This window comes from Ambystoma mexicanum, chromosome 3p (assembly GCF_040938575.1).
Source record: "Ambystoma mexicanum isolate Mex_15411 chromosome 3p, UKY_AmexF1_1, whole genome shotgun sequence".
NCBI classification, from domain to species: domain Eukaryota; kingdom Metazoa; phylum Chordata; class Amphibia; order Caudata; family Ambystomatidae; genus Ambystoma; species Ambystoma mexicanum.
The window spans coordinates 36,026,596-36,098,684 of record NC_090925.1 but is presented as its reverse complement, the minus strand read 5'-3'; positions in this window follow the sequence as shown (position 1 = coordinate 36,098,684).

The window sequence follows — 72,089 nt, the reverse complement described above, 5'->3', positions numbered from 1 at the left end:
TTGAGAGGTAGAGGCAAGGAGGGAGGAGGAGAGGTTGGCTCACTCAGAGAGGAAGAAGGAACCCTGACCAGGTGACCTGTAGATGGTGGTCACAGTAAGAGAGAGGCCAGGAGAGATAGGAGGAGTAGGCCTGCATAGGAATGACAGAAGCAAGCATTAACTCTGGGAAGATCAGGGCTACTCCACCTCCTGGACGGTTGATTCTGGGTTTGGGGAGGATCATCAGGGAGGAGCGTGTCAAAACCCGTGACGGAGCTGCCCCTGAACCATGTCTCAGTGAGACCAAGGACATCCTGATCAATTTCTTCAAGTAGTCGGCAGATGTCAGAGGAGTGTTTGACAGATGACCGAGAGTTAAGGGTATCAAATGCCACATTTGAAAGGCTTCCATGGAAGGCTAGATACATGAGGTATTCCTGCAAGGTGTTAGAGAGTGGGGAGAGGAGGAAGAAGGATTGGCAGAGTAGTCAGAGAGGAAGAAGGGGGTGCAAGAGAGGTGGTGGAGGAAGGAGGAGGCAGAGCAGCCAGAGAAGCTGAGGAGGGTTCCAGAGAGGTGGGGTAAGAGGAAAGTGGTGATGGAGCCAGAGAGGTGTAGGTAGGAGTAGCAGGAGAAGGAAAGAAGTTGGTAAGACGCGGGAAGCATCTATCGAAAAGTAGGAGATTGGGCTGAGGGCCCTGGACCAAGATGGTGCAATTCAGATAGACATTAGTGAAGGTCTTGGAGGAGTGGAAGGTGGCCAAGAGGACCACCATTAATGGGAGAGGAGGAAAAGAGAGAGAAAACAGAGACCATGTGTGGGGTTCCTAGGCCTGGAGAGGGAACCACAAAGAGGATGTCCCTGAGGATCTGTCTGGAGGAAGCACTGGTGTAGGTATCAGTGATAGGGAGGCCTGGGTTGAAGACCGGTATGATCCTTTTTATATTCTTCCTACAGAACTTAATGAGAGGGATAGGATAGGAGATAGGATAGCAGTTAGAGAAGATGGGGAGACTGAGAGCACCACCGAGGGGTGCGAGTCAGAGAGCAAAGAGGCAACCCAAGCAGGAGGAGTTGGGGGTCACACGCTAAAGGCACACAAAGGGGAAAGGCACACAAGGAGGACGGGTACAGTGAGCACAGAGAACCGAAACTACAATGATCACAGTTAGGGGGGGGACCTAAAGAGAAGGAGACAGTGCAATAATGTGCGATAATACAATAGAGACAACAGGGGAACAAGAGAGAAAGAGGGGAAATGCAATACAGTACAGAAATACACAGAACACTAGTAACCCTTGGGGACCTAGATGAGTAAGATGAGAAATGCAACAACACTACAAATATACAATACAATACAATAGTCACAAAACAATAGTGAGTGAGAGGGGAATGTATATACAGCACAACATATGCAAGACACTAGTAACCCTGGGGGACCTGGAGGAGAAGAAGAGAAATGCATATAATGCAACAAAAATCCAATGCAATAGTCAAACCTAGGGGGGACCTGAAGGGGGACGGAAGAGAGGGAAGGAAGGACCCAGGAGGCACGGGGAAATCACACAAGGAGATGCGTAGAGAGGGAGAGGATGCGCAAGGCCGGGAAAAGCAAAGCCTGAGTTGCGGGGGAAAGCACACGTGGAGACGAGCAGAGGGGTGAAGGGCGCATAAGGCTGGGAGAAGCAGAGCCTTAGTTGTGGGGGGAAGTGCACGTGGAGATGGGAAGAGAGTGGAAGGACGCGTAACGCCGGGAGAAACGGACCCTGAGTTGTGGGGGGAAAGTGCATGTGGAGGCGGGCAGAGGATGAAGGATGTGCAAGGCCGGGTGAAGCAGGGCCTGAGATGCGGGGGGAAGTGCACATGGAGACGGGAAGAGAGGGGAAGTACACGCAAGGCCGGGAGAAGCAGAGCCTGAGTTGCTGGGGGGAACCACATGGAGATGGGCAGGTGGGGATGGACACGCAAAGGTGGGGGAGTTGCATGGAGTGCAGCAGTGCTACTCTCCCTCCCACAACTTCTTACCTAACAGACACGGATGGATGGAGTGTCGTCCACGTTTGCAATCTCTGCCACCAAACACCTGTGTAACACAACACTGCAGCCTTTCCCTGCGTTATGTGCTACGTGTTGTTGGGCAGCGTCTTTTGCACACCTGCATCGCACAACACTGCGGCCTTGTCCTGCAAGGGCTTTGCTGCAGAGGGTTTGATCTTCGGTTTTTAATGGTTCGCAAGTATTGAAGTTGCATTTTGTATGGTACGTTTTTAACCCGGCAGCGTCTCCTGCATACCTGTGTTGCACAACACCACGACCTTGTCCTGCGAGGGCTTTGCCGCAGAGGGTTCGATCCTCAGTTATTAAAGGCTCGGGAGAGTGGAAGTTGTTTTGCGTGCTATGTGTCATCAGGCAGTATCTCCTGCGTATCTGCATCACACAACACCACGGCCGTGTCTTGCGAGGGCTTTGCCGCAGAGGGTCCGATCTGAGGTTCTTATAGTCTCAGGAGCATGGAAGTTGCATTGCGTGCTCCATGTCGTCGAGCCGCGTCTCCTGCGTACCTGCGTTGCCCAACATTGCAGCCTTGTCCTCTACTATTTAGGGGCAGCATCCTCCACCTCAGCCTTGAACACATATAGCTCTATCATAACCTGCAAGCCATGTGTAAATGTGTTTCCCAAGTATAATACCATGGGTGAAGGAGGTTACTGGAGGAGAATTGTCTTCAGGAATTTATGGAAAGTGAAGATATGATAAATCCTGCGTACCTGTTCCAGAAGAGAGTTCCCAAGTGTCTTCAAAGATGTGGTCAAAAGAAGTTTTCTCTTAAAGCAGTGCAATGATCAATCATTCATTTCAACAGTATAGGTTCTTCTCATGGTCAGGCAGGGTGTAGTTGTATTCTTGAACAATTCATACCATGAGCACATGGTAAGCAGTGTTCACAATTGAAAAGCAACCCTGCCTCACATGCTGGCATGTCAGGCAGGGTTTAATTGTATTTTCGAACATTGCTTACCATGCACGCGTGGTAAGCAGTGTACAAAATTGAAATTAAACCTTGCCCAACATGCAAGCATTTCGGGGACGGTGTAATTGTGAGAGCTGATTGCCACGCGAGTATGGCAATTGATGCTCACTATGAAATGTAAGCGCTGCCTGGCATGACAGCATACCAGGCCCTATTTGCCCACTTTTCGCTGTGGAGTGCAAATGTGAATGGCAAAAGGCGGCATACGCTGCCTTTTGAAATTTACATTTGCACCCTGCAGTGAAAAATGACAAATGTTTTGGTGGTGGGGCCCCACTTCCAAATTATGTTTGAATGGAACACGTGCCCCTCTATGGTTTTATTCGCACCAGTTCAAGATTTCCTGAGCCCGGTGGAACACAGTAATTTTTCTTTTTGGGCATCTTAAGTTGCTTAGCCGGGTGTAAGCTTTGAATAATTCTTATTTCTATATTCTGGGGCGATGCATATGATCTTGAAGGTGGTCCTCTGTTTCACCTGGCACCAGAGTAGGAATTGCGGCATGGTGTATTTTCACATCGTGGCTATGTTTCGCAGCTCAGTTCTGGACACCTTGTGATGTTTCATGAGTTTCTTGGGTTCCAAGCAATTATGCTATTTCACTCATCAAAGTGAAAGAGTACATCAGTCTCACAATGTGAGTTTTCTGTTGAGGTTCCTGAAGGAGGTCATATTGTCCAGCTTATTTTAATTTGGGGTTCAATCGCAGAGTCCCCCTGACATGTAATCTGGCCATCCTCTAATGTACAGTGCTCCAGTGCTAAAATAGGTGGGTGCTCAGTAAATATCCCAAGACAATTAATAAAATAAGTTGAAAATAACCCCTAGATTTGAAGGCTTATCGTTGGGGATAGGTGGTGGCCCAAGAGAAGGTGCAAGGAACAAGGTAGGGGTTGCTTACAGCCCCTGAAACGTTCTGATGCCAGTTTTGTCTCCATTGAGACATAGGCGGTTGCGGTCTTCCATTTGAAATTATTAGGGATGCCCGCTCAGATGGCGTTAAGATGCTGATGTCAGGAGCCAGTAGGATGAGAATGTGTGGACCATCAGCAAAACACTTGAGGAGAGTGGTGAGGGGTGTACGACGGTATTGAGCCAAGGGCAGTTGGCAAAACCAGGTGGACCCACAAGGTAGGGTCTTTCATGAAATTGTGCTCCAATGGAAATGTAACCACTGCTGAACACTCTCTGGTGTATGTGTGAATGTTTAAGAATGTACTGCCCAGGGTCAGTCTTTTCTGAAATTGGGATTTCAAGTATTTTCTCTCTGTTAAAAGAATTGGCACTATCTTGCCAGTGGAAGCCAGCCTTTATTGTAGGACCACAAGATGGAAGAGTGTGATGAAGCCACTTCTTGACCTTCTTAGATTCAGTTTCATAGATTGGCATAGCCCAAACAAGCTCAGCAGACCAGGTGACAGTCTGGAGGTCTGACTTTTAGCTCCACCCCTGGACAAGCATGCACTGGTCAACGTAGCGGAATGTGTTGACTGTGCTGCTGTATGTGTGTCATGTCAGAGGTTAATGGGGACGGCTTTAAACTGTCGGGTCCAGATGCTGTGCAATAATAGGGTGTCCATTTATGCTATTCTTCTCTGTCCCTCAGCCATTCTTCCTGAAAGACTATTTTGGGTTTTCCTGTGTGGAGCTAAGGTGGACAGAACAGATGGAAATAGTGTCAGGGCGCCATCATTATAAAGGGCAAATATTTCCTATTTCAAAGGGAATGTGGATCAAACAGCAAAGCAGTGTTGCTTCTCAATTTTCTTCTTGGTGCATGTAAGAAACACACTAGCAAGATTTCTCAGTGTACCCTCTTTTTCTATCCTGCCCAATAGGTGCTTGGCAAGATGGTGCAGCCATCATTTTGTAGCTGTAAAATGCAGTTTTGGTGCGTGGCAATGGTGCTCCAAAGAGCCAGCGTAGCCATTTTACTGTTAACTGCTGACGTGCAGCTGGATGTTGTGAGGAAGTACTGCTGATTGGGTAAATATATCCCACAAATCCCCCCAACTCTTCTGAGATTCCTTGTCGAGGAAGAGTAGGGCACATGGAATTCGTCGGTAGGGCAAAGTGGGGTTCATCAGCAGGGCAAAGTGGGGTTCATCAGGTGGAGTGCTTCTTCTATCATGGAGCGGTATGTCACAATCCTCCTGTTGTCTCTCGTTGGAGTGGGAAGCGACACCCACAATTTCCCCTTAGTTCTTTCTTTATGGTGTGGAGCCACACCCACTGATTTTTCTTTGATCTTTTCTTTCCAGGTCCCCATGGAGGTCCTCCTCGGTCTATGAAGGGTGCAATCAGTACGAATCTATGGAATAAATGAGAACCGGTTACTACATTTTCCCACTGACTGCCTTCCAAGAAGGTTAACAGCAGTGGGACACACATGCATTGCAATAATGACAGTACTTTGATGATAAAGACAAATGTTCACTCACACGACATAGATAACTACTGCTTTGACTAGAACTTTTGAGACTCCCTTTTGTCCTGACAATGAAGAAAAATACTCCCTGTTAAATAATTATATCTATAAACCTACCTGTTCCCTTCTTGGTCTTATGCTCCAGATGTCTCCTCTATTTGATTTTCTCTTGGCTCCTCAATTTCCTGCAAAGTGTGCCTAGGATGACAACTGTTTAGCTGATTAATATGGACCCATTTCTCTTATGTCAGCCCTCCTTTGGGGATGCAGATTCTGTAGGCTAGGCCTGGGATGGTGACCTCTGTTCCATTTTCGAACTTCAACTGCCTACGGTAGCAATGGGGCTGACCGGAAGGCTTTCTATAGGATGGCCAGGGCCATGGGGGTTACCCTTGAGTTGGGGCCGGGCTTGGTAATTCCTGGGATCCAAATTAATTTTGAGTCGGTTGAGGATGTGACTGCCCATGTAAAAGGAGGAAGGAACACCTCGCACGACCGAACAATTATGCTCTATGCATTTACCAGAGACAGACATTTTTAGCATACAACTGCTAAGCAGAAGATGTTTGGAACAGGGAATTTCCAGGACCAATACCCACTGATAAAATGACTCAGCAGCGGGCAGGGTCTGGTCTTTTGAGAGTTTCCTGAATAATACTTCGCTGATGAAGCTTGCTTTGCTATTCAAGCCAACTTGGGCGACAACAGACTTCCTCCCCTCATTTAACTGAATGGGGAGGAAGATCTGTTCGCCCTTCTTCTGAATTCCAGCTATGCTTTGGGCTGGTTTCTCATTGAATTTTGACTATGGAGTTGGGATTTTCAGATTGTGAATTGGTATAGAATTTCAGAGTATTTCCTTCCAGGGTGGAATGCCACTTAAAACTGGAAGGAAGCTTGATTTTCAGGAATGGAGAAGAGTTTCCATCACCAGCGTGTTCTCCTACAGCAATTACTTTAACATCAGGGGTTTGATTATTTTGAAAATAAAACTCAATTTGATCCGGTTTATGTTCAACCATGTGGCATGTGCCATTTAAACTAACATGGTTGACACTCTGTTTTAATTTTATTGGCCTAAAGTTTGAGTCCAGAAGACCTTGTTCACACAGACTAATGATGGGGACAACCTGCAGAGGATGTAATTCCCTAATAGACAGGGGGATCCCTCTGGAGTCATGACTATGACCGGGTGTTTCATCTTATGTCGCCCAATTTTTATTTCCAAATCCGCAGTTCCCTCGACAGGAATTTAATTTCTGTTGAAGTTCTGGAGTTGTCCAGGCTGAGGGGTGAGAGGGATCTGGTGTCTCTCCCCCCTTCCTGAATTTAGCTGATCAAAGGTTTTTTAGAAAGAAGAGTGGCTTGGGATTCGATGTCCACCAGAGATCTGTGTGATTTTCCTGCGACGGAAATGACCGCATACAAAAGGTACCCAATATCGAAAGGTTTGTATGTTTCGACAAAGATAAAAGAAATGCTTGAAAAAAGGGCACTATGGTTTAGAAAAAGACTTCCTCATACGAAGGAGTAATGTAGCTATATGATGGGGTAGCAAACAACGTGAGAAAATTAAGCCAGGAAGTGAAAATAATCAGGGTGGTTACGACAGTTTACCTGTCACTAGAGATTACTGTGAGAGAAAAGTCAGAGTTACACGAGCATCACGTATTTGACAGACTGAATGTTACATCAAGAAAACGATTTTATTCATGGTAAGTTCCAAATATGAAAGTTTATAAAAGAAAAAAGACACATTCTAAATATATATTACATTATCAAATCGAAAGAAAACAAATAGTGTTTATTTCAATCTCGTAGGATATGTGTGAAATGGAAAAGGCTACCTATTTAATTTCCGATTAAAGGGAATAAACAACTACACAATTCTGGATATTTATATATTGTTGAAAGGAAAAAGGAGAGAAAACATGGTGCAAATGCACAAAATACAAAAATTATAATTGATGGGGACACGCGTGTACAAAAGATGACTTAATAGAGTGTCAGAGAGAACATAACCATGCTCAGAACACAAGCAAAATAGAACTGAAACAAAGACTAATACATTTAGAAAGAAAGGCAAACACTGAAGTAGGAAGCAGTAGGGATATTGTCAGACATGTATTGAGCGAAGTTACACAACATTTGGGCAGTGAGATGCCAAATGCAAAACTATTAAAAAGACAAGTGATATATCAGCGGGCACTGAAGGAAAATAAACATCCACTACCCAAGCATATAAAAGATGTGAAAATACCAGAAAATATGCGCCTAACACATGGAAGGCGTCTAAAATTGAGCAAAACATGGATAATGGACGGCACGTTCAAGTGCTGTCCAAACCCATGTTCACAACTGTACAGCATTCATGGCAAAATATGTGATGATTATTTCCCACTGATATAAATACGTGTGAGTCAGAAAAGCGAGAAAATGTATAGAGAGGTGTTTGATTATATAAGAGAAAAAATGGGCAACACAGAATCATACCCACTGAAATATATTATGGATTTTGAGTTAACAGCAATGAAAGCAATTAAATTAAATTTCAAAAACATTGAAATTCAGGGGTGTTATTTCCAATTCAATCAGGCAATATGGAGGAATTTGCAAAAAACATGGCCTACAAAACAATTATGTTAATGACAGTGAATTTCAGTTTTATATAAAATAATTATGCGCATTGACATTTGTACCGATCAATCATGAAGTCTCAGCACATGAAAAAACAATAAAAGAACAATACTACCAAACTCACGAAGCTGAATTAAAGGAATTTTAAAATTATTTTGAAGAGACATGGGTTGGAGGACAAACAAGGTATGGGAGAAAGCAAATGAAAATAAAAATTGCCTACTGGAACTGCTACAAATCAATACTAAATGGCAGCCCAAAAACAAGTAACAAATTGGAAGGATGGCATCATGCGATGAACATGGCAGTGGGCCACAACAAACCCACAATTTGGAAGTTCATAACCACCTTATGAAATGAGCAAAAAATTCAGCAAACAGCTATAAATCAAACCGTCAGTGGGAAATTGCAACACAAGAAAACATACAAAAGCATGCAAAACACTACAAGGCAGAAAATTGCATTACCTTAACGCTAAAGGACTATCTGAACAGCCTGGCCTTTAACATAAATGTCATTGGCCCTCATTACGACCCTGGCGGATTTTTTCCGCCATCGGCGGACTTTTCCGCCATGGCGCAAAGTCCCTTTACGCCATGGCGGATGGCGGACTTACCGCCCCATTCCGAGGTCGGCGGGGCGGTAAGTCCCCATTGACCCATTTACCCTTCCCCATTCCCATTTCGGCCCCATAGGGCTCAATGGGAGTGGGGAAGGTGTTAATTACGCCACCGTACACTACGGTGGCGTAATTAACACCGAGGTCCCATAGCGCCATGGATTTCTACGCCCGCAAAAAGCGGGCGGAAAAATGACCATGGCGCTATGGGAACTCGTAGTTGGCGGTAAGGGGTCGGCGCAGCTAACGCTGGCGCAGACCCCTTAGCGCCAGGGTCCTAATGAGGGCCATTTGTTTTAAACATTTGCCAAGAAAAAACACAAACTCAAACAAAATACATGAACAAAGAATTCATCGAAAAGCGCACAAAAATCGTACACAAACAAAATGGATATTAGCAGAAGAATATTGTAAAAGTGTTAAAAAATCATTAATTAGTTAATAAAAACTTACTCACGTTTGCGATAGTTGATGTTAAATCCAAAGTTGCCCGAAAACCGAAGTTCCAATCCAAATTAGAAAACCATCCATTACATAAAAAACCACCCGAAAACAAATCCAAATATAAAACCATTAAAAAAAAAGAAAATGAAGCAAAAACAAGAATAAAAAATGAAAAAAAAGCAAAAGAAAAGCCAAATAATCCGAGACCGTGTGAGAGGGAGCTCCGAACAAGAAGAAAACTGACGCAGAAATGTGAAAAAAATGGCTCCCAGAAATGCCAAAAGTGTCAAAACATATATTCGTAATAATAAAAAAGGACAATCAAAAAGGCACGGGTGCCATCTTGAAAGGGGACACTAGGGGCCCCTTGTGATATGGAAAGAAGGCAATAACCATACACAAAAAGATGCGCCAGACACAAGGTTAAAATTCCCAATGCTAGGGTTTATTGCAAGCAAAAATAGTCCAAATTGGCCAATTCTGGTCTCACGCCCCGCAACGTGAGTTTCCTAGACTTCGAGGGACGCAAGAGAGCGAATTACGTACATCAGTTACATATATACAAAATGCATATCATACAATCAGCTATGTCATGTTTAACACCCTCCTTTATTAAGTTTCTTTGAACTCGGGATGACGATGGACATTTCCGACGGGTATGACAATTATGACACTTTTTATGTCTATTCTAGTAACAATGTGCAATTTAGAAAGTGCAGAGGCATCTTTTAGTTGTTGAAGAGAACACGGTGGTTCTGTTCTTGGAAGCAAGCTGCACACGGGGGAAGAGCCAAATTTCATACTTTGCTATCTATGAGGTGCTATTTGTGTCCTGGGAGCCGACACGCTCTACTGGGTTTTGCGAAGGGGGGCCGTAGGAAGAGCATAATTCAAGCCTTTTGCTGTTTTATTCTAACATATTCTACCATCGTACGAGACTGGCTGGCAGCTGTGAAGTGATTAAATGTCCTGCAGCTCTCCCTCAAGGCTACAGAGAGGGAGTGTGGGCATTCCTTTCTGAGCTACTCATGAGGAGTGTTCAATGAACTCCTCAGTCCCGCGACCTTGTTCTTTCATATTCAGACAACAATGTTAACAGTTGAGCAGAGTAAGCAGAAACCGCAAGAATTGCAAGCTGCAAAGCAGTTTTAGACAGAAAGCAATGAGCAATGGTTAACAAGCAAAATGGCGATTCTGCAACGTTTAAAATGGCCGCTTGTTGGTTAAGCATAGCAGTACATATTTCTTAACCCGTGTCACAGCACCAACCCTGATTTAAGGCCTTGTTCAGGAAAGTGAAAGGAGTGCTTCCTTGAAAAAACGAAAATCGTGCTTGTGTTGAAAACTGCATTTAAAGTTTTTTTTTTTTTGTTCTGAATAAAAGGATTTGGTGCATCCTCAAATACGCCTCCCGCCTGCTGATTAACAGTAATATCTCACTCACCGGTTTTGCTGCCCATGCACTTTCCGACGCCATTAACATATCTTGAATTGGTAATATTAGTCCCCTCACATATTTATCAACAAATAGCCTTTTCCCCGATTCTGTGCTCACATCCTGCCCACTGAAGTCTGTGAATACTCCTTCAAATCTATTGAAATAATCCGTTACTGGCTCATCCTTGCCCTGTACACATGTAGTTAATTTGTCCCACTGAATCCTTTTTTCTTGAATTATTTCCCTCAATCTCCACATTATTCGTTCTGGTAGATCTGCCATGCGGGTTCCCGGATTTTCCCCTACTTTTTTATTTTTGTCTTCCAATAGTAACTCCGCCCATGTGGCGCCAAAAGCCCCCACGTCATCTACCGTCCTCATCTGTTTCCATATATCTGCTGGCAAAATGACTGGGAAAATCAAATCTATATCGCTCATAGTAAGAACTGCTGATCTCAGGGTTGACTCTACTTCCTTGTAGAAACCTGCTGGATTCTTTCTTATATCGGGAATCGTCTGTTTTATAGTATTCACCTCTTGCCTGGAAAAGGGGACATGCACATACTGGGCAGTGAAATGGGCTGGTGTTACCTGCGTTCCTACTGTACCCGTCGCAGGGATCTCTACTTTTGGTACAAACGTGGGCAGGACCTCTCTCATTGGAAATGCCCCACTCACGATCCCTCCCCCTTCTCTTAGGTTCAATAGTATTCCTAAATCCAGTGATAAGCCTGTTTCTCCTGTACTTCACTCGAATGCTCTCTTGTATACCACTAGTATCTCAGGTGGGCTGGCCTTATTATTTTTTATATCCTTCTCCATCAAATGTTCAGCCATCGATTGCAGTGCCTTTCTTTTCATCGGCATGGAATATTCGTCAGATATGTCATGTATGACCATTGTTGGGATACTAGGATTCGACATCCACTTTATCGCTTCTCGTATACACACTTTCAGCTTGTCGCCCCTCTGTACAGATGACATTGAATGTCTCCGCTGTATGTATGATTCTACCATCCCTCTCCCCTCTCTTCTGATATCCCAACCCCTGTATCCAGGTGCAGCAAACATTTCGGCATATTAATTATCCAACTCATTTTTAAGATCAAAAAGTCCATTCACATGTTCCTTTACTTCTTCATCTTTTATTCTACAACATGCAAATTGGTTCAAATCTAACAATCGTTGTGGCGGTAATTTGTCAAGTAACTTTTTCCATTCTCCCACCAAAAATTTCCCCATGCATTCCAACACTACCTGTCTCTCGTTGCTTCTTCGGTACCCATATAATGAGGCCAAGGCTGCCGTCCCATCGTTTCTTTTTTTTACATTTCTGCCTCTTGCCGTAATTCAATCTTTCTTTCTTTGATGATCGCGCTTCGAGTTACCCGTCCAAATCCTGTTCCTTCAGCCCCGCCTCTCGCCTCCCCGGTCTCAATTTCGACTTCGGGAGGGGCAGATGGTGCTGAATCTGTCTCTGGAGCGGGATGGGATAAGTGACACAGGTGGCATCTGTGAAAGGCCTTCCTGGGTGCTGGGAAATTGCGTGTCCGCGGTCTGCGCTTGTGGGAGGGCTCGAGATGTGGGTGGGTCTTGGGTTAATGCTTGCATGAGGGGAAGTGCTTGGACTATGGAAGGGGGTATGAAAGCTACTGGTTGGACCTGTGCAGTCACTACTGGCGTGTTTGGTTTCAATTCTGGTTTTGGGCATCGACCCGTGTTAGTTAACAAATGTTCCATTAATTCGTCTGCTATGTGTAGTTCCCGCTGCGGGTATACTCCTTCTATGTTCATTTGGTCACGTCTCCCTTCCCGTCTTAGACTTGCCGTCCACTCCTCCTCCTCCTTTTCTTTTGCTACCTCAAGCTTTGTTTTGTGCCTACGCGCATGCTTCTCTCTACTCATAAGTCGGAGCATTGCTTCCCTCCTCCAATCTTTGACAGTCTCAAAAGCTACGGGTCACGCTTTTTTCTAATCAGCACCCTCTCTAGGTTATCTATCCTCGCAATCTCAAAGCTACCATTAATCGGCCACTGATGGTCGGGTTGCTTTCTAGTTTGCCTATGCCAAATTTCACAAAATATTATCGCACCCACACCATATTTTGCATGCATGTCATAAGCCGGCGTTCCCCCAGGCGGTGCACTTTGGCCACATTCCAAGAACTGTCTACCGCAGCTGAAAAGCCCCGCTAAATTGGACAGAACTCCAGGCATGTTTTTTTAACCTTCCCCTTTGGTTAGCTAACCTTTACCTGAACGTTTGAATTTGCAAAATCAACACCCTACCAAAAATCAGGTTTTTATTTGAATCGGGGAATGACTCACCTGATAAAACGCAACCTCTCCCAACGTTGTGTCTGCGCTTCTTTGGCTTCTGCCTCGTCTCAGGACCCTCGCCTCCTTTGCCCTCTGGCCCGGTACTTCGATCAGGGATCAGATGTGTGCAGATCTGCGGAAGGAATCTCTCCTCACTTCTACAGGGCGCCCCGTACACCTCTTGATCCCGGCTCGATCGTCCCGTCCTCGCCGTTCTTCCGCCTTTACTCCGTTACAACGTATACGATGGGGAAGTGGAGGAGGGTCCCTATTCGGGCGCCATCTTGAAAGGGGCCCCTAGGGGTCCCTCGTGATATGGAAACAAGGCAATAACCATGCACGAAAAGATGCGCCAGACACAAGGTTCAAATTCCCAATGGTAGGGTTTATTGCAAGCAAAAATAATCCCAATTGGCCAATTCTGGTCTCACGCCCCGTGACGTGAGTTTCCTAGACCTCGAGGGACGCAAGAGAGCAAATTACGTACATCAGTTACATATATACAAAATGCATATCATACAATCAGCTATGTCATGTTTAACACCCTCCTTTATTAAGTTTCTTTGAACTCGGGATGACGATGGACATTTCCGACGGGTATGACAATTATGACTCTTTTTATGTCTATTCTAGTAACAATGTGCAATTTAGAAAGTGCAGAGGAATCTTTTAGTTGTTGAACAGAACATGGTGGTTCTGTTCTTGGAAGCAAGCTGCACACGGGGGAAGAGCCACATTCCATACTTGCTATCTATGAGGTGCTATTTGTGTCCTGGGAGCCGACATGCTCTACTGGGTTTTGCGAAGGGGGGCCATAGGAAGAGCATAATTCAAGCCTTTTGCTGTTTTATTCTAACATATTCTATCATCGTACGAGACTGGCTGGCAGCTGTGAAGTGATTAAATGCCCTGCAGCTCTCCCTCAAGGCTACAGAGAGGGAGCGTGGGCATTCCTTTCTGGGTTACTCATGAGGAGTTTTCATTCAACTCCTCAGTCCCGCGACCTTGCTCTTTCATATTCAGACAACAATGTTAACAGTTGAGCAGAGTAAGCAGAAACCGCAAGAACTGCAAGCTGCAAAGCAGTTTTAGACAGAAAGCAATGAGCAATGGTTAACAAGCAAAATGGCGATTCTGCTACGTTTAAAATGACCGCTTGTTGGTCAAGCATAGCAGTCTATATTTCTATAATTTGGTGCATAAGACGGTCTGTCATTCAAATGAAGGGTATTCACTTTTCCAGATTGACAATCTAGTGACCAAAATAGAGATTGCATTACCTGTTTCAAAAAGTTATACAGTTATAAACATTTGTTAAAAAGAATGACTCTGTAGCCATCTAGTGGACAAAACTGCATATTACAATTTAAATTAAAAAAAATGGGAAAGCAATTCAAAGTATTGTAGTATTACTTACTAAATATTACTTATATGTATAATAGATAACACAAATTAAAAAAGAAGATAAAAGGTATGGAAAAAGAAAAGAAATTTAAGAAGCAGAAAGAAAAAGAAAGACAAAAGGTAAGTGAAAAATAAAGAAAGCAGAACACAGGTAGGTCAAACTTTTCGTATTTAGAATTTATGGTACCCATGTTTTTAGGACTTTTTGTGCATTCAAACTTTTAGATACGGTAAAATCATACAATATCATCCACTAGTGCTAAAACTGCACATTGCCCCTGCGCTTGGGCAGAGGTGTAGAATCTACCTGCTTTCTCCTCTCACGGGCAAAGGTAATGGGCATTCTGAGCCACCTGGGTGGTTAACTTCTTTATTTTGGACTCCGACACAGGGTTATTTTAGACATAATTCTATGTTGGATTTTGGGAATCTGAAAGCAAAATTTGGCATTCTGATATTTGGGGCATTTCAGGCTCCCCTTTATCTCTGCGTTCAGTGCAGTCTCCATTTTTCTGAGACAGTCACCAGAATTAATTTGTGATATTTGGGAATCCCCTTTTTCTGATTCTGGGCTGCGCCCCCTTCTGGGGGGCAGTCGCCCAAATTGGTTTGTGATGTTTGAGGATCCCCTTTTTCCTCAGACCCTGGGTTGCCCCCCCCACCCTTCTTGTACCGATCAATCATGTAGTCTAAGCACATGAAAAAACAGTAAAAGAACAATACTACCAAAATCATGAAGGTTAAGTAAAGGACTTTTTAAATTATTTTGAAGAGACATGGGTTGGAGGACAAACAAGGTATGGGAGAAAGCAACCGAAAATAAGAATTGCCTACTGGAATTGCTACGAATCAATACTAAAGGGCAGCCCAAAAACAAGTAACACATTGGAAGGATGGCATCATGCGATGAACGTGGCAGTGGGCCACAACAAACCGACAATTTGGAAGTTCATAACCACTTTACGAAATGAGCAAAAAATTCAGGAAACAGCTATAAATCAAACCGTCAGTGGGAATTTACAACACAAAAAAAAACGTAAAAAAGCATGCAAAAAATTGCAAGGCTAAGGGAAAGAGCAGAAAATTACATTACCTTAAGGCTAAAGGACTATCTGAATAGCCTGGCGTTTAACATAAACGTCATTGTGTTTTAAATATTTGCCAAGAAAAAACACAAAGTCAAACAGACTACATGTACAAACAATTCATCGAAAAGTGCACAAAAATTGTACCCAAACAAAATGGATATTAGCAGAACATTGTTGAAAAAGTGTTAAAAGAACATTAATTAGTTAATAAAAACTTTTAATGACGTTTGCGATAGTTGATGTTAAATCTTTATTTGCCTGAAAACCGAAGTTCCAATCCAAATTAGAAAACCATCCATTCCATAAAAAAACACCCGAAAACAAATCCAAACATAAAACCATTACAAAAAAGAAAACGAAGCAAAAACAAGAATAAAAATGAAAAAAGCAAATAAAAAGCCAAATAATCCGAGACCATGAGAGAGGGAGCTCTGCCCAAGATGAAAACCGATGCAGAAATGTGACAAACATGGCGCCCGGAAATTCCAAATGTGTCACAACATATATTCGTAATAAGAAAAAAGGACAATCAAAAAGGCACAGGTGCCATCTAGTGACCAAAATAGAGATTACATTACTCGTTTCAAAAAGATATACAGTTATAAAAATGTGTTAAAAAGAATGACTCTGTTGCCATCTAGTGGACAAAACTGCATATTACAATTTAAATTAAAAATGGGAAAGCAATTCAAAGTATTGTAGTATTACTTACTAAATATTACTTATATGTATAATAGATTAAAAAATGAAAAAAGAAGAAAAAAGGTATGGAAAAAGAAAAGAAATTTAAGAAGCAGAAAGAAAAAGAAAGACAAAAGGTAAGCAAAAAATAAAGAAAGCAGAACACAGGTAGGTCGAACTTTTAGTAATTAGAACTTATGGTACCCATGTTTTTAGGACTTTTTGTACATTCAAACTTTTAGATACGGTAAAATCATACAATACCATCCACCAGTGCTAAAACTGCACGTTGATCCTGCACTTGGATGGAGGTGTAGAATGTACCTGCTTTCTACTCCAACGGGCACATGTAATGGGCATTCTGAGCCAGCTGGGTGGTTGACTTCTTTATTTTGGAATCCGACACAGGGTTATTTCGGACATAATTCTGTGTTGGATTTTGGGAATCTGAAAGCAAAAGTTGGCATTCTGATATTTGGGGCGTTTCGGCCTCCCCTTTCTCTCTGGGTTTGGTGTGGTCCCCTTTTTCTCTGAGACAGTCACCAGAATTAATTTGTGATATTTGGGAATCCTCTTTTTCTGATTCTGAGCTGCCCCCCTTCTGGGAGGCAGTCGCCCAAATTGGTTTGTGATGTTTGAGGATCCCCTTTTTCCTCGGATCATGTGTTGCGCCCACCCTTCTTGTACCGATCAATCATGTAGTCTCAGCACATGAAAAAATCATAAAAGAACAATACTACCAAAATCATGAAGGTGAAATAAAGGATTTTTTAAATTATTTTGAAGAGACATGGGTTGGAGTACAAACAAGGTATGGGAGAAAGCAACCGAAAATAAGAATTGCTTAATGGAATTGATACGAATCAATACTGAACGGCAGCCCAAAAACAAGTAACAAATTGGAAGGATGGCATCATGCAATGAACGTGGCAGTGGGCCACAACAAACCCACAATTTAGAAGTTCATAACCACCTTACGAAATGAGCAAAACATTCAGGAAACAGATACAAATCAAACCATCAATGGTAAATTACAACACAAAAAAAATGTACAAAACCATGCAAAACATTGCAAGGCTAAGGGAAAGAGCAGAAAATCACATTACCTTAACGCTAAAGTACTATCTGAGCAGCCTGGCATTTAACATAAACATCATTGTGTTTTAAACATTTGCCAAGAAAAAAACACAAAGTCAAACAGAATACATGTATAAACAATTCATCGAAAAGTGCACAAAAATTGTACCCAAACAAAATGGATATTAGCAGAACATTGTAGAAAAAGTGTTAAAAAAACATTAATTAGTTCATAAAAACTGTTACTCACGTTTGCGATAGTTGATGTTAAATAAAAAGTTGCCCGAAAAACTAAGTTCCAATCCAAATTAGAAAACCATCCATTCCAGAAAAAAAACACCCAAAAACAAATCCAAATATAAAACCATTGAAAAATAAGAAAATGAAGCAAAAACAAGAATAAAAAATGAAAAAAAAGAAAAAAAGCCAAATAATCAGAGAAAGCGAGAGAAGGATCTCCACCCAAGATAAAAACCGACGCAGAAATGTGACAAAAATGGCGCCCGGAAATTCCAAAAGTGTCAAAACATATATTCGTAATAATAAAAAAGAACAATCAAAAGGCATGGGTGCCATCTAGGGACCAAAATACAGATTACATTACTTGTTTCAAAAAGATATACAGTTATAAAAATGTGTTAAAAAGAATGACTCTGTTGCATTCTAGTGGCCAAAACTGCATATTACAATTTAAATTAAAAATGGGAAAGCAATTCAAAGTATTGTAGTATTCAAGAAAAAAGGTATGGAAAAAGAAAAGAAATTTAAGAAGCAGAAAGAAAAAGAAAGACAAAAGGTAGTCGAAAAATAAAGAAAGCAGAACACAGGTAGGTTGAACTTTTAGTAATTAGAATTTATGGTACCCATGTTTTCAGGACTTTTTGTACATTCAAACTTTTAGATACGGTAAAATCATACCATACCATCCACCAGTGCAAAAACTGCACGTTGCCCCTGCACTTGGATGGAGGTGTAGAATCTACCTGCTTTCTACTCCAACAGGCACAGGTAATGGGCATTCTGAGCCAGCTGGTTGGTTGACTTCATATTTTGGCCTCTGACACAGGGTTATTTTGGACATAATTCTGTGTTGGATTTTACGAATCTGAAAGCAAAAGTTGGCATACTGATATTTGGGGCGTTTCGGCCTTCCCTTTCTCTCTGGGTTTGGTGTGGTCCGCTTTTTCTCTGAGACAGTCTCCAGAATTAATTTGTGATATTTGGGAATCTTCTTTTTCTGATTCTGAGCTGCCCCCCCTTCTGGGAGGCAGTCGCCCAAATTGGTTTGTGATGTTTGAGGATCCCCTTTTTCCTCGGACCATGGGTTGCCCCCACCCTTCTTGTACCGATCAATCATGTAGTCTCAGCACATGAAAAAACCATAAAAGAACAATACTACCAAAATCATGAAGGTGAATTAAAGGATTTTTTAAATTATTTTGAAGAGACATGGGTTGGAGGACAAACAAGGTATGGGAGAAAGCAACCGAAAATAAGAATTGCTTACTGGAATTGATACGAATCAATACTAAACGGCAGCCCAAAAACAAGTAACAAATTGGAAGGATGGCATCATGCAATGAACGGGGCAGTGGGCCACAACAAACCCACAATTTAGAAGTTCATAACCACCTTACGAAATGAGCAAAAAATTCAGGAAACAGCTACAAATCAAACCGTCAGTGGTAAATTACAACACAAAAAAATGTACAAAAGCATGCAAAACATTGCAAGGCTAAGGGAAAGAGCAGAAAATGACATTACCTTAACGCTAAAGGACTATTTGAACAGCCTAGCAATTAACATAAACATCATTGTGTTTTAAACATTTGCCAAGAAAAAACACTAAATCAAACAGAATACATGTCGAAACAATTCATCGAAAAGTGCACAAAAATCGTACACAAACAAAATGGATATTAGCAGTACATTGTTGTAAAAGTGTTAAACAAACATTAATTAGTTCATAAAAATTGTTACTTACGTTTGCGATAGTTCATGTTAAATCCAAAGTTGCCCGAAAACCTAAGTTCCAATCCAAATTAGAAAACCATCCATTCCAGAAAAAAACTCCCGAAAACAAATCCAAATATAAAACCATTGAAAAAAAAGAAAATGAAGCAAAAACAAGAATAAAAAATGAAAAAAAAGAAAAAAAGACAAGTAATCAGAGAAAGCGAGAGAAGGATCTCCGCCCAAGATGAAAACCGACGCAGAAATGTGACAAAACTGGTGCCCAGAAATTCCAAAAGTGTCAAAACATATATTCGTAATAATAAAAACGAACAATCAAAAATGCACGGGTGCCATCTACTGACCAAAATAGAGATTACATTACTCATTTCAAAAAGTTATACAGTTATAAGATGTGTTAAAAAGAATGACTCTGTTGCCATCTAGTGGACAAAACTGCATATCACAATTTTAAAAAAAAATGGGAAAGAAATTCAAAGTAATGTTGTATTACTTACTAAATATTACTTATATGTATAATATATTAAAAAATGAAAAAAGAAGAAAAAAGGTATGGAAATGAAAAGAAATTTAAGAAGCAGAAAGAAAAAGAAAGACAAATGGTAAGTGAAAAATAAAGAAAATAGAACACAGGTAGGTCGAACTTTTAGTAATTAGAATTTATGGTACCCATGTTTTTAGGACTTTTCGTACATTCAAACTTTTAGATACGGTAAATTCATGCAATACCATCCACCAGTGCTAAAACTGCACATTGCCCCTGCGCTTGGACGGAGGTGCAGAATCTACCTGCTTTCTCCTCTCACGGGCAAGGTAATGGGCATTCTGAGCCAGCTGGGTGGTTAACTTCTTTATTTTGGACTCTGACACAGGGTTATTTGGGACATAATTCTGTGTTGGATTTTGGGAATCTGAAAGCAAAATTTGGCATTCTGATATTTGGGGCGTTTCGGGCTCCCCTTTCTCTCTGGGTTTGGTGCAGTCCCCATTTTCTCTGAGACAGTCACCAGAATGAATTTGTGATATTTGGGAATCCTCTTTTTCTGATTCTGGGTTGCCCCCCCTTCTGGGAGGCAGTCGCCCAAATTGGTTTGTGATGTTTGAAGATCCCCTTTCTCCTCAGACCCTGGGTTGCCCCTCCCTTCTTGTACTGATCAATCATGTAGTCTCAGCACATGAAAAAACAATAAAAAATAATACTACCAAGATCATGAAGGCGAATTAAAGGAATTTTTATATTATTTAAAATTACATTACCTTAACGCTAAAGGACTATCTGAATAGCCTGGCGTTTAACATAAACGTCATTGTGTTTTAAACATTTGCCAAGAAAAAATACAAAGTCAAACAAAATACATGTACAAACAATTCATCGAAAAGCGAACAAAAATCATACACAACCAAAACGGATATTAGCAAAAAATTGTTGTAAAAGTGTTAAAAAAACAACAATTAGTTAATAAAAACTGTTACTCGCGTTTGCGATAGTTGATGTTAAATCCAAAGTTGCCCAAAAACCGAAGTTCCAATCCAAATTATAAAGCCATCCATTCCAGAAAAAAAACTCGAGAACAAATCCAAAAAAAACCATTAAAAAAAACGAAGCAAAAACAAGAATAAAAAATGAAAAACCAAAAAAAAACGAAATAATCCGAGACCACGAGAGAGGGAGCTCCGCCCAAGATGAAAACCCATTTAGAAATGTGAAAAAATGGCGCATGGAAATGCCAAAAGTGTCAAAACATATATTCGTAATAATAAAAAAGTACAATAAAAAAGGCCCGGGTGCCATCTAGTGACCAAAATAGAGATTACATTACTTGTTTCAAAAAGTTATACAGTTATAACAATTTGTTAAACAGAATGACTCTGTTGCCATTTAGTGGACAAAACTGCATATTACAATTTAAATTAAAAAAATGGGAAAGCAATTCAAAGTATTGTAGTATTACTTATAAATATTACTTATATGTATAATAGATGATTAAAAATTGAAAAAAAGAAGAAAAAAGGTATGGAAAAAGAAAAGAAATGTAAGGAGCAGAAAGAAAAAGAAAGACAAATGGTAAGTGAAAAATAAAGAAAGCAGAACACAGGTTGCTTGAAATTTTAGTAATTAGAATTTATGGTACCCAGGATTTTATGACTTTTGTACATTCAAACTTTTAGATACGGTAAATTCATACATTACCGTCCACCAGTGCTAAAATTGCACGTTGCCCCTGCACTAGGACGGATGCGTAGAATCTACCTGCTTTCTCCTCCAAAGGGCAAAGGTAATGGGCATTCTGAGCCAGCTGGGTGGTTAACTTCTTTATTTTGGACTCTTGCACAGGGTTATATTGGACATAATTCTATGTTGGATTTTGGGAATCTGAAAGAACAATACTACCAAAATCATGAAGGTGAATTAAACGAATTTTTAAATTATTTTGAAGAGACATGGGTTGGAGGAAATACAAGGTATGGGAGAAAGCAACCGAAAATAAGAATTGCCTACTGGAATTGCTACGAATCAATACCAAACGGCAGCCCAAAAACAAGTAACAAATTGGAAGGATGGCATCATGCGATGAACGTGGCAGTGGGCCACAACAAACCCACAATTTAGAAGTTCATAACCACCTTACGAAATGAGCTAAAAATTCAGGAAACAGCTATAAATCAAACCGTCAGTGGGAAATTACAGCACAAAAAAAGGTACAAAAGCATGCAAAACATTGCAAGGTTAAGGGGAAAGAGCAGAAAATTACATTATCTTAACATTAAAGGACTATCTGAATAGCCTGGCGTTTAACATAAACATCATTGTGTTTTAAACATTTGCCAAGAAAAAAAACAAAGTCAAACAAAATACATGTACAAACAATTCATTGAAAAGTGCACAAAAATCGTACACAAACAAAACAGATATTTGCAGAAAATTGTTGTAATAGTGTTAAAAAATCATTAATTAGTTAATAAAAACTGTTACTTAGGTTTGCGATAGTTGATGTTAAATCCAATGTTGCCTGAAAACCGAAGTTCCAATCCAAATTAGAAAACCATCCATTCCAGAAAAAAACCCTGAAAACAAATCCAAATATAAAACCATTCAAAAAAAGGAAAATGAAGCAAAAACAAGAATAAAAAATGAAAAAAGCAAAAAAAAGCCAAATAATCTGAGACCTCTAGAGAGGGAGCTCCGCCCAAGATGAAAACCGACGCAGAAATGTGGCAAAAATGGCGCCCGGAAAGCCAAATGTGTCAAAACATATATTCGTAATAATAAGAAAGGACAATCAAAAAGGCATGGGTGCAATCTAGTGATCACAATAGAGATTACATTACTTGTTCAAAAAAGTTATACAGTTATAAGCACATGTTAAAAAGAATGATTCTGTTGCCATCTTGTGGACAAAACTGCATATTACAATTTAAATAAAAAAATGGGAAAGCAATTCAAAGTATTGTAGTATTACTTACTAAATATTACTTATATGTATAATAGATTAAAAAATGAAAAAAGAAGAAACAAGGTATGGAAAAAGAAAATAAATTTAAAAAGCAGAAAGAAAAAGACAGACAAAAGGTAAGCGAAAAATAAAGAAAGCAGAACACAGGTAGGTCAAACTTTTAGTAATTAGAACTTATGGTACCCATGTTTTTAGGACTTTTTGTACATTTGAACTTTTAGATACGGTAAAATCATACAATACCATCCACCAGTGCTAAAACTGCACGTTGCCCTGCACTTGGATGGAGGTGTAGAATCCACCTGCCTTCTACTCCAACGGTGAAAGGTAATGGGCATTCTGAGCCAGCTAGGTGGTTAACTTCTTTATTTTGTACTCCGAAACAGGGTTATTTTGGACATAATTCTGTGTTGGAGTTTTGGAATCTGAAAGCAAAATTTGGCATTCTGATATTTGGGGCGTTTTGGGCTCCACTTTCTCTCTGGGTTTGGTGCGGTCCCCTTTTTCTCTGAGACAGTCACCAGAATTAATTTGTGATATTTGGGAATCCTCTTTTTCTGATTCTGGGTTGCCCCACCCCTTCTGGGAGGCAGTCGCCCAAATTGGTTTGTGATGTTTGAGGATCCCCTTTTTCCTCAGACCCTGGGTTGCCCCACCTTCTTGTACTGATCAATCATGTAGTCTCAGCACATGACAAAACAATAAAAGAACAATACTACCAAGATCATGAAGGCGAATTAAAGAATTTTTAAATTATTTAAAATTACATTACCTTAACGCTAAAGGACTATCTGAATAGCCTGGCGTTTAACATAAACGTCATTGTGTTTTAAACATTTGCCAAGAAAAAAATACAAAGTCAAACAAAATACATATACAAACAATTAATCGAAAAGCGAACAAAAATCATACACAACCAAAATGGATATTAGCAAATAATTGTTGTAAAAGTGTTAAAAAAACCAATAATTAGTTAATAAAAACTTCTACTCATGTTTGCGATAGTTGATGTTAAATCCTTATTTGCCCGAAACCGAAGTTCCAATCCAAATTAGAAAACCATCCATTCCATAAAAAACACCCGAAAACAAATCCAAACATAAAACCATTAAAAAAAAAGAAAATGAAGCAAAAACAAGAATAAAAAATGAAAAAAGCAAATAAAAAGACAAATAATCCGAGACCACGAGAGAGGGAGCTCCGCCCAAGATGAAAACCGATGCAGAAATGTGACAAAAATGGCGCCCGGAAATTCCAAATGTGTCAAAACATATATTTGTAATAATAAAAAAGGACAATCAAAAAGGCACAGGTGCCATCTAGTGACCAAAATAGAGATTACATTACTCATTTCAAAAAGTTATACAGTTATAACAATTTGTTAAAAAGAATGACTCTGTTGCCATTTAGTGGACAAAACTGCATATTACAATTTAAATTAAAAAAATGGGAAAACAATTCAAAGTATTGTAGTATTACTTACTAAATATTACTTATATGTATAATAGATTAAAAAATGAAAAAAAGAAGAAAAAAGGTATGGAAAAAGAAAAGAAATATAAGGAGCAGAAAGAAAAGAAAGACAAATGGTAAGTGAAAAATAAAGAAAGCAGAAAACAGGTAGCTTGAAATTTTAGTAATTAGAATTTATGGTACCCAGGTTTTTAGGACTTTTTGTACATTCAAACATTTAGATACGGTAAATTCATACAATACCATCCACCAGTGCTAAAATTGCCCGTTGCCCCTGCACTAGGACGGATGCGTAGAATCTACCTGCTTTCTCCTCCAAAGGGCAAAGGTAATGGGCATTCTGAGCCAGCTGGGTGGTTAACTTCTTTATTTTGGACTCTTGCACAGGGTTATATTGGACATAATTCTATGTTGGATTTTGGGAATCTGAAAGAACAATACTACCAAAATCATGAAGGTGAATTAAAGGAATTTTTAAATTATTTTGAAGAGACATGGGTTGGAGGAAAAACAAGGTATGGGAGAAAGCAACCGAAAATAAGAATTGCCTACTGGAATTGCTACGAATCAATACTAAACGGCAGCCCAAAAACAAGTAACAAATTGGAAGGATGGCATCATGCGATGAACGTGGCAGTGGGCCACAACAAACCCACAATTTAGAAGTTCATAACCACCTTACGAAATTAGCTAATAATTCAGGAAACAGCTATAAATCAAACCGTCATCAAACCATCAAACCGAAATTACAACACAAAAAAAGGTACAAAAGCATGCAAAACATTGCAAGGTTAAGGGGAAAGAGCAGAAAATTACATTATCTTAACATTAAAGGACTATCTGAATAGCCTGGCGTTTAACATAAACATCATTGTGTTTTAAACATTTGCCAAGAAAAAAAACAAAGTCAAACAAAATACATGTACAAACAATTCATTGAAAAGTGCACAAAAATCGTACACAAACAAAACAGATATTTGCAGAAAATTGTTGTCATAGTGTTAAAAAAATCATTAATTAGTTAATAATAACTGTTACTTACGTTTGCGATAGTTGATGTTAAATCCAATGTTGCTTGAAAACCGAAGTTCCAATCGAAATTAGAAAACCATCCATTCCAGAAAAAAACACCTGAAAACAAATCCAAATATAAAACCATTCAAAAAAAGGAAAATGAAGCAAAAACAAGAATAAAAAATGAAAAAAGCAAAAAAAAAGCCAAATAATCTGAGACCTCGAGAGAGGGAGCTCCGCCCAAGATGAAAACCGACACATAAATGTGACAAAAATGGCGCCCGGAAAGCCAAATGTGTCAAAACATATATTCGTAATAATAAGAAAGGACAATCAAAAAGGCATGGGTGCAAGCTAGTGATCAAAATAGAGATTACATTACTCGTTCAAAAAAGTTATACAGTTATAAACACATGTTAAAAAGAATGACTCTCTTGCCATCTAGTGGACAAAACTGCACATTACAATTTAAATAAAAAAATGGGAAAGCAATTCAAAGTATTGTAGTATTACTTACTAAATATTACTTATATGTATAATAGATTAAAACATGAAAAAAGAAGAAAAAAGTATTGAAAAAGAAAAGAAATTTAAAAAGCAGAAAGAAAAAGAAAGACAAAAGGTAAGTGAAAAATAAAGAAAGCAGAACACAGATAGGTCAAACTTTTAGTAATTAGAACTTATGGTACCCATGTTTTTAGGACTTTTTGTACATTTGAACTTTTAGATGCGGTAAAATCATACAATACCATCCACCAGTGCTAAAACTGCACGTTGCCCCTGCACTTGGATGGAGGTGTAGAATCTACCTGCTTTCTACTCCAACGGGCAAAGTTAATGGGCATTCTGAGCCAGCTGGGTGGTTAACTTCTTTATTTTGTACTCCGAAACAGGGTTATTTTGGACATAATTCTGTGTTGGAGTTTGGGAATCTGAAAGCAAAATTTGACAGTCACCAGAATTAATTTGGATATTTGGGAATCCCCTTTTTTTGATTCTGGGCTGCATCCCTTCTGGGAAGTAGTCGCCCGAATTGGTTTGTGATGTTTGGGGAACCCCTTTCTCTTCGGACCCTGGGTTGCCCCCTCTCCCTTCTGGGAGGCAGTCCCCAGAGTTAGTTTGGAAAGTTTTGGAATCTGTAATACAATTTTGGCATCCTGCAATAGTGGAGATTTTGGAGTCCCCTATTTTCCTGAGCTCTGGGCTCCCCCAGCCTCGCCGGGAGGCAGTCTCTACAAACAATTTGTGGGGAGGATCCCTCCATTACTATTTTTTTCTCAGCATGACAATCCTTGGGTTCCGTATTGGGTGACTCCGAATCAGTCCCCACACCAATCCAGTCTTCATTTAGATCTCTTGGGACCCACTTTTCTTTGGGAGGAATTCCCCCGTCCCTGAAGGAGAAGATTTCTTTCCCAAAATCCTCTCAGTATTCTTCCCCTTCAAACTGGAGGACACTCACTTCCTCCACAAAATGGTCCTTTTTTATTGTCTTTTTTTCTCCTACCCACCCCCTGTTCCATGGGTTGCACATTTTCGGGGGAAAGAGATTTTTGTTCTGGTTCATGGGTGTCCAGGGGCTTTTCACGGGTGAGGAAGGAAGCTTCCTCCAGAGCTTTACACCCCTTCCTCCCGTGCCTCCTCCTCTGGAACCAGTGAGTTGTCAGGTTTCCCTCCCTGTCATTGTTCTGGGGTGCCAGACCTTTGGTTTGTGGGGTTCTGAGCCGCCATGTTCATCTGAGGTTTCTGCTGAGCCCTCAACATGCGACCCAGATCCTGTGTGAGGTTCTGGACCTGGCGCTCCAGTTGGGACACCCGTTCCAGCTGATACGGGGGTCTCTGTTCACAACTAGGTGGTTCACAGGAAGGGTAACTATCCATTCTCCCAGAGTACCCTAGGAATTGTAGATTTTGGTAACCCTCCACCCTTGGCCTTCCCTCTCCCGGATTGGGCTGTCTGGGTTCCTAAAACCAGGGAAAGAAAGGAGGGTTGTCCTGCAGGTTGGAGTTTTGTGGATACCGGGGAAAGAAATTTAACCCAGGATTCGGGAGATTACTGCCCTCCTGAGGGAAGTTAGGAGGGAAGTTTCCTGGGGGAGTACTTACCTGGCAGGATCCCCCTCTTGGGCAGGGGGAGTCCATACATACCCCATTATAGGCTGGTTGCCCTTGTATCTGGGACTTATATAATCAGGGGAGTTAGGGGTCCCATTGGTGGGATTACCTCCCTGACCACCTGTTTGTGATTGGCCTGAAGGCCTTCTTGGCCTCTGGTTTTGCTGGTTTGGGATTGGTGCATTTTTAGACTTCTCTCTTTCTAGGTCCAAAATGTGGGCAACCTTCACCTCTACCACCTTAACAGCAGTAGGGGTGTTGGCTGGTTTGGAGCTTTTGGTCTGATTTTTATTTTCTGCAGGTTTTTGGACTTCATATATTCGGGTAGCCTGCTCTATTACCCAGTCCAGGGATCTATTATCATTGAAATCTCTCACCAGCGGTGTCATAACGTATTTTGGGAGAGCATGAAAGTAGGTAGTGATAAACTCTCTGCTATCCGTGCATACCCTCCTGGTGGTTTGGGCAAAGGCGCATTTTAATTCCTGCACAAACTCTCATGGGGCCTCATCTTATCTACACTGTAGATTGTAGGCCGCTTTGCGAGGATCCTGGGGGTTTCTATGGGTGTAAACGTGTTTCAAGATGTCGCCTTCTAGGTGGACCATCTTGAATGTTTTTGGTCTGCCAGTCCAGCAGAGAAGCTGGAGTATTCTGGAGAGAATGTCCATTTGGCATAATCTATGCAATTCTGGCTATCTTTTATGTGAAATGTGTCCATCATTTGTTCGTAGAGTTCCAAATGCTCTCAGACTGAATATTTTGCGTTTTTATTGTACAGTGTCATGAAATTCCTGAAGGCCTTGATCTGCCCAATGGGGTCTTTCACCAGAACTCTTTTTGGGTTATCTTCTTTCTTTCACCGAGTCCATTTGCCCTCAGACTCAGAGGTGCTGCTATTTGAGGTCCCCTCATGATCATCTAGGCGCTCCCTGATTCTGTGAGCTTGAGAGGGGCTCGCAGAATGGTGGGGCCTAGTGTCTTATCCCCTGTGGCGCACAGGGTAGTCTACCCCTCTGCCCTGATTGGGTGGAGGTCTTCAGGATGCTCTTTTGGGGCCTCATTTCCTGTTCTTGTGCAAATCAAACCAACTGGTCCCTTTGGAGGTAGTGGTTCTGCAGATCGAATTCCCTGACTTTCTCTTCATAGGAGGTTTCTGGGTCAGAGACATCAGCCATTATATTTTTGTATCTATCCAGTGATGCCCTTCTATCAATTTCTGGAGGGCGCTGACCTGTCAGCTCCATCATGCTGGGCTTATTTAATTCTGATGGCTTCATGGTTTCTGGCTCATGTGAACCGGTAGCCATGAAGTCAGCAGTGGGCAAAGTATTAAATGGGTTGGAGTCCCTCAGTACCAAGGTCATCATATTATGATCGGGGGTAGCCCAGTCCATCTTTACCTGTTTGGGGTCCCTCCAGTTTGGATTAGATCTAGGATACTCTTTCTCCAACCTCGCTAGTTTTTCCTTCTCAGCCCCTACCTCTTAATAATAGGCACAGATCTGAGCCTTTTGTTCGGCTATCAGGGTTTTACTGGCCTCTATGACCCGCTCTTGAGCTACCACCTGCTGGTAGAGTCCAGCATTCTCTTCACAGAGGGCCTCATTATCTCTTTGTGCTGCCTGTATAGTTTAGGAACACTGAGCCAATTTTTGCTGCAGGAGGCTCACCTCCTGAGTCTGTGCATTTTTAGTTTGGGTGTTCTCTTCCAGAGCACCTTCTACCCGTCTAGTGTACTCCAATAACTTTCCATATTCTGTTTTGAATTCATTTAGTTTCTGGAGACCCAACTCACTTCCCTGTAACTCTGTTTTTAAATTGCTTACTTCCTGAAATAGGGCATCCTTCTCCTGATTTAGGGCGCCCTATGTTCAGCCAGGTCATCCCTTTGTTGCTTGATGGTATTTAATTTATGGCGCTCTTGTTCAAATTCTGCTTGGGAGTGGAGTTCTTTAATAATGTATTTGCTATTCTCCTCTTCCAACCTTTTGACCTGATCTTGCAGCATGGTTATTTGTCCTGTGCTGCCCCTGTTATATGTTAATTGTTTAGTCAGCTTCTGATGACTCTCTTCCAGAAAGTCAACCTTTTCCTGACACTCTATTTTTAATGCATCTGATTGGGCCTCTAGGTCTACATTATTCTGCTGTTGGAGCCAAGTCCTCTTTTAATTTTTTAATGTAATTTCCAGATTCTGCATCAGAATGTTGGCTCTTTTGCAATTTTTGTTCCGCTAATTTTAGTTCAGTCTGGATTTTGGTTAAAAATTCCAATTGATTGTGCGCAAAAGTTGCATTTTCCTCATGCTTTTCCCGCATCACTTCCATATGGAGATACATGTATGCCGCGATTCTGACAATTTTAATCTGCTCCTCTTTAATTTTAGGAGTCATGTATAACTCACTCAAAGCTTGATGTAATAGGCCACCATCATGCCACGTGTCCATGTTCATAGTGGTGACCTGTTGCCCACTTTTATATCTTGTTCTGGCCATTCCCCCCTGACAAATAATTTTTGCAGAAGGTGCTCCTTAGCTATATTGATCTCTACTGTGGCCATTTTGGAAAGTGTTCTTTCTTTATTCATTTATTTATGTAAGGGTAATCTGTATCATGTTGCTTTTTGTCTATTTTGGAGTTGATTTAGCGTTAATTATATACACAGGCCTGGAATTTAGGATTTTTATTTTGGGGAGGCTCTTCTACAGCGTAACACAGTGTTCCAGCCACACAAAGTATTACTACCTTGAAGGTTAGACTGCTGTGTTAAGCTGTCACGGGTGAATAAACAAACCCAATCGTCAGCGACGAGCCCCCAATTTGTGAAGGATTCCAATCGGGTAAACCCAGACCAGACCTGGACTTACGCCCTCAGCCTAAGATGTAGCGCGCAATTAGAATGCTTTTTCTTTAATTTCAATGAATTCAAATTGAGCAGATACCTGACCCGTCTCACACCCCCTTTTACAAATACTCCAGGTCACAATGGACCATGAACCAGGCCGTGGTGGTAACACAATATTTATTTATTTTAATTTCAAAGAAATCACACAATTTTTATATAGGGCAGCAATCACCAATGGGGTGATAATAACAATGAAAACTACTGAAATACACTCTGGTAATCTTCTACAAGAACATATCCAAATCACAATTGAATAGGAGCACTTTTTCAATTAGGATAGATAGCACCAGAGTTAAGATTTCCCCCTGCAATGTTCCCTCAACCCACAATTAGTCTGATTCTGATTGGATACTAAGGAGCAGGTCCGCAGGGATATGAGGCAGCAAACAGAATCAAAATCCAACCTTCCCTCACAAAATAAGAGGCAGATTTTTAACCCTTTGCAATTGCCTAAAATGACACTTGGATTTTAACAAATAAGTAATCATATGTGTAATTATATAATGATGGACATATGTTTTATAACGGTCTCAGGGCTATCATATCACTAGCAACTACCAGGTAAGAGATCACACAAGGCATACAGTTCACAAAGCATGTTGAAATTGAAACACAGTGCAGTCAAATCACACAAGGAAAAGTTGAATTTTTTCTAGTTTGCCATTTTAAATGTCAAAAAAGTTTTTTTTAGAAAAACAGGTGACATACTCTGAATTGGAATGCGGTTTTTGGGCTAGGGATAGATGCACATCAAAGGGACAATATAGAAGTGAAAGGAGGGCTATAGCTGAAGAACTGGATGAGATTTGCAAGATAAAAGGAGGGTCGGTTTTGGTAAAATAAAGTCGTCAAAGAGAGGAAATCAGTTTGGAAAGAAAAAGGACAAGTTTTACTCAAACTAGATTATTCAGACTAACGAGGTAATTCATGGAATAAATGTGTGCTGAAATCTGGGGGCACAAGCGTGAAAACCATAGCGCATGCGTGCAAAACGTGCGCAAGTGCCCGTTCTTGTATTCATGGAACACATTGTGCGCGGCTTACCCTCGACCTGTGCCGAATCCGTGCGTCTTCCACACGTCATTGCGACATCACGGAAGTCCTGCCCGAGATGCCCAGTGAAGGCACACACCGTCCAGCGCTCACACCTAAAAAGGGGGCAGAACACGCGGAATGGGGAACAACATGCAAGAATGTGGGCGTTATGGGGAAGTTCTGCTACGAAATCCTCGCAATGCCCACACGCGTGCTAACAACACATATTCATAGAATGAACAGGGCAAACCTGTGCACACCAAAAGACATGCAAAGCCCGAAACACGTATGCCACGCAAAAGCAGGCGTAAGCACCCCTGCGCAGCATAAAAGTGTGCACAAACAAGCATATACAGCTACGATGAATGTCCTATTTCTCACAGCAGTGATCGTGGGACACCGCAGGAGGAGGAGGATAGCCAGGCCTCGCATTTATTTACCCAGGACCAGCCTTTATGGGATGCCTGATGACCAGGTCTATGTCAGGTATAGGTTTCCACCCGATATCAACCTAGACCTGGTCACTGAGTGGGAGGATGACCTCACATCACCCACCTTGTGTTCCCAAGCACTGAGCCCCTTGGAAAAGGTGCTCAATGTCCTGCATTTTTTGGCCACTTGGTCATTTCTGCAGACAACTGCCATAGTTGGGGGTGTCTCAAAGCCCACAGAGTCATGCTGCCCAGGTGTTGGCAAGCATGACTGCACGCCCCTCAGTCCACAGGCACATATAAATGCCCAGAACACCCGCAGAAGGGCAGGCCGTGGTCCAGGACTTTTACAGGGTGACACACTTCCCCATAGTGTTTGGTGTCATTGATTGCATCCATGTGGCCCTACTTCCACCTAAGGCCACAGAGCACATCTATCACAAGCACTGGCATTCCATCAACGTGAAGGTTGTATGCGATGCCAAGGGAATCATCACCTCTGTCTATACAAACTCTCCAGGGTTCACCCATGACAGTTTCATTTTCAGAATGTCAGTCCTACACCGGGACCTGGAAGCTGGGAAGCATGGCAACACATGGCTCATTGGTGACGTACAAATGCCTGTGCACATGCATGCATGTCAAACACAAATCATGGAAAAGGGAAGTATCGCTGTGCCAAAGGTTAAGAGCTGAAACGGGGGTCATTTGATTCCCGGGGCTCCCCTAGGTAGCTCAATGTTTAAGCAGTGAATTCTACAGTCAATTATTTTGAGAAAATAAATCCTCTTGACACAATATGTAAGATACAAAAGGGAGGCAATTTTCACATAGCAAGCGTTTTTTAATGTATGTAAAGCATTCAACAAGTGATGAATCAACAAGGAAAGAACAGTGAAAAAACAACAATAAAAACATATGAGTCTTCAAACATATAAAACAAATTGGTGCGGTGTGACACACACCTAAACCTAGTCTGTTATTTCATCACAGAAAAAGATGCATTTAAGTCAAAGCAGTGTTGTCCAAAGAGCGACAGATATGCAGAAAAGAAAAGAAGTAAAAGAGTGATAGGCTGAAAAAATATAACCAGAAATGCGGTTAATGTTGGCAGCAAAGTGGTAGGACCTGGGTACGTCTGTCTGTCCTGCCAAGGTCTCGGGGAGAATTCCAAGACAAACAACCTTTCGTTGTGCTGCTCTAGTCAAGGAGTGTGTCCTTAATGTTCCCAGTATAAAGGTCTGGAAGGGTAAAATCAAAACAGAAAAATCCTGATACTATTGTTCAGGTAAATCGTCTGTTTCCAAGGTTTTGCATGTCAAACACAGACAAATACACAAACCGAACTAATGACAACCATTATCACCTCTCCAGGGGACAGTGCCTACCCTCTGAGCACCTACATGATGACGCCAATCTGAACCCCACCACACCACCTCAGGTAAGATACAACGCAGCCCATATTGCAACCAGGCCATAGTGGAGCGCACATTCGGAGTGCTCAAGTCACGTTTCGGCTCCCTTGACCGCTCTGGTGGGCAGCTATCATATGTGGCCCCAGTAGTGTGCAGGATCATTGTGGCAGCATGTGTCCTGCACAATGTTGCAACAAGGTGGGGCGTACCGGTGGACATGGTGGTGCCCCACATCCTCAACCACATGAACCCCCGCTGCGTATGGGCGGGGAAAGGGCATGTGGTGAGGCAACACGTACCCAGCTTGTGGCAACATTTTTCACCTAAACTCCCTGGCACATTCCAGGTGACAATCGATGATGACAAAGAGACAGCCAACTGTCACAACCTTACCACCCTGAGAATGTGTCCTCGGAATTTCAGCATTGTGTGCATCCCTAGCCACTGAAACAAATACAATCCTGTGTGACCAAAAAGCACACATGCAAGCCACAGATTCCACCACCACCATGCAAAACAGCACATCAAAATCCTGGCATGTCACCTAAACCCCCCTCAACCCCATGTCACCCGCCAGAGAAACCATGCCATGGCATGCAATGTGAAAACTCCAAAATGAATTCAAAGCATATGATACAACTGTCACAAAGTGCACCGTGACAAATGGAAACAGGCCAGAGACAATTCCCTCAGACACGGACTCTGACGAAAAGACTGATCAAAAAAATCCAACCTATACCAAAAGGACGTAAATACATGCCACCAAAGGTTAGAACACCAAAAGTTTGAACCTTTGATGGCATGCATTTCAGGCAATTCCCCCCCAAAAAAAGGAATGCGGGTGCTGCAGGGGTGTCCCCCGCAACACCCCGCTCACTACACTACACAGTAAAGTGAGCGGGGGTTGCAGGCTGGAAAGCCCTGCAGCTGCAGAAAAAATAATCAAAATAAATTACCCTGTGGCACCAGTTCCCGATCTCGAAAGTGAAAGAGAACCTGTGCAGCAGGGACACAGCATGTCTCTGAAGGTAAGTAGTGTGTGCGTGGGGGTATGTTGAGGTGGAGTTGGGGGTGGGGGTGAGGGTGTGCTGTGTGTGTGTTGTGGGGGTGGGTTAGCAGGGGTATTCAATGCATGTTTGCATGTGAAATGTACGAACCTTCAGTGTTGCACACATTTCCAGGTGAACCACGCCGTTGTGGACTCATCGGCAATGGAAAAATCTCCCCGATCCCCTGACACATCAAAGCAAACCCAACACAGGACTATCTATTTACCAGCATAACATATCATGTACCCAGGACCCAACAGTGACAATGTCCAACAGTGACTATAGCACAAGTGTCTCAATGTGACATTTCCACCACCCGGCCCCCTTCCATCTTGAGTGTGGCTCTGACAGCTAAAGGGGCCAGGGTACCGCATACAGCATGAAGTGCATCAACTATGTAGACAGGCAAGGCAATACATGAATAAGCAACATGAAAATATCCACAGTTAAAAATATACTCACCAAAATGCAGGCCAACCAAGCACTGGAGAAACCATCATGAATCCCAATAGGGGTGTACACACATGTTGGACTTCAGACTGGCCACAGATATGATGGAAGCCCAATGCCACTGTGTAGGTTACTGTCACACAGTGCCATCCTTGCGAGCCCATGGAAAGAGGATGCAGGAATGGCATATGTCTCCAGACCCCAAGCCACAAACACTAACACGAGACAAGCCTGTATGGGCCGAGCCAGAACACACAGTGGATGCCTTCAGATGCCACAAAGCAACACACTGTGACACGAATGCACAATAGACAAAAAAGGGAACAAAATGGCAATTGTCGACCGTTGGTTGGGGCGGGGGTACTCCCAGGAGGGGGGAGATGATCTCTTCCCTCAGGACCTCACTGTGGGCCTCTGCCTCAGCAGCCATGGCTGTGTGCAGAGCCTCCAGTTCAGTCCATCAGTCCCTGTTGGCGGCCAACATGTCCAGCCTGTGTGAGCGGCATGTGGACAGCGTTGCCTGCTGCTGGAGATCCACCTGCCTACCAGCGGGGAGAATGGAATCAGCCACGCTTTCCATGCCCTGAGCCATCATCTCAATAGCTGCCCCCTGTTGCTGTGCAATGGCATACATGTGATTCTCCCACACAGTGTGGCGCACGGCTACCGTGTTGCCGGACAGCACACCTGTTTGGCCCAAGGAGCCCTCACCTTGCTGTGCTGGCGCTCCATGTGGCTGCAGGACTGCATTCCCTCATCGATCTGCTGCCACAGGAACAGGAGCAACTGGTGTGGAGCATGACCCTGCACTCGTAACCACCGCAGGCGGACATTCTAACCCTGACAGGCCCCTTGAGGGTTCTACCCCCACTACAGGAGGGTCTGGCAGAACAGCATCCACTGCAGAATCAGTCGCCTGCAAGGGCATGGATTGATGAACATCAGTTTCAGCATCAGAGTCAAAGAGATCCTCCGGGTGCATCCAGAGACAGTCTAGGACAGGATGGTCTGGAGCACCAATGGATGACCATGGCCTACCATACCACGCCCTCCACTGGTGCTTGGTTGGTGCCCTGATCCCTCCACCCTCTCTGCCATATGCTCCTCCTCCTCTGCTTCCAGTGCCTCATCACCTGTAACAAAACAAAAAAATACACATGAGCACACATGTCACCAGCATATACCACACACATAGACATCACAACATTGACAGCCAACACATGAAGCAGAAATACAAAAAGTTGTGGGATCGCTAACAAGTTGCGTGCGCTCTTTTCCACTCTCCAATTTCAAAAAATATATATAATGAAAATACGGAGGGGTCGGCAGCAAGTGATATCACTCCCTCAAACTTCCCACAAAGTTTGTACAAAGTAGACAAAGAAATCAGAGTTCGGGAGGATATCTCGCGCTCACACCAACAGCTTATTATAAGACCTATTATCATTAGTGCTAAAGTTCTTCTGAATAAGTACAAAAGTTCCTCAAGTTACATAGCAATTGTCAAATATATTTTTAATTTTGATTTTCAAAGTGTAGAACAGCCGACACGTGTTTCGACCTTTGGTCGTTATCAAGGCTGTACAAATCATTACATTTGTTCAATATATCACAAAAAAGAAAGAGAAAATTCAAAAAACCATACCATATAGTGCCAACATGTCAGATCAGGATATGGGAAAATTCACGCCATAGGCAAGATATAAAATGAAAATTCAAAGAAAAATAAACAAAAGGCAATAGTTTAGTTTTTCCACCAAAAATATAAATACATAGATAAATAAATATATTAATTCTATATGTTCAACATAGTGTCCAATTATCATCTAATTATATAGTAATACTCAACCCCAATATATTGGTTACACAAATTACTGGTTATCACCCTGTGACGCCATTCCAACATGACCAGAGAATATGTGAATGTTCCAAATACATCATTGCACAATAGAGTTGCAACTTACCCTCTCTATGTCAATAGGTTATATCTTCTGTCTCTGTATAGTAGACCCTTTAGGTTAAAATTGAATAATATGAATTGCAAAAGCGTTTTATCCCATATTGTAACATGAATTAAAAATAAAAAATAAAATGTTCACCAACCTGAAAGTCTATGTTCCTAACATACCATATGTTCCAATGGTCTTAACACTCCAAAATTTTTTATCCAAAATTGGCTTTCTCCTACAAAAAATAATATATGTATTTTGGTAATGGTGCTTCCTAGGGTAAACTAGATCCCCCATGTGTTGTCATTTCAAATATATTATTGAGCAGGATAATATTATATTATGTTCAGTTCCCATTTGCACATCATGAGTTACTAAAAGGACCTCCCTCAAACATACCAAAAGGATAGTTCAATATATCTTGTTTACAATTCTCCATAGGCTTACCTATACATGGGCTGGATCCCAGAACTTCAATATGCTAAGGGAGTCCCACAAGGTTGTCCTTCCATTTAAATGTATTGTCACTCGCGAAATCGCGGGCCGCAACGCAATGACGTCACGCGCACGCACGCGCGATGACGTCACGCATGCGCGATGACGTCACGCGCATGGCCGCGCGATGACATCACGCGCACGTCCGCGTGACGGCGCCAAATAAACGCGCAATTAGCGTGATACGAACAAATATCATAGATTTTCCTAATTAGGAAAGCAACATTAAATTGCAAATAATTCTTATTCATTAACTATATCCATCAATTGTGGTTGTCCAATGTTTTAATATTGATAAAGTTACTCTAACTCGAATTTGACTTGCCGTATTGGTTAATACAAAATGATACAATAAAACCACAAATAGTTCTACAGTTACATCCTCATGATGTATATGCGTCCACCAAACAAATGAATTTCATTACATCCCTTAAGTTATTTAGATAATCTACACTTTCACTAATGAGTACATGGGATCCTATATTTTCTGATCCAAGCATTTGTCACAGATTTCCCTGATTGGAGAAACATTAAATTGCCAATATATCTTATTCTTTGGCTGGTATCTATCAGTTACGACTACCCAATACTTTAAATCAGTAAAGCTACTTCCACTCGAATTTTACTTGCCGTATTGATTAGTAAAAAATGATACAATAGAACCACACCTAATTCTACACTTAAATCCTCATGATGTGTATACGTCCACCAAACACATAAATTTCATTACATCCCTTAAATTATTTAAATGGTCTACGCTTTCACTAATGAGTACATGGGATCCTATAATTTCCGATCCCATATTTGCAAAACTCTGGTAAGGCTGGAACAACATCACAAGTTGCGATAATTACAATAGGTGACATTACTAATTATGTTGGTTACATTGATTTGTAAATCAAAAAGGAGAAAAATTGTCAATCATATTACTTTATAAGAAAACATGCATTTCGTGGTCCTGATTGAGACCGACTATAGTACTCCTGAAATAACAAAGTCTGATCTGCTCACGCAAAGATTCCAAAAGAGAGGATATAACCTGAAATGTATTAAGAAAGCGGCAGACAAGTACAAAGAGTGTAGTCAATTGGAGCTTTTATGTGACCGTGTGAAAGAGAAATGAGGATTTAAGTGTAGAATTAGGTGTGGTTCTATTGTATCATTTTTTACTAATCAATACGGCAAGTAAAATTCGAGTGGAAGTAGCTTTACTGATTTAAAGTATTGGGTAGTCGTAACTGATAGATACCAGCCAAAGAATAAGATATATTGGCAATTTAATGTTTCTCCAATCAGGGAAATCTGTGACAAATGCTTGGATCAGAAAATATAGGATCCCATGTACTCATTAGTGAAAGTGTAGATTATCTAAATAACTTAAGGGATGTAATGAAATTCATTTGTTTGGTGGACGCATATACATCATGAGGATGTAACTGTAGAACTATTTGTGGTTTTATTGTATCATTTTGTATTAACCAATACGGCAAGTCAAATTCGAGTTAGAGTAACTTTATCAATATTAAAACATTGGACAACCACAATTGATGGATATAGTTAATGAATAAGAATTATTTGCAATTTAATGTTGCTTTCCTAATTAGGAAAATCTATGATATTTGTTCGTATCACGCTAATTGCGCGTTTATTTGGCGCCGTCACGCGGACGTGCGCGTGACGTCATCGCGCGGCCATGCGCGTGACGTCATCGCGCATGCGTGACGTCATCGCGCGTGCGTGCGCGTGACGTCATCGCGTTGCGGCCCGCGATTTCGCGAGTGACAATACATTTAAATGGAAGGACAACCTTGTGGGACTCCCTTAGCATATTGAAGTTCTGGGATCCAGCCCATGTATAGGTAAGCCTATGGAGAATTGTAAACAAGATATATTGAACTATCCTTTTGGTATGTTTGAGGGAGGTCCTTTTAGTAACTCATGATGTGCAAATGGGAACTGAACATAATATAATATTATCCTGCTCAATAATATATTTGAAATGACAACACATGGGGGATCTAGTTTACCCTAGGAAGCACCATTACCAAAATACATATATTATTTTTTGTAGGAGAAAGCCAATTTTGGATAAAAAATTTTGGAGTGTTAAGACCATTGGAACATATGGTATGTTAGGAACATAGACTTTCAGGTTGGTGAACATTTTATTTTTTATTTTTAATTCATGTTACAATATGGGATAAAACGCTTTTGCAATTCATATTATTCAATTTTAACCTAAAGGGTCTACTATACAGAGACAGAAGATATAACCTATTGACATAGAGAGGGTAAGTTGCAACTCTATTGTGCAATGATGTATTTGGAACATTCACATATTCTCTGGTCATGTTGGAATGGCGTCACAGGGTGATAACCAGTAATTTGTGTAACCAATATATTGGGGTTGAGTATTACTATATAATTAGATGATAATTGGACACTATGTTGAACATATAGAATTAATATATTTATTTATCTATGTATTTATATTTTTGGTGGAAAAACTAAACTATTGCCTTTTGTTTATTTTTCTTTGAATTTTCATTTTATATCTTGCCTATGGCGTGAATTTTCCCATATCCTGATCTGACATGTTGGCACTATATGGTATGGTTTTTTGAATTTTCTCTTTCTTTTTTGTGATATATTGAACAAATGTAATGATTTGTACAGCCTTGATAACGACCAAAGGTCGAAACACGTGTCGGCTGTTCTACACTTTGAAAATCAAAATTAAAAATATATTTGACAATTGCTATGTAACTTGAGGAACTTTTGTACTTATTCAGAAGAACTTTAGCACTAATGATAATAGGTCTTATAATAAGCTGTTGGTGTGAGCGCGAGATATCCTCCCGAACTCTGATTTCTTTGTCAACACATGAAGCAGACATGTCACACATGACACAAACTCTGGCATGCATGCAGTGGAAATGAAATGGAAGGTGACCCTGAAGGCAGACATGTATGCGTGTCAAATGTGAAGCCTACACATTTACTGCATGTTGCATAGCACCTGCATCACACACAAGCTCCTACATTGCATAGACTGTGCAAAAAAATGACAGATGCCAACAAACGGTGTCCGGTCAATTGGTCGACAACGAACTGGTCGACTGCAATTTGGTCAACACCATTTGGTCGAATGCCAAATGGTCGAATTTTTTTTTTTTATATATGTGTTTTGTGGGTTTTCGTGTGGGGAAAAAAAAAATAAAGAAAAAAAAGGGGGTTGGAGGGGGGACCCCCCCAAAAAAAAACAAAAAAGGGGTAAAAAAAATAAATAAATTCGACCATTTGGCATTCGACCAAATGGTGTCGACCAATAGTCCTGTCGACCAAATGTTTTCGACCAATTGACTGGTAACCCCAACAAACATATGGCACGTAGCATAGGCAGAGCAAAACTGTCAACCAGCCCTAGAAGGAAGTCAAATAGTACTGTCCGTGGCCCATGCAAAAAGCATGTCACCATACATCACATGTCAATCACTACAACTAAAAGCACAATGTGTCACAGGATGCAACAATGCCAGTGCGTTGTAATACAAGGAAGGAAAGCACACGGACTGCCTCGGTGCCAAGGGCTGTGAACTACACAGTCCTGGCTGGCAGACTCACAGCCGGGGTGGTGTTGGCTGCATCTGCCCCTGCAGCTTCCACCACCTGGCTGCTCAGGGCAGCAGATGTCCCCAGTGCCCCAGAAACATGTGGCTTGGTCACAGCAACCTTAGACACACGTGGTTCGACCTTCCGGACTTGGAATTCTGCCTGGGAGTCCACCTGTGCCAATGCAGCCTGCGCTGGCTGACCCCGAGCCTCGGTGGTGGTAGCCGCAGCTGCACCTGCAGCTTCCACTACCTGGGGGCCCATGACAGCAGATGACACTGCCTGTCGGGTCAGATGGGCACCGGGGATGTCTGCAGCAGCAGCATCTCCCTGGGCTGCAGGGGGTGGTGGCATGGCTGTCCCAGCATGTGGCTGGACATCCTGCCCCTGTGGAACACCCTGACCACGTCCCCCTCCGTGGCCACCTTGACCTCCTTGGACTCCATGGACTCCCTGGCTGCCCTGGCCATGTGCCCCAACACGCCCACCTCTGGGAGGTAGCCCAGCTTTGCTGCCCTTACCTTTTGGTGGCCTCCCAACCATGGCACTGATGGACTAGTGCGAATGGGAGGTGCACACAACAATTGTCCTGGGCAATTGGGGTGAAGGGGGCAGGGTACGTGATGGGAGACGCACCCCTGTGCTCCTGCGAGGCTGTCTGTGACCCCTGGGGAAAAATGACCGGTCACGCAATGCTCAGGCACCTCAAAAAACAAAACTAACGTGCACACAACCCCCCGGTAGCTCACGTGCATGGAATAAACCTCCCACAGTATGCCGTGGCACCCAGGGACACATAAAATGCATATGCGTGGAACACGCAGGCTACTCTGACCTCGGAAATGGGGTACACGACACACAGGGGCAACCACAGTGGGGAGAAAAAGCATCCGCGACGCACCAGCTGCCTTGCGTGGAAAAGAAAAACACACGTGCGTGTGCGAGTATGCAACTCCCATGCCAAAACAAGAAATACGCACTGTAACTGCAGTGAAGATATCGCGTGTGAAGCCACAAGAAGAAGTAACACACGTGTCGGTCCCCAGGAATAGCACGTACATCGAACTGATGTCCTACATGGACCTTTTACCCATACCGGAGGCAATGCCTGCCCGTGTCATGTCACTTACGCGTTAAGGGCCTTTCCTCAAATTACACGCTGATGCGCTGTTTTTTCACATGCGGGGTCACTCTGCATCAAGCTGGCCATGCGAAAAAACACACGGAAGACACGCTCCTGCCCACAATGCCATTTACCTGCCCCCCAACGCCCTGAGCTGCCTCCTACGAGCCATCTGCTGCTGCCAGCCAACTCAGTGTGCCTGCTGCCAACGTGCCATGCAATTTGGTGCCTGCACAGAAGACATTGCCAGAGGTCATGTTGCTGCAACCAGCTCTGCTGAAACACAAGACTCCCGACTGCTGTACTATCGCTCCACAGCCCAGCCCTAGTACCCAGTTGCCCACCCACACCTGCCTCGGGGGTTGCCATGTTGGACCAAACACCATCTGGGGCCAGTGGCAACCTCCCCGCGGAGAGGCAGAGGGCTGCCAGCTTCACTGCCAATTAAGTTGGCATCCTGGTGGAGCAAGTCCTCGGGCATTATGATGCCCTCTTCTCAACATCGTGCACCGACATGGAAGGATAGAGGAGGATCTAGGAGGACATTGTGGGTGCCATCAACGAGGTGGGGATGGCATCCCGCGACTACAAGCATGTCCTGAAGTGCTGAGAGGACTTCGGGACCAGGACCCTCAACAAGGCCCGGTGCCTCGTTGTTAGGCGGAAACCTGTGCAGTTCCCTCTGGGACCACTGCAAAAGATTTAGGACTACAGGTGTTTGGCAGTAAACACACTTGGTAGCAGTGTGTTCCACACAGATTCACTTGGTAGCTGTGGCTGAGCAGTCAGACTTCCCTCAAGAAGAGTTAGGCAGTATGTGGAGTATACAATATAGGGCACTTCTACACAGTAAAACAAGCAAACACGCAACAAGGCTTCGGTGTAAAGATATAAAGGTATTTATTTATAACGACACATCTATAGAAAACACTCTGGCACTAATACGGCAAAACAATTACAATCACAATACTATACGAAGAAACAGATCAATCCCCCTAACAATAGTTCGACAAGTCTAGGTTTACCGGCATCACTTATTTGCAGACACAGGTGTATGCTTTAACCTAGATGGCACTCTAGCATTCGTTAGGTAGGGAGAGAAAAAGTAAGTTATGAAGTCAACTCGCTACCAATACTTTACGAACAAATGCAAGGCAAGTGAGGCAGGGTCTACTGTAGATCACAAAGTTCAGAGGCCAGGCCCACTCGAAGAGAGGCAAGGCGATATGTCCCAAAAGTGTCTCAGTGGAAATGCGCTTTGAGTCTTTATCGCAAAGTGTTATGGAAAGTTTGGAACCAGTTCAGAACCACACGTTAAAGAAAGCTTGGAGGCAACCCGATGGTAAGGCGAGGATTAAGACACCTCACTCGATCCGGCAGAAAGCGAAGCCAGGCGGACATGGTACCTTGTTTGTGGAGAGACAGCTCCGGCGGGGGCAGTTGTTCCTGGTGGTGGATGCACGTCGGGTGTTTGCCAAGAGTAGAGATGATCTCGTCGTCGAAGAAAAGTTAAGTCCGGTGCACCACCAGGGAAGAGACCAGCCGCGGAGTGCTCCGTCACAAGGCACCACCTTTTGGTCGCGGTACAGGAGTAGTGGCTATCCGGTTGCCGAGGTGCTCTGCACGGGCAATTCGACCACTGCTTCCAGGAGCGAAGAAAAAAAAGCAAAGGGGACTGGTTGTTCCCACCAGTCAGGGGAAGAGACTCTCCGGCAGGGAGATCTCTTCTGTCGTCGGGAAGTGGTGAGTCGGTTCCGCAGGGCTCCACCGGAGGTGTCGTTGTGCAGGTCGGCTCAGCGTTACCCTCGTCAGATTCTTAGGTCCTGTGGCGACTTCTGAAGATCCAGTCCCAAAAGCCCTGCTTTTATGCAGAAAACCCCCATTCATTCAGCCTAGCTGTCAATCAACACACGCTAAGTGGTGAGCGGGGAGGTTCACCACTTGGGCCAATCAAACCAGAGTGCGACCGGAGTTGGCAAGGCAACTCGGTCCAGGGTGCCTAAACCCCCTCCCACACCCCTGTGGTAACCCAGACAGAATGGCACCACTTTGGAGGGTCCCTGTACAGAAGCCCGCCAAAAGTGGAACAAAGGGCTCAACTTTTGGTTTAGGAGTCACAGAGACGAACACAGACGCCATTTTAAAAACCGAGTTCTGGCGGAAAATACCATCCGGTAAACTTATTTAAGATAAGTAAACTGATGGTATGTTAGAGATTAATGAGGAAAAGTATCAATCTCCAACAATGGGAAGAATCCCATAGGGTTATGTCCGGGATCGAACATAACAAGTAGTTTCCACTGCCACCAGCCAAAACTCGACGAGGGGGGACGGGACAGTGCCCCCTTGAGTAACAGACCTAGGAGTAATCGAATTACCCCTACTAGCACGTCCACAATAAGATGGTTGGTACTAGTTCTGTTAGTAAATTTAGGTCTAGTAAAGCCAATGGTGACTTTACATGCCCGGGGAGACGGTAGTCAGTCCCCGGGTATGGAGTCTATGGTGGAGGTCCGCTAGGACGCCCCAGTGTTACGGCACGTAGGGTGCGGTGTAACACACATAGCAAAACATATGAGACCCTATGGAGTAAAAGACCCCATAGCCCATAGAACACATTGACATTCAAAGGAATTACACACATTCATGTCCAAGAGTGGGAGGAAAAGAGTCTCACTCTTGGCAGGATGGAAAAAAACAAACTCCAGAAATCCAGCAAAGCTGCTGGGGGACTCACTAGGTTAGGAAATTCAGCCTAAACAGAGAATTCTCCCTAACACCCGTCGAGGCTGAGGATGAAGTGGGGTGCCGGGCCCAGTTGAGTAACAACCAGATGAGGGTCCTGGAGCATATACTCCCAACGCTTTACCACCAGGTCCTACTGTTGCAGACCCATTTGGAGTCGAGTGGTAAGTGTCCATGTGTTCTTGCCCAGCGTAGTGCATGTTGAGGTATGGCTGGAGTGTGCACCTTGGCCTTATGTCTGGCATGCCCCATGTATGGATGTCTGAGTGCAGGGACAGGACAGTGCTGCAAGTGAGTCCAGTCAAGCGTGTTCCACATCAATGGTATCTGTGTTGCAATGCATGATGTGCACCAGCATGTGATGATGCAAACATGTTTGCATGCCTGTGTGTGGACTTGGCCATGCGAGTGGTGTGGGACATGGATGCTTATGTCACCTTCATGGATGTACATGTGCGTGTGTGTAGTGAGTATGTGACACAGCATCACGATGTGTGATTGAGTGATGCAGCACACTTGTCCATTAGTGCACTGTGACGGGAGGTAGACATGGCCAGATGCATGACTGTCCGGTGGTGTGGGTGCATGTGATGTGCATGTCCCATGATGCATGTGAGGTCCAGACCCCCTTCTGAAGTTCCCGCAGTGCCTTGGACATGGATGCAAATGTCTATTGCACATGCCATGCTTGTTTGTGCATGTGTGTTGCTTGCACTGACCCGTGTGTTGTGGAGGGGGATGATGGTTATGACGCTTGACAGTGCCACTCATGTGCATTTGCTTTGTGTCTTGCAGACATTTGTTCGGTGCACCAATGCTTGTTTTCAATGTCTCCCTATCTACAGCGTAGATGGAGGAAGAGGGTGGAGATGGCGCTGTGGACCAATGATGCCTCCACCAGCCGGAATGCAAGGCCCGGTCACCCTCCCAGGTTACGAAATCTTCCGGGGGGACTGGTGCCGCGTCTGTGACTACAGCAGCAGCTGCTGAGGGGATGCCTAAGAAGGCGAGGTTGGACGTCGGCTCTTCGGCAGCGGAAGCGGCAGGTGAGCCTCCACAGGGGCAATCCAATGTGGAAGACTGTGCAGAGGCATCCAGGTTGGTGGTGGACGTGGAGGAGGAGGAGGCCGCATCAGAACAGCACATGGGGCCTGGAGGGGGTGATGCCACAGGTGCACTTGGTGCAGTGTAGGGGCAGGGGCAGCGCAGGTCACCGCGGAGGGGCCTGTGCCTAATCCTATCCCTGGTCCTGCAACTGCATCAATGGGCACCTGCAGGAATGCCTCAGTTGTTACAGGTTTGCTACATGTGCTGTGCCCTGATGTGATCCCCTCCTCCTCTTCCTCCACTATGTGCCAGTCGTCCTCCCTGCCGTCTTCGGCCCAGATGCCACCAGGGCCCCATGTGGATGTCACGACCCATAACGAAAACTCCCACTGGCATGCCCACATGTAAGTAAGGTCAGGGTTCGGGGTTCCATTAGTGCCTCGGGAGCCTTGCACTACCTTCCAAGACTCTCTGGAGTCAGTCCTGGCACCGTTGGTGTCAGGCTCATATTCAATATAAGGAACATCCTTGAAGGGGACTACTTTTCCGTGGGCCTGCAGCCAACATGGTGGCACCCACACAGTCTAGTTCCTATAACTAGACCATGCGGTATAGTGTTTTGGATGTGGTAGCCTGGGACTACTTTACCTGGACTGCTTTGCTGGGAGGCTGTTTAAACCACACCAAGCATCAGAACACGCTTCGCATTATTCTGCAGCCTGCAGCGTAATGCTCACTGTGCCCAGTGTCCTTGATACCGGCAATCATCGGAGCAACGAGCCTGCAGAGGAGAAAAAGAACATTATTAATAGACTCTTAACTACGAACTCCATCCTGTATCCTCCCGACGCTTGTCCATGCTTCTGCTTCTCGCAGTCGCCCATCCAGCAATCAGCATCTTCTGTACACCGCGTACTCATCGGAAAAAAGCAACCCTAAGGGAGAGAGAGAAAGACAACGTTAGAAAAGGTTACTTATGGCGTAAGCCTCAGTCATCACGAGAACCTCACCCGGTTGACCACCTCTTGGTTGGCATCGTTTCGGAATACCATGCTTACTGGAGAAGACCATTGCGACCGGTAAGGAGAGAAGAAACACAGGTTAGCAAGCAAAAGGCGAAGCAGCACCGCGTTTAGCGCGTTACTTACCAAATCGTAGTGCGCTTCTTGCGCCATCCATACAGGCAGGTGCTCAATCCAACCAGCACGACACGTCGAATCTCCCGCTCACCTAGGGGGTAAAGAAAAAACATTAACAACAAAGAAAGGAAGGCAAGAACAGTAACATACAAAGACTGCTGCAATAAGACCTACCTTAAAGACACCTGAATGGGCTCAAAACAGTGAAGTAACTCGTGTCGTCCAAGCCCATTGAAGACTATGCACCCCTGCAAAGAAAGGTAGGACGGAGAGCACGCAAAATATTACAATAAAGTGAGGAGAGGGTCATAGGGTCGAACTCAGGGGAGGTGGAGAAGACCGTACCAGAGCTTGGATCCAGTCTTCCTGTGCTTTCAGGCCCAACTTCCATCGAAGGCATCACCTGGGATCGGGAAGAAGGTTCCAGGTGCAAATCAAGCAACCAGGGCCGAGTGGCGTCCCCGTGAATACCAGGTGAACGTAACAGTGGACCTGTCCCAGCCAACGCAGCCAGTCTGGTGGAGATCACATCCCTGCCCCAGTCGGGAGTCAGAGGTTCAGGGGAGGTTGTCACCCCAGAAACAGGACCACTGGCAAGGTAGTTTGTGCAGGCACCTTTGAGCAGGGCAGGTGAACGACAGCCCCCGGGGTTGGAATTGTCCCGGAGGCAGTCGTGGTGGCACAGGCACATGGCATCAAGGCTGCAGCAGGCTCAATGTAGGAGGCGTCAGGACTCGGGGCCAACTACATCACAGGGGCAGGCATGGGCCAACAGGCAGGAGGACCCAGGACAAAGTGTGTCTTCCGTGTGGCAGCATATGGGCCGGCAAATAGGTGCAGAGCGGCAGCGGGCAGAGAGGGCACAACTCACCATGGTCACGGCGGAGAACTCAACGCGGTGGGCAGAGAGGCGGGCGGAGTTCCTCGAGGAGACTCGCGGGGAGTTGGAGAGGAGCATGGCAGCGTCCCTGCAAACCCTTGAGGAGAGAGCTGAGTCCTGCCTCTGGTCTATAGACACAGAGTTCGATGATGCCCTGGCCAAAACTCTTGGTAACAACAGTGAGTAGTAGGACTAGCCCGCCGCCATTGTATATAGTTCTTTGATGTTATGTTTCCTTTGTTTATTTTATTATTTGGAGGACACGGACATTGCTCCACTTTTTGTATATAGTTGTTTTTTATAGGGTGTTTTTGGAGGATTAATCTGACTTTTGGGATCATGGACCCTTCATCCTTTTTTGTATATAGTTGGACGTTGGTGGATTTTTGGGCTTTTTCTTTTGCCATGGAGTAATGGTTTTTACTGTTTGATGTTTGGAACTGCAAACATTACTTTGGACAAGGACCAGTTTCTGGATTTTCCCTTTTTTATATTTTCATGTTCCTTTGGGATTTGCATTTCCTTTCGCTTTACGTTCATTTCATTTTCATTCTCATCTTTGATTATCATTTGGTGTATTTTACTTTTTTTAATACATGTTCATACAGTCCAATCTGAGTGTAGTCTGCTCTCAATTGTTTGGTGCATGTATAAATCGTCATTGGCTCAGTCATGTGTCACTGCTGTGTAGCTATGTTTGGCATGTCTTTGGGTGCATTAATGTGTGCTTTTGTGAATCCCATTCTATTCTCAAAAACGGTTTTGAAACACAGGTAGGGATAAACAGACTTCATGCTCTGTGAACATATATTTTCTATATACAAAAAGAAGTCCTATTGTCTATTTGGTGTCACCTTTCACTCTTCCCACATCAAGTGGAACATCTAAATAGTTATCACAAATGTTATTAATCATAAATCAGCGTATTTCATAAAACAGTCATAAAAATGACTGTTTTTATGAAATACGGCTTGCAAAGTTGTTTAAGTAAGTGTGAATGATGGAACATGACATAAAGATTATGTGGGTTTACAGGCCTAAAAAGCTAGCTGGAATCTAATTTGCAGTTTTCTCAGCTATTTTTTTAGAGTTTGACCAAAATTAGGAACTTGAGGCCACTGACATCTATTGTAACAAGGGCATCCCTGTAATGGAATTGGGAATTTAATATCCTTTTGCAAAGTCACAAGTAATTGTATTGTGAACTAACCTCATAGCGCTATGCCAACTAGTACAGTAAATGAGAAACTGAAATAGGTCATATGGGCTCTGTTTTACAGGGTGATATGTTGGGGTCGATTCATGGAGCAAACGTGCGCCGAAAATCCCAGCGCAAGCAGGCGCAAGGTGGCGCAAGCGTGAGAAACCCAGCGCACGCGCACGCGTGCGATTCAAGGAAGCCGCTGCGCCGTGCGCCAAATCATGCCATGGCGCATGCGGGCACACACGGCATGCGCTACGCGCACAGCAAAAGGGCACATAGCGCGGCGCACACAACCAAAGTGGGCAGAACAGTGGGCGTAACACGCGGAATGGGGAATAACGTGTGAAAAAGAAGGCGTAACTGGGGAAGTACTGCAGGGAAGTACACGGAACGCCCACACGCACGCGAACAACCCGTATTCATGGATTCGAATATGGGAAACCCGCACACGGCAAAAGACGCACACAGGCGTCAACGTGTCCGCCACACGAAGGCAGGCGGAAGCGTCCCCGCGCACAGTATAAAAGGGCACGCAAACAACAAACACGTATATACAGCTACGATGAATGCCCCATTTGTCGCAGCACTGATCGTGGGACACCGCAGGAGGAGGAGAATAGCCAGGGCACGCATTTTCGCACCACGGACAAGCCTTTTTGGGATGCCTGACGACCAGGTCTACGGCAGGTATAGGTTTCCACCCCATATCATCCTAGACCTGGTCAGGGAGTGGGAAGATGACCTTACATCCCCCACCCTTTGCTCCCAAGCATTGAGCCCCTTGGAGAAGGTGCTCAATGTCCTGTATTTTTTGGCCACTGGGTCATTTCAGTGGACTACTGCCATAGTGGGGGGGGTCTCACAGGCCACGCAGTCACGCTGCCTACACCAGGTACTGGCAATCATGACAGCGCGCCCCTCAGTCCACAGGCGCATATACATGCCCAGAACACCCGCAGAAAGGCAGGCCGTTGTCCTGGATTTTTTCAGGGTGGCACACTTCCCCAAAGTGCTCGGTGCCATAGATTGCCCCCATGTGGCCCTACGTCCACCTAGGGCCACTGAGCACATCTACCGAAACCGCAAGCACTGGCATTCCATCAATGTACAGGTGGTATGCAATGCAAAGGGAATCATCACTTCTGTCTATGCAAACTACCCTGGCTCCACCCATGACAGTTTCATATACAGAATGTCCGCCCTGAGCCGGGCCCTGGAAGCTGGGCAGGATGGTGACACATGGCTCCTAGGTGAGTACAAATGCCCTTGCACATGCATGCATGTCTCACACACACACACACACAAATACACAAACCCCAATAATCACAACCATTTACACCTCCCCAGGGGACAGTGCCTACCCTCTGAGCAACCACATGATGACGCCAATCCGGAACCCCACCACACCACCCAGGTAAGATACAACGCCGCCCATATTGCACCAGGGCCATAGTGGAGCGCACATTCGGAGTGCTCAAGTCACGTTTCCGCTCCCTTGACCGCTCTGGCGGGCAGCTACTCTATGCACCCCCAGTAGTGTGCAGGATCATTTTGGCAGCATGTGTCCTGCACAATGTAGAAACACGGCAGGGCGTACCGGTGGACATGGTGGTGCCCCCACATCCCCAACCACAGGCACAGGCGCTGCCCATGGGAGGGGACAGGGCACGTGGCGAGGAAGCCCGGACCCAGCTTGTGGCCACATTTTTCACCTAAACTCCCACCCCTGCGGAGTACACACAGGCATGGCACATACCAGGTGACAATCGATGATGACAAAGTGACAGTCAACTGTCACAACCCTACCACCCTGAGATAGTTGCCATGGAAGTGCCACATTGTCTGCATCCCTAGCTACTTAAACACAAGCTATCCTGTGTGACCAAAAGGCACACATATGACATGACATGATATGGCATTTGTAACGTGCCTATACACAAGTATTTCAATGTGCAATGAGGCAGGGAGGGGGGAACAAGGGAAGACAGACAACGATACTACTAGGCCAGGTGTCATTTAGATTGTGCAAGTGCAGGGGTAGGGGGAAGGGAAAGGTGCAAGGGGAAGGGGAGGGGGGAGTGCAGTACAGGGTAAGTAGACTAAAAAACAAATAAATAGGCCAGCTGGTGGCAACTGCAAAGGTAAGTGCAGACAAGTTCTGGGAATGGGGGGCTGTAGGGATAGAGAGACAGTCCCACAGTGCAGGGGTTGCCAGGGAGGCAGTGCAAGTGGAGAGTGGCTGGGCCAGGGACCGAGGTCGGTGAGAGTGGCCCAGTTGCAGATCCAGTGCAGTTCCAGTGAAGAATTTTGCAAGGGAGAGGCAGAGAGAAAGCAGAAGCAAAGAGGAAGGTCTTGAGGTGCTTCCGGAACCGGAGATGGTTCTCCTCAAGTTCCAGTGAGGCAGGAAGGCTGTTCCAGAGGGAGGCCCCTCCCGCGGAGAGAGATCTACCCCCAGCTAGTTGCTTTGAGAAGCGGATGACCCTGACATGCAAGGTGTGAATCACACACACCTGCAAAACAGGCCATGGCCATCACTGTTATGTCACTCATACCCTCCCAAACCACAACATGACATGGTAAGCAATACCCATACACCAACACAGTACCAATAAGGTACACATTGCCATGTCAAAAATGTACAGTGGCATCAGACAATGATGCCTGACATGGAATCAGATGAAATGACTGACCAACAACCTCCCACCCAAAATAAGTCATTTCCAAATGCATTACAAGAGTTGTAGACGTAACATAACAATGAATGCCTGTCTACATGCACATTGTGCATTGAAAAATCAACACTGCAGCTTCTGTGTGCTGTGTCCAACTCCTGCAACACACTGCTCAGCACACAGCACAGTGAACAGCCATTGTGTGTGATGCACACCCTGAGCATCACATCTAAGCGACAGACTACATCAAAAAGCAAATTAGGCATGTACAGGATCCATAATTGGTCACAGAAAATGTGCTGCAGGGACACAGTGGGCAGCAGAAGGCAAACAGTGTACACGTGGATATGCAAGGGTGGTTGTACATGTAGTGCATCATAGTGCAAGTGTGTGGGTCAGTAAGGACATGCACTCAACATATGCATGTGCAATCAAGTGACCATCAGTGTCCTCTACACATCACATGTGAACATTCACCATGTGTACACCCCAGCATGTCAAACCACAACTATCCCCTCACACCTGAAAGGTAAACACTACACATGAACAGGCATTGATCAGCAGAACAAGAACACAACATGTACATAGGATACCACCATTACAATGTCAGGGTTCCCATCACACTGCAGGGCAAGGCAACTATCAACAACAAACCCCTCCTCCCTCACAAATGACCATGACCCACTGAACAACTGCACCTGGGTGATGGAGCCTTCAACCCTCAATTTCACCTGGCCACAGGATCACCCTTCCCCTTTGTCACCATCTCCCACCTTGTGTGTAAAAAGGTGCCTACACCCTCAGAGTCCACCCTCATTTGCAAAATCGCAAAATCCAAGCCAGAAAAACGAACCAGAACACCCTCCAGTAGATGACTTGATGTAGCAGAACCTCACAAAGGCCAGGTACTACCACAATGATGCACCATGAACGGATGTGTACTGTCACAGGTCCCGTGTACAGGCGCGGGAGTGTCACGAAACAACCACCCCCAACGTGTCCCGAGTGCCTGCAAGGCCAAACGCACACAGGCCCCTGAGACCCTGGTGGGGAAGGAGGGTCAGGGATATGCAGTCGGGACAGGTGTTGGCACACTGGATAACTGGAATGAGTGGCAGGAGAGGGGAGGAGGAATGACACATGAAAGTAGGGAATGCACGAAAATGTACTACATGCATGAACACATACACAATCCGAACAAACTTGGACATCATTGTCATGGACTTCTGTAGTCCAGGCTTAGGAGTGGCATGAACCAACCACCCCCTCTAGGGTTTTGGTGCCTGCAAGTTTGGGGCTTACACAGGCATCCGCAACCCCAGCAGGGAGAGAGGGTTAGGGAACGTTGCTTGGATAGGTACGGGAAGCAGGAACACCGGGTAGAGGGTACAGGGTTTAAAATTGGATAGGACTCTGGGTGATTAGGGGGAAAAAAATACCTAATTGAATTACACATTCATCCATGCATTAGTGCACCCCCCAGCAAGCCTATGCAGAGCAGTTTGAAAGAAAAACAACAAGACACTCAGCTCTGGTTTTGAGTGCTGGCCTCCTACCTGCGCACTCTCAGGTCCGGTTACAGGAGCACTGCAATGCTGCAAAGAGAGCCACAGTCAATAATCTGTACGTGCCCATTACACAAAAACACACCACCAAACATGCCCCATAGCAACAAACTACTCTACGAACAGACAATCTGGTGTAGATGCTTCGTACCCATATATAACATTACGCCTGTGATGGGTCATACACTGTCAATGCAGTCAGCCCCGGTGGGTGCGTGGCAAATGGAACACCAATGTGTCACAATTCACACAACATGCAATGTTCCCTGGGTAAGCAGACAGACCCATATAGCAAGGCATGACTTCAGAACAAGTCGTGTTCCACCATGACAGAAACAAAGTTGGCAGTGCATGTATCAAAATGTACATGGAAATGAAATGCACTGCACCCGAGTATGTCCCTTGCTGTATGTCCCTGTGAGCTGCCCCTTTCCATGTCTCGGAAGGCTACATGGTTGATACAAGTGCCTCAATGGACCTTGGTGTACCGGAGGGTATGTGCCACTGCCCCTGCAGGTGTCCCAGACAACCTTACAATCAACAGCCATCAGTCCACCAACACATCTGAGCTGCATTGTTTGCTTCAACACCAATATTCGTCCAAGCTCAGCCTCAGTGCTGTGACTAAGCCTGCATGTGCAACTCGCCTGGTGCAAGCTTTGCTGTGTTGTGGCCCCCCTGTTCTGCTCACCTTGCCTGGATTTCCTTGGAACATGTCAGCAGTTCTAGGATGTAGGTCTGCAATCCCTGTGCCTCTGCTTGTGCACACATGTGCATGTGGGCACCAACAAACGTGTCCAGAATTCAGACGTCCAATGGGCCATGTCTGCTGGCAAAGGTGCTCTGGAGGCTCATCCCCCTGCTGAAAGGGCATGAAACACATGATTAATGCTTTAAAGTCATCTGTGTGTGTCTCTTCAGGCATCTCATTACTGGACCATGTCAGAGACTTACATCAGAAATCACACCATCAGTCCGTCTTTCACATCAAAAGTGTGGAACACACTATCTATGGCATGAATTGCAACAAGCATGTGTACAGTAAAGATAAGGAACATACTACACAATGCATAACAATGAATGTACACATTAATCATGAAACACCCCATCTAGCAAAAGCTGAACAGTGGACAATAACACCGCAATCATCCCCACTAGGGGCGTCAACACAAGTCACACAGCACCAGACATGCCACAGATATGACAGTCCAAAGCCCTTGTGTAATAGGTTGTCACACCGAACCATCCTTGCGAGCCCATGGATTAGGGAGGCAGGAGTGGCATATGTGAGTCAAGGACTCCAAGCAGCAAACACATACACAAGACAAGCCTGAAGGGCCCAGCTGGAACAGACAGTGGTTGCCTTCGAAAGCCACAAAGCACCACACCGTCACATGAAAGCACAATAGACAAGCAATTTTAAACTATATTAACTAATTACACTAACTATGAAAAACCTACATTACCTAATTAAACTAACTATCAAACAGAAACTTAACTAACTAAACTAAAAGAAAAATCAAAAATGGCCACATACGACCCGGGGGGAGGGGAGGCACCTAGGAGGGGGGAGGTACAGGGTGCTGCTCAACACCCACATGCGATGATGCTGAGCCAAAAAAAAAACCTCCATGGGCTCAACGCCTGCACAGCCCGACCTATGTGGGAGATAGATGGTCATCTGAGTCTGGCTCATCCTGGAAAGGAGGACGTGGCACAGTAGCCTGGCCACGCCTAGCCGCAGCTTTCCCCTCATCGGCAGCAAGTCTGCCGGACGGGTTAGCCTGGTTCTGTGTGGCGATGTGACGTAGGTCTGCATGCAGAACCTCACGTGATACACGTGCTTCCTCTTGAAAGGTAGCACGTGTAACACGGAGTTCCTCCTGCAAGGCCTGGCTGGACAACCGCTGCACCTCCCGGCAAGCCTGTAGCTCAGCCGAGATGGTACGCTCAAGCTGTGCAAACCTCTCCTCTGCCCGCTGCCTCAGGGACATCATAAGGACACCCAGAGTGGATTTGAGGGAAGCATACTCCTCCCTCAGGGCATCCATGTGCGCCTCTGCGTGAGCAGCAATTGCTTGACGCCGAGATGACATTTCAGCCTGGCGTGCCCTGTCTGAGGCAGCCATGCCCAGCCTGAGCGAGCGGGCCGTGGACCGTGCCGCCTGCTGCTGGAGAAGCACCTGCCTAGCAGGGGGAGCACAGATCGGGCCACACGCTCCATGCTCTCAGCGATGTTCTCCATTGCTGCCCCCTACCGTTCTGAATTGGCAGTCATGTCTTGCTCCCACTCAGTATACTGCGGTTGCGCGCAGCAACCGCGTTGCCGGGCTTGACCCCTGCAGGACGCAAGGACCAGGGGTCCTCGCTGTGTTGGCACCGCCCGCGGCTGCACGACTACATGCCCCCGTCCACGTGATGTCCCAGGCACATCAGTGACTGGTGTGGAGGGTGACCCTGCGTCCCGATCCACCACGGGCGGAGGAACCAAGACTGTCTGATCCCTCAGTGCTGGTGTCGCAGACAGAGGAGTGTCCACATCAGAATCACTCACCCCTGACACATGGACTTGATGCTCATCCAACTCAACATGGAAGTCAGAGTCGTCATCAAGGCTGGACTCATAGGCAGCCAGAGACAAGATGAACTGTAGCACTTGGGGGTGGTTTTTGTGGCCTACCACCCCACGACCCCCACTTGTGCCGGGTTGATGTAGTGGTAACAACCCTGTGTCTGGCATGACAACACCATCCTCCGCCTCCATTGCGTCATCACCTGAAAAATAGAGAGAAAAAAGGTCACTACACATGTCAGAAGCACACAACACACACACACACCGACAACAAACGCATCAGGCAGACATGTGACACACAACATATAACCTGGCATGCATGCTGGGTCAACTTTGAATTGCTTCTGTGATCAGACCTGTTGAAAGGTGGCAGTTTCCATGGAAGTGGGTCTATGCAGTGCAGAAAATGTGTACGCCACTCACTACCTACATGTACAAGGACTCCATGGTGTGTGCCAGGAAATGTGAAGGCAGTGCAAGGTCAAATTCAGGCATCACGTGCATTGTGCATTCAATGTGTACCATATCTAGAAGCCAAGCACCCCTCCACCCCAGTACAAAAGCAGGGATGCCTAGCATGGTATCAAAAGGCTGACCATACACCTGTGTATTGACAGGCAGTGTTGACTGGCATCAACAGCTTAATGTGATTCAAGTGACAACACTGCAAATGATGATGGGACAGTAAGCAGGACACATGATGAAAACTCTGGAGGCCGCCCACATGTGAAGAAGACACAACAACAGTTGGACAGAGTCATTGGCCATTGAACAGGCTGAGGCCTGTGAGCCACACAGATTGTCAGACCCTAAACATGTGTGCAACGCAGTACTGAGCCACAGTTGACATGGGAAGGCTGATGAGATGCCATGCAATGTATGTCACCCAGGACTTGTATTAGAGTGATCATCCAGTCAAGGACACATAGGGGCATGCGTGCAATGCACATGGAGCATGAATGGGCACTCATGTCCCTGCGGGACATCTGACCTATGCACAGTACAAGTGAGATACCCTGCATCAAGTACTAAGGCTGTACCACACGACATATGTCTGGAAGATTCTACGTTGGAAGTTAGCATCTACACAGGACGCATGAACAGGAAAGTACATATTGGCAAGAATGAAGCAGACCAGTGCAAAAGTGGAACGGGGGTGCAGAGTTGCGGAGGAGGGGCAAGGGTTCAGGCCTACATGGAGTCCCTGCATGCAGGCAGAGGAGACATGCATAACGGAAGGATTGCATTACTTACACATCAGAACCATGTACACGTCACATGTAGTGGCAATCATGAACAACACATCCCACAAGTGAAACACACACGTCCTCAACAAACACGCATCAACACTCACTGGACTGGGCATCAAAGTCCAGCATCTCTCCCACTCCTTCGACCAATTCAGGTGGTATGAACTCCGCAACGAGTGCCTCATGCGGAGTGAGTTCTTCCTCCTCTGGTGCAGGCCCACCGCCAGTCACCAGAGTCAAGTTGTAATTAGAGGCACGCTTAGCCTTAGTGCTGCGTTTGATGTCATTCCAACGCTTTTTGCACTCTTGCGCCGTGCGCACCTCATGGCCGAATGAACTGACATGTTCCGCAACATGCTTCGAGTGGGTGTCACGTTGGGCAGCCGTAGTCTGACTATTGGCACCCACTAGCATGTCACGGCTGTGGCCCCGCACGTAGCCCACGAGGAAGTCCAGTTCCTGCTTGCAGAAAGGCTTCTTCCTCGACGTGCAGGAGGTCGTGGCTGTGTGTGGGGTCCCAGCCTGTGCTGCAGGTGCAACCTTCCTCCTCTTGGACTGTGGCGCAGACCCTGGCTGGCTAATGCCGCCCTGACCAGTATGGCCAGTGGGTTCGGTGGATTGAGCCAAGGGAGTGGCAGGTGGAGGGACGACCAAAGGCCTGACTTGTGTCAGTGGCAGCTGGGTGCCCTCTAATGGACCCTGCGCAGCAACATCAGCTGTGGCAGGGTCATTGACCGCAACGGTCCTGGTTGGCAGACTCACAACCGGGGTGTTGTTGGGTGCATCTGCCCCTGCACTTGCCAACACCCGGCTGTTAGGGGCAGCAGATGACATAACTGCCCCAGGGACACGTGTCTTGGTCTGAGCAGCCTGGCCTGCCCCTATGGTTTCCCTCCTGGCCTGTTGGAAATCTACCAAGGGCTCCTCAAGTGCCAACGCAGCCTGCGCTGGCAGACCCTGAGCCTGGGTGGTGGTGTCCACAGCTGCACCTGCAGCTACCACTACCCTTGGGCCCGTGGCAGTCGATGGAACGGACTGCCGGGTCACACGGGCGCCAGTGCCAGATGCAGAATCTGCATCCCCTGGAACCACAGGGGGTGGTGGCATGACTGCAACGACACATGGCACAACATTGTGCTCAAGTGGCGCACCCCTGCCTCTTCCCCCTCTGTGGCCGCCCTGGACATCCTGGATTCGCCCTACTCCCTGGTCACCACGGCCACGTCCCCAACCACGCCCGCCACGAGGAGTATGCCCAGCTGAGGCACCCCTCACCTTTGGTGTCCTCCCAACCATGGCACAGATGTAGTAGTGCCGGCACAGATGGAGTAGTGCCAATGGGAGGTGTACACCACAATTGACCTGGGCAATTGGGGTGAAGGGGGTGGGAAGCAAGATGTTAACAGCCCCCCTGCACCTGCAAGGCTATATGTGACCCCGGTGATGTAGTGACGGGTCACGCAATGCTCAGGCACCCCAAAACTGCAATAAAACTGTGCATGCAACCCTGCAGCCTACGTGCGTGGATTCAACCTCCCGCAGTACGCGGTGGCACCCAGTAACATGAATAACGCGTACGCGTGGGACACGCAGGCTACTGTGACATCGAAAATGGGTGCGATACACAGGGGCACCCGCAGTGGGAAAAATAGCATGTGCGACTCACCGTCTGACTAGCGCGATGCAGAAAAACACGCGTAGCCAATACCCCCGCCAAAAGAAGAGATACGTCCTTGATAGCTGTGAAGTTGTGATGGCGTGCGAAACAACAGGAAGCAGCAACACACGTCGGTCTCCACGAAAGGCACGTACAGCGAACTGCTGGCCCCGCTCACCTTTAACCCATGCTGAGGGAAACGCCCGCGCGCGTCACATCACTTACGCGCATGGGCCCTTTCCTCGGATTACACGCGGACGTGCAGTTTTTCACGCGTGCTGAAACGCCCATGCAGCCTGCGCGCGTCACGTCACAGAGGCGCTTGCGCTTGAAGGGCCTTCTGTCCAATGAAATTGCGTATGCGTGCAGACGCGCTTACGCGCTAAGGGCCTTTCCTCGAATTACACGCTGACGTGCAGAATTTTCACGTGCCAAATCACTCCGTATCAAGCTGGCCATGCGTAACCACACGGAAGACCACGCTCCTGCCCAGAAGGCCGAATTACTGCACCCCAGAGCCCCGAGCACGCTCCCACGTGCAATCTGCTGCTGCCTGACTGCATGCAGTCCACGTGCCCTACAATTTGCTGCCTGCACATCAGCCAGGGGTGCTGTTGCTGTGACCACCCCTGCTGGAACTGAAGACTCCCGACTGGGATTCCATCGCTCCACAGCCCAGCCCCAGGACCCAGTTGCCCACCCACTCCTGCCTCTGGGGTTGTCATGTCAGGCACTGCAACATCTGGCACCACTGACAACCCCCGGCCAGAGAGGCAGAGGGGCACCAGCTTCAGTGCCAGGGAAGTTGGTGTCCTGGTGGAGCAAGTCCTGGGGCTGTATGATGCCCTCTTCGGAAGTTCCCGCGCCGACAAGGAAGGACGGACTCGGATCTGGACAAACATCGTGACTGCCATCAACGCAGAGGGGGTGGCAGTCCGCGACTTCCAACATGTCAAGAAGCACTGGGAGGACTTCAGGTCCAGGACCCTGAACAAGGCCCGGCGCCTCTTGAAGGCAGCGGATGCTAAGGGGTGCTGGGGCCACTTGTCGGAAGATCAGATGAGGGTCCTGGAATGCATATCCCCAGCGCTCCACGTCCAGGTCCTTGAGAGGCAGACCCTTCTGGAGTCGAGCGGTAAGTGTACATGCATCCTGATTGTAAGCTGTGCGTGTGGTGATGTTTCAGTAGTGTGCAGGTTGCACATCTGTTTGTATGGGGCCGAGTATGGGTGGAGGTGTACAGGGCCGTGAGGCTAACACATGCGAGGGCTGTCATGTGTGAGACATGGATGGTGCTTGTGTGTGTAGGCTTGCATGCCAAATGCAGTTGTGTGGGCACACATGTTTGGATGAACGTGTATGTAAGTAGGCATGTTCGTGATGTCACGCATGTATGTTGTTTTCAGCTGCATGTATCAGCACTGTGTACATGTGCGTGTGTGTGTATTTGACAAGGGTGCAACAGTGATGCAACATGGATGCATGTGATAGCGGGATGTGGAAGCCTGATTGGCAGATGTGACATGGATGCCCATCTGAACACTGCGACAGTTGGCAGAGGTGTACACATGCATGCAAGTGTGGTGGTGTGTGTACATGTGTAGTGCACTCCCTGTGTTGCATGTGATGTCTGGCTCACCTTTGCCTGCTCATGCTGTTGTATGTGTATGGATGGTGCTGGCAGTTGCGATATGGCTGTGGTATGGCTCATGTGTGCAAGTTGAAATGACATGTGTGTTGGGGATTGCGATGGCATGTCTGAGGTTTGCCAATGCCACTCATGTACAACTGTCATATGTGTATGTGTCCATTGTACAGTGCCCTGATGCCTGTGTTTTGTTTCTCCCTGTCTGCAGAGTCAAATGATGAAGAGGGCGGAGAAGGTGCTGTGGAGCACAGCGGCGGGGATCCCACCGCCAGCCGGAGACGCAAGGCCCGGCTCCCCTCCCAGGTTGTGATCTCGTCGGGGAGTGAGGAGTCCAGTGCCGCGTCCCAGGCCGCAGCTGCCGGGGGGAGGTCCAAGAGACGGAGGTTGGAGTTGGACTCCTCGGCAGCAGAAGGGGCAGTGGGACCCCACAGGGCCCAACGGGGGAAGATGACATGGAGTCATCCAGGTTGGTGGGGGGTTTGGTGGAGGAGGAGGCCGTGCAAGCAACAAAGACGGGGTCTGGAGGTGGTGATTCCACCGGTGCTAGTGGTGCAGTGCAGGACCAGGGACAGGAGGCAGCACAGGCCGCCGCGGAGGTGACTGTGTGCAATCCTGTCCCTGATCCTGTCACTGTATCATCTTGCACCAGCAGGGATGCCTACGTCCAGACCCGTTTTCAGGCAGGGGATGAGCTCACGACAACTGGCCTTCCTCTACCTGACTGTTGTGGCGTTGCGTCAACGGGCCATGCGAGGTGACCTGCAGTCTTTTCATGAAGAGACTGCACGTCATCTCGAATGGCTCGTTGACCGCGTTGGCCTACTGGGACAGGTCACCCAGGCCGGATTCCTCCATTTGATGGGGCTTGCTACGACCCCCTTCTCAACTGAACCCTCTGTGCGCCAGTCGTCCTCCGTGCTATCTTCCCACCCATCAGTCACCTGGGTGCCCTGTGGAGCTGCCTCTGACGGTGCGGCCAGGCTGCTGGAGGAGGCATCCCTGCCACAGTCGGGAGTCGGACGTCCAGCAGGGGTGGCCACATCAACGAATGTCACCCCAGCCAGCGGAGGATGTGCAGGCAGCAGGAGGCAGTGCACGGGCAGAGGCACAGCAGCAGCAGCAACGTGGTGGGAGCCATGATGGCTCGGGGCCTTCGACATCAGAGGGGCAGGCATCGGCCAGAGGGCAGGAGGACCCAGGATGGGAAGTGTCTTCCGTGTGGCAGCAGTTGGGCCATGCCATAGATGCGGTGCGGCAGCAGGCGGAAGAGGCACGGCTCACGATGGTCAGGGCAGAGAACTCCATGCGGACGGCCCTGAGGCGGGCCGAGTGCCTCGAAGCAATCCGCAGGGGGTTGTAGGTGGACACGTCGACGGCCCTGCGGACCCTCGGGGCCATGGAGGAGGACCGCCTCCGGGACATTGAGCAGGAGTTCGATGATGCCCTGGCCCGGGACATCCAAAAGTGAGCCGTCAGACTAGCCTGCTGCCCTTGTAAATAGTTCTGTAGTTAGTGTTAGGTTTCCTTTGGTTTTGCATTTTTTTTGGACCTTTTGGACAATGGGCCACATTTTTGTATATAGTTTTTTTTATTAGGTAGTGTTATTAGATAGGTTTCATTTCTTCTGTTGGGATCATGGACCCTGGATTGTTTATCTGTATATAGTTGACTGTTGGATTTTCATTTTTTTTTTACGATTTACCCATGGAGCAATGGTTTTCAATTTTAATTTTCCATTGGATTTGCTTTTGTGGACTGTGACTTTGGACACCTTTCCTTTGGATTATGATTTGTGGTTTTGCATTATTTCACGACATGCTGGTTTTTATTTTTTTAAATTCCCATTTTTATTTGTTTATTTTTGATTCAATTTATGTTGCTTTTAATACATATTTTTTGTTCAAACTTCAATGTGTAGTATCATCTCATTGGTTTCATGCATATCATGATATGGTTTTTAGATTCACTGACACCCATTGGGTGTATGTGAGGGACATGTGTTCATTTCCAAACTTGCAATTGGGGTTCTATCATGTTATCGCCATTTCTAAGTGGGTGGATGCAATACACGGGTGGGTGTTTGGCATTTGGAGTCTGACCATAAGGGCCAGGGATCTAGATTGTGTTGACATGTTGGCTGGGGGACATGTGTGGGGGCCTGGTGGAGGGTGCCCCACAGTGCTGGGGGGTGGGGGTGCAGGGGGACATGAGTTGGACATGAGTGGGGGCCTGCTGGCAGGTGCCCCACAGTGCTGGGGGGTGGGGGTGCAGGGGGACATGAGTTGGACATGAGTGGGGGCCTGCTGGCAGGTGCCCCACAGTGCTGGGGGATGGGGGTGCAGGGGGACATTAGTTGGGGGGCCTGGTGGAGGGTGCCCTGCACTGCTGGGGGGTGGGGGTGCAGGGGGACATGAGTTGGGGGCCTGGTGGAGGTTGCCCCGCACTGCTGGGGGGTGGGGGTGCAGAGGGACATGAGTTGGGGGCCTGGTGGAGGGTGCCCCACAGTGCTGGGGGGTGGGGGTGCAGGGGGACATGAGCTGGACATGAGTGGGGGCCTGCTGGCAGGTGCCCCACAGTGCTGGGGGGTGGGGGTGCAGGGGGACATGAGTTGGGGGCCTGGTGGAGGGTGCCCTGCACAGCTGGGGGGTGGGGGTTCAGGGGGACATGTGTGGGGGCCTACTGGCAGGTGTCCCACAGTTCTGGGGGGTGGGGGTGCAGGGGGACATGAGTTGGGGGCCTGGTGGAGGGTGCCCTGCAATGCTGGGGGGTGGGGGTGCAGGGGGACATGTGTGGGGGCCTGGTGGAGAGTGCCCCACAGTGCTGGGGGGTGGGGGTGCAGGGGGACATGAGTTGGGGTCCTGGTGGAGGGTGCCCTGCACTGCTGGGGGGTCGGGGTGCAGGGGGACATGAGTGGGGGCCTGGTGGAGGGTGCCCCTGACTGCTGGGGGGTGGGGGTGCAGGGGGACATGAGTTGGACATGAGTGGGGGCCTGCTGGCAGGTGCCCCACAGTGCTGGGGGGTGGGGGTGCAGGGGGACATGTGTTGGACATGAGTGGGGGCCTGCTGGCAGGTGCCCCACAGTGCTGGGGGTGTGGGGTTGCAGGAGGACATGAGTTGGGGGCCTGGTGGAGGGTGCCCCACAGTGCTGGGGGGTGCGGGTGCAGGGGGACATGTGTGGGGGCCTGGTGGAGGGTGCCCCACAGTGCTGGGGGGTGGGGGTGCAGAGGGACATGAGTTGGGGTCCTGGTGGAGGGTGCCCTGCACTGCTGGGGGGTGGGGGTACAGGGGGACATGAGTGGGGGCCTGGTGGAGGGTGCCCCTGACTGCTGGGGGGTGGGGGTGCAGGGGGACATGAGTTGGGGTTCTGGTGGAGGGTGCCCTGCACTGCTGGGGGGTGGGGGTGCAGGGGGACATATGTGGGGGCCTGGTGGAGGGTGCCCCACAGTGCTGGGGGGAGGGGGTGCTGGGGGACATGAGTGGGGGTGCAGGGTAGTCCCCCGTGGTGTGGGCTGCCTGCAGGGGCCGTGGAGGTTGTGGAGCGAACACCTGGGAGGACCCACACGGCCAATTCACATGTAGCACTCCACGGAACCCCTGAAATACACGTACCCTGCTGATATCGCGTGTGAAACTTCCAGTGCACCCCAAAATACACGTACCCAGGACATTCGCGTGTGGATCTTCCAGCGCACCCCTGGAATACACGTACCCAGCTGAAATCGCGTGTGAAACTTCCCGCGCACCCCTGAAATACACGTACCCTGCTGCATTCGCGTGTGAAACTTCCCACGCACCCCAGTAATACACGTACCACGCTCGCACAGGGCCAATCTCGTGTGAAACTTCCCGTACACCCCAGTAATACGCGTACCCTGCTGAATTCAAGTGTGTAACTTTCTGCGCACCCCGAAATACACGTACCCAGGACAATTGCGTGTGGAACTTCCAGCGCACCCCTGATATACACATACCCTGATGGAATCGCGTGTAGAACTTTCCGCGCACCCCTGAAATACACGTACCCTGCTGAATTCATGTGTGTAACTTCCCGTGCACCCCGAAATACACGTACCCAGGACATTCGTGTGTGGAACTTCCAGCGCACCCCTGATATACACGTACCCTGATAGAATCGCGTGTAGAACTTTCCGCGCACCCCTGAAACACACGTACCCTGCTGAATTCACGTGTGTAACTTCCCGCGCACCCCGAAATACACGTACCCAGGACATTCGCATGTGGAACTTCCAGCGCACACCTGATATACACGTACCCTGCTGAAATCACGTGTGAAACTTCCCGCGCACCCCTGAAATACACGTACCCTGCTGAATTCACGTGTGTAACTTCCCGCACACCCCGAAATACACGTACCCAGGACATTCGCGTGTGGAACTTCCAGTGCACCCCTGATATACACGTACCCAGCTGAAATCGCGTGTGAAACTTCCCGCGCACCCCTGAAATACACATACCCTGCTGAATTCACGTGTGTAACTTCCCGCGCACCCCGAAATACATGTACCCAGGACATTCGCGTGTGGAACTTCCAGCACACCCATGATATACACGTACCCAGCTGAAATCGCGTGTGAATCTTCCCGCGCACCCCTGAAATACACGTACCCTGCTGAATTCACGTGTGAAACTTCCCGCGCACCCCTGATGTACACGTACCCTGATGGAATCGCGTGTGGAACTTCCCGCGCACCCCTGAAATACACGTACCCAGCTGAAATAACGTGAGGAACTTCCCGCGCACCCCAGTGATACACGTACCCCGCTTGCCGTGCTGGTACAGGGTTTGCGCAGCCCTTTGCGCTGGATTGGGGATTTTGATGGCTTTTCCCTGCGCAAGGGGCGTTCTTGGGGGCGTAACTGGCGCTGCTGCAGGGTCGCTGCACTACTGTGCGCCACGGCTGGTTTTGGTGGTTGGAATCCATGAATACGCTGTGCGCGGAAATGTATTTTGGCGCACACGGCTGGCGCAGGGATTCGCACGCGCACACTGTGCGCCAGCCGTGTGCGCCACTTGTTATCCTATGGACAGAGGTTGTAACCTAGAGAAACAAGTGGTTTGGAGAATCCTATTCTGGTAAGCATTATCATTTTATGCTTTCTAGATACTCAATATACATCATGTGACAGACATGTCCTATGTTAATGATATGCTACTATTGTGCACTAGATTAGAAAGGAGAGGAGGAAGAGCAAGAATTCCTATAAGAAATTGGGAATCTGAAGCAAGAACCAGTAAAGGTCCAAGAGTTATTACAAGGCAAGAGAGGTATGTAATAATGAACATACTGCTATACCCTTTTAGGGATGAGGGTTTGGATGAAAATAGAGATTAATATCTTATTGTTGAGCACTAATAGGGTGTCCTTTTGATTAACAGGGTACTCTCCCCAACTAAAGAAGATTTGTAATACCGGCATAAGACATACTCCCCTGAAGAATGTCCTACATTGTTGTACATAAAGGACAGAAACTTGTACAAGTCGGGTTATTTGAGACATATTAATAAGAAACAAGCTGAAATTAGTGAGGCATTGGAATCAAAGTGTGATTTGGTTACACATTTTTGATCCTTCAAGAACTATTGTATTGCGACTCACTCATTGTGTTTCTACTTGTGTTGTTTTAGCATAATGTATGTGTTTTATGTACTATGATCATTTTTATGACTGTTTTATGAAATGCGCTGATTTACGATTAATAAAATGTGTGATAACTATTTAGATGTTCCACTCGATGTGGGAAGAGTGAAAGGTGACACGAAATAGAAAATAGGACTTCTTTTTGTGAATCCCATGCCATGGGGCCAGCACTGGGAAGTGGGGACAATGGATGGGTGTGGTGTTGCACTGGGTGGGGGCAGGTTGGGGTGGCATTTGGGTGGACATTTGCTACATAATTGTATGTTGTGACAATGCGTTTGGTGGGGGGACATGAGTCGGGGCCTGCTTGCAGGTTGCCGTCACTGGTGGAGGGACATGAGTCGGGCCTGCTTGCAGGTGTATGGTGCCATTTGGGCTGCCTGCGGGGCATGGTCACAGGTGATGGGCTGCCTGCAGGGTATGGACACGGGTGTTGGGGGTCCCCTGTAGTGTTAGCTGCCTGCAGGGCATGGTCACAGGTGATGGGCTGCCTGCGGGGCATGGTCACAGGTGATGGGGGACTCCCTTGTGGTGTGGGCTGCTTGCAGGGTATGGTTATGGTGTTGGGGGTCCCATGTGAAGTGGGCTGCCTGCGGGGTATGGTCACGGGTGATGGGCTGCCTTGAGGGCATGGTCATGGGTGTTAGTGGTCCCCTGTGGTGTGGGATTCCTGCGGGGTATTGACACAGGTGATGGGCTGCCTGCGGGGTATGGACATAGGTGTTGGGGGATCCCAAGTGGTAGGGCTGCCTGTGGGGTATGGTCACGGGTGTTGGGGGGTCCCATGTGGTATGGGCTGCCTGCAGGGTATGGTCACGGGTGTTGGGGGTCCCATGCCCCCGGTTAATTTGCAACTTAACCCTTTCACCCCGCATTCAGATCTATGTGGGAATTAATTATAATTTCAATGATTCCAAATATAGGCGTTACACGATGAGGTGAATGAAATAATTGTGCTAACACTAGAAAAACAAGCAATCAGGGTATGGATAGGATTACTCAGAAAATAGGGCAAAGACAAAGGGATCAAGATGGGGTATGCTATGTGTTACTATCGGATGGGGAAATACTCACAATCAGTGCTGGAGTTTGGAATTTGGGACAGCCAACCGGGTTCTGGGCTCAAAAGTTTCTGGTCATGGATAGCAGGCTCTCCTAGCAAAAGACAGCTGGGCAAAGGTCTGGTCATGGCACAGCGATGCCTCAGCTGGATGGAGCGGGTAGGCCAGACAAGCAGGTCGGCACTGGAGAATCCCAAAGTGGGCTCAGCCACCTTTCCACTTTCTCCCTGAAGTTAGTGGGATTTTGTTATGGGGTTTTAGTGCTGAAGGGTGGTTCTGCCTGGATAGGCATTTTCTGGCAGTGGTGTCTGGAATCTTGCAGAGTGAAGGTGGAATATCTGGATACGCGGGTGCTGGAAAATTCAGAAGAGAGTCTGTCTAGAGTTCTGTCAGGCTCTCTTATTCATAAGGCATGGTGACAACATAGAATTATATGGTTGGGCAGGCTTAGCTGGGCATGCCTCTTAACCACTGTGGTGATTGTTATCGCCTTGCTGTCAGCTGGTTGGATTTTTAGGGACATGACATCAGCTTTATGATGTGGCTTTACAATGCCTAGGATCATTCCACAGTTACTTTGGCTAAAATCCAGTTTTGACATAAATGGCACATTTTTATAGTTGTGGCATCTTAACAAAAGGGCAGATTACATATTTTATGCAGAGCATGGCAGTCCCACCCCCATGTCTGTAGGACTTTGTTTCGCCCGTCTAATAGTTTTTCGCGATTTTCAGTGATAAATATTCGACCTAAAATTATATAACTTTATACATGGGTATAGATTATCATAAGATATGTAAGCACTGAATTTCACTGTGGCATCATGTACACTTTCCTCAAACTGTCCAATTATGTGCCATTTCTGTTCCAGATATGGCAGTGAAGGCTACCACGTCTTAAATTAAAAACCGCAAAATAAAATTTAAACTGTTAACTTTTTACATTCCTGTGAAATCTGTTGCAAAGATAAAAGTCTTTAAAGTTTATTAATAAAATAGTCTTTAGAGCCAAAATGGTCAGCATATAAGGGCATAGTTCCAAGGCTGCTCTTCAGTTGGCTTTGAAGCTCCCAGTAGAAGTTGCGAGGATGTGCAATTTCCTTTTTCACATGTCTGTGTCCCAGAATCCCTATTGTAAGAGTCCTCAGCCCAGACAAAAGTCTGATGAGCCGGTGATATGCGGTCTTCTGGCCCATTCAAAGTTTTCCAAGGTAGCATTATCACCCATGTGTCCTAGAATCTATGGTGGCTCCTTCTTTCGGGGGTTAGGCCCCTCCTGTTGTCTGCCAAATGTCCCTTGAGCCATGGCAGAAACCTGTTTGGCTAGTTTTCAGAAGGCAGCCCATGTCTTTATTTCCTATTTTATTTTATTTCGTTTTAAATCAAAAGCAAGTATGTTGAATAAAACATCCCATATATGTTTCCCAGCAAATAAACCCTTTACATTGCTAGGCCAAAATAGGACTTTCTTTCAACATTACACTTTTAAAACAGGCATTTTAACTTATTCGCAAAAGCACATTTTAACACATGGTGAAGTCTGCTGCTCTGACCATTTCAAAAGGCTTTCTCTCTGAATTTCCCACATTGTTTTGCAGCCTTAGTCAGTTTCACTTATACAACACTCTGTTTAAAACACAGGTCCATTGAAATTGACATAGGCCCAGCATTGATTTTTGACATTTTGCAACTCCAAAGTCAAGCGTTTTCCTGTGCGACTGAACGTAAAGCTCCTTTTGATTTCTCAGATTTGGCTGACACAGCCTGTCATACAGGGGTAATGTTCTATTTTGCTGGTGCACAATCTGGATATGGGTGGGCACGGCAGGGCCTCATAGATGAAAGCAGTGTGATGTTGAATAGATGGAAATAGCATCAGGCGCCATCATTATAAAGGCCAAATATTTCCTTTTTCAAGCGGAATGTGGATCAAACAGCAAAGCAGTGTGCCCCCTTGTTCCATTCTGCCCAAAGGTGCTTGGTAAGATGCTGCAGTCATCATTTTGTAGCTGTAAAATTCAGTTTTGATGCATGGCAAATGTGCTCCAAGGAGCCAGCGCAGTCATTTTGCTGTTACCTGCTGACGTGCAGCTGGATGATCTGAGGAAGTACTGTTGAGTGGGTAAACATATCCCACACAAGGAGGGATGGTTCCTCTACCTTTTAGTACAAATGGGACCACAGATCTTAAAATGTGGCTTCCATCTATCCAACAAACAAAGGTCAAGAGGGCTTTTTGAAGACAGCATTAGCTAGTTTGAAACTATTTGTTCATGGTGAAGAGATTCTGATGGGGGATCTAAATATCGCATTGGACCATGTATGAGACTGAAGCTGTATTACGAAATGTGCTCGCCCCCCAACTTCCTTAACGTTAAGACAGAGGTTTGATCAGTTGACGCTTAAAGATATCTGGCCTACCTTGAAGGAGACGAAAGGGTATATACTTATTATTCTCATGTTCACAAATTCTTTTTGAGGATTAACTATTTCTGGGCCTCAGTTAGGTTGATTGGGAGGGTGATACGAATTGATGCCGACACCATCACCATTTCAGATCATGCCCCTCTGACGATGGACCTTGATCTTCCTAATGTGATTCCCACACTTTGGAGCTGGAGATTCCCGAAAGAGATACTGGCGGATCGGGTCCTATGCGATTAAATAGATGGCAATATAACCGATTACTTTAGATCCAACCATGGTGGAGACACAAGTTTAGATATGGTCTGGGATGCGTTTAAATCAACCTTTATAGGGAACTTATTGCAATACAAGCACACAGGTGGAAACTTAGGCGCAAATTGGAAATGGACCTAGAGGCAGAGTTAAAGGATACTCTAAAACAAATGGAGTTAGACACATTCTGAAACCTCGGAAGGCAATACCGAAGTGCAAGGGGAAAATTTTATTTAATACACACCAAACAAGCAGAGAAAAGCTTGGTGTATTTAAAGCAGAGGGTGTACATAAAGGCAAATAAAGCAGATAGGATGCTAGCCAGACAATTAAAACAGAAAATGGCAGCCCAAACAATACAGGGGGTGGAGGACACACTAGGAAAGAGAGTAACAACAATGGAAGAAATCATACAGTTCCAAAAATTTTACTCGGTGCAATATACATCAGACTCCCCATATCAAGTATTGCAAAAGAATTACTTGCAATCAACCCAACTGGGGAAAGTTTCGGACAATGCTATCACCCGGGAGGAAGTGATGTACGTAATAGCTAACCTTCCTATAAATAGGTCGCCAGGACCAGATGGGTATGTCGCCTCCTTTTCTAAAAAGTTCTGTTCAACCCCAGTCCAAATTAACGGGGCTCTATCATTTTTTGCTGAGAGTGGCAAAATAACAAATTCAATGGAAGAGGCCAAAATAATTTTCATTCTGAAACCAGGGAAAGACCCAGTAAAATGTGGGTCGTACCATCCGATTGCTCTGATGAATATGGATGCAAAAATATATACAAATATTCTTGCTAACTGACTGGAAACTATTATGCCCAATCTCATCCACCCCGATCAGACGGGATTTATAAAGGGGAGAAAAACCCATGATAACATCCAGGGAATCTGTTACCTTAGTGAAAAGGAGTCTAAGAAGAGGGACGAGGCCATATTGGTGTCATTAGACACTGAAAAAGCGGTAAACCGTTTGGAATGGTCCTTCCTGTTCAACACCCTGATTGCCATGGGTTTTGGTCCAGGTTCATAGCGATGGTACGAGCTAACTATGTGAACACCTCAGCTAGTTTGCTTATAAAACGTCACCTACCTTTGCCTCTTCTCTATGCTACACTTAGAACCTCTATTGTCGCAGCTCTGGCTATTGGATACGGTACAAGGCATATCCTTTGGAGGGGATATTCATAAGTTGATGGCATATGCAGATGATATGCTTCTTCTTCTTCTTCTTCTTCTTCAAATTATCGAATGCGTGGGCGGACCCACGCAGGCGCTTCCCCATCCAGAAGGATGATGTGCACCTACCCCACCAATTTTACACACATCCCTCACATTCTCATAACTCCTCCCACCGCCCCGTCTGCCCCACAAAATCTAGCAGCACACTGCTCCTCTCCCTGCCTCTCACCCCGACTCCTCCCAGCAAAGCCTTCCCACTCAGTTCAGCCACTCCCAATTCTCTCTCCTCAACATGCCTCTCACACGCAAGCAAAAAATGTCCCACAGTCTCAGGCACCCCACACACCGCACAGTCCCTCGACTCATGCTTCTCCACTCGAAACAGACTGTCATTCAGCCCCACATGCCCTATCCTCAACCGGTTCAGCATCACCTCCTCCCTCCTCCTCCATTCCAGTTTCCCTGCATCCACCTTCACAGACACTTTCTCATGAACACCAAACATCCACCTGCCCTTCACCCCACTCTCCCACCTCTCCTGCCACTCATCCATAACCCACTTCACCACCACAGCCTTCACCTCATCCACACTCAAAGGTTTCCTCACATCAACGGCTCCTCTCCTCATACCCGCACCCACCGCCAAATCCACAAACTCATTACCCAAAATGCAACTGTGACTGGGGACCCACGCCAACTCCAGATCCATCCCCCACGTACACACCGATAAATCTTCCTCCTGATGTCCAAAATCACATCCTTCCTATCACCATCCCCTGCCACAATCGCCTGCAACCCACTCAATGAATATGAAAACACCACCATCTTCTCAAACCCCAACTCGCACACCCTATCAATCGCCAATTCAATCGCCGCCAACTCAGCCATACAAATCGACACGTCATTCGTCAGTCGCCCCACTTTATACTCCCCAATGCTTTCCAGATAAAACACCATACCCACTCTCCCAGACAAAGGATCCTTCGAACCATCCATGAACACCTTACACCCTTCCTTCCCTGCCACATACGCCTGACCCAAAGCCTTGATCTCACCCCGCAAACCCCGCTTCTTCGACACCACACTCGCCAACTCCAAACACACCTTTGGAGACCCCACCATCCACATTGGCCATCTCACCAAATCCGTACCCGTCACAGCCAACAACTCGCCCACACCCCACTGCACCCCCTTCTCCCACATGTGAAAACCCCAAAGTGCCCCCCTTCCTCCTCCACCGGTCCCTATAATAGTCAAACCTCCAATTATATAGCAAACATTCACACACCGGATGAGCCACACTCTTCGCACTGCATTTCACTCACCACCTCATATTCAATGCATCCCTCCTCAACCCCAACGGCATCTCTCCCACAAGCACCTGAACCGCATTCACTGGAGAGGACCTCATGATATGCTTCTGGCAATCACTAAACCGGGAACTTCACTACCTGTGGCAATTGCCCAATTAGAAAGGTTTG